Source organism: Carex rostrata, chromosome 32 (assembly GCF_964058835.1).
Source record: "Carex rostrata chromosome 32, lpCarRost1.2, whole genome shotgun sequence".
NCBI classification, from domain to species: Eukaryota; Viridiplantae; Streptophyta; class Magnoliopsida; order Poales; family Cyperaceae; genus Carex; species Carex rostrata.
Window position 1 is genome coordinate 4,014,302 of NC_135949.1, and position 71,166 is coordinate 4,085,467.

The 71,166-nt window shown below is 33.6% G+C and overlaps 4 protein-coding genes, 3 long non-coding RNA genes and 6 other non-coding genes across 17 annotated transcripts; 11 read left to right on the forward strand and 2 right to left on the reverse strand.

The window, feature by feature from the left end:
* The first annotated feature begins 4,864 nt into the window (after window positions 1-4,864).
* Window positions 4,865-10,149, forward strand: LOC144547985 (uncharacterized). 2 transcript variants are annotated; one of them, XM_078296670.1, is made up of 5 exons: window positions 4,865-5,280; window positions 6,668-7,516; window positions 7,764-8,054; window positions 8,597-8,688; window positions 9,195-10,149. In XM_078296670.1, exons 2-5 carry the CDS (start codon window positions 6,695-6,697, stop codon window positions 9,886-9,888), a joined length of 1,899 nt encoding a protein of 632 aa, XP_078152796.1. In that variant the 5' UTR covers window positions 4,865-5,280; window positions 6,668-6,694; the 3' UTR covers window positions 9,889-10,149. The 2 variants fall into 2 exon arrangements, with proteins under 2 accessions (XP_078152796.1, XP_078152797.1); XM_078296671.1 differs by lacking the exon at window positions 4,865-5,280 and adding an exon at window positions 5,749-5,771.
* A 6,447-nt stretch (window positions 10,150-16,596) lies between these two features.
* LOC144547991 (putative hydroxyacylglutathione hydrolase 2, chloroplastic) lies at window positions 16,597-19,378 on the forward strand. 2 transcript variants are annotated; one of them, XM_078296678.1, is made up of 7 exons: window positions 16,597-16,806; window positions 17,095-17,277; window positions 17,393-17,596; window positions 17,965-18,189; window positions 18,323-18,397; window positions 18,506-18,604; window positions 19,112-19,378. In XM_078296678.1, exons 1-7 carry the CDS (start codon window positions 16,744-16,746, stop codon window positions 19,256-19,258), a joined length of 996 nt encoding a protein of 331 aa, XP_078152804.1. In that variant the 5' UTR covers window positions 16,597-16,743; the 3' UTR covers window positions 19,259-19,378. The 2 variants fall into 2 exon arrangements, with proteins under 2 accessions (XP_078152804.1, XP_078152805.1); XM_078296679.1 differs by having other exon boundaries at window positions 16,597-16,776.
* A 2,300-nt stretch (window positions 19,379-21,678) lies between these two features.
* Window positions 21,679-23,184, forward strand: LOC144548161 (uncharacterized). Its single transcript, XR_013509270.1, has 2 exons — window positions 21,679-21,947; window positions 22,995-23,184. It is a non-coding gene; the product is annotated as an uncharacterized LOC144548161 (long non-coding RNA).
* Window positions 23,185-26,268: 3,084 nt separating this feature from the next.
* On the forward strand, window positions 26,269-31,318 carry LOC144548003 (3beta-hydroxysteroid-dehydrogenase/decarboxylase-like). Its single transcript, XM_078296692.1, has 10 exons — window positions 26,269-26,787; window positions 27,226-27,396; window positions 27,827-27,943; window positions 28,108-28,187; window positions 28,580-28,778; window positions 28,860-28,977; window positions 29,077-29,251; window positions 29,770-29,926; window positions 30,298-30,364; window positions 30,661-31,318. Exons 1-10 carry the CDS (start codon window positions 26,329-26,331, stop codon window positions 30,819-30,821), a joined length of 1,704 nt encoding a protein of 567 aa, XP_078152818.1. The 5' UTR covers window positions 26,269-26,328; the 3' UTR covers window positions 30,822-31,318.
* Window positions 31,319-32,484: 1,166 nt separating this feature from the next.
* Window positions 32,485-32,589, forward strand: LOC144548234 (small nucleolar RNA Z266). Its single transcript, XR_013509304.1, has one exon. It is a non-coding gene; the product is annotated as a small nucleolar RNA Z266 (small nucleolar RNA).
* Window positions 32,590-32,625: 36 nt separating this feature from the next.
* LOC144548235 (small nucleolar RNA Z266) lies at window positions 32,626-32,729 on the forward strand. Its single transcript, XR_013509305.1, has one exon. It is a non-coding gene; the product is annotated as a small nucleolar RNA Z266 (small nucleolar RNA).
* Window positions 32,730-33,097: 368 nt separating this feature from the next.
* On the forward strand, window positions 33,098-33,199 carry LOC144548232 (small nucleolar RNA Z266). Its single transcript, XR_013509303.1, has one exon. It is a non-coding gene; the product is annotated as a small nucleolar RNA Z266 (small nucleolar RNA).
* A 2,340-nt stretch (window positions 33,200-35,539) lies between these two features.
* LOC144548229 (small nucleolar RNA snoR143) lies at window positions 35,540-35,660 on the forward strand. The gene has a single exon (XR_013509300.1). It is a non-coding gene; the product is annotated as a small nucleolar RNA snoR143 (small nucleolar RNA).
* Window positions 35,661-46,897: 11,237 nt separating this feature from the next.
* LOC144547993 (toMV susceptible protein tm-2-like) lies at window positions 46,898-52,304 on the reverse strand. 3 transcript variants are annotated; one of them, XM_078296682.1, is made up of 5 exons: window positions 51,359-52,304; window positions 48,810-50,539; window positions 48,388-48,514; window positions 47,727-47,865; window positions 46,898-47,650 (listed from the first exon to the last, which is right to left on the reverse strand). In XM_078296682.1, exons 1-2 carry the CDS (start codon window positions 52,147-52,149, stop codon window positions 49,324-49,326), a joined length of 2,007 nt encoding a protein of 668 aa, XP_078152808.1. In that variant the 5' UTR covers window positions 52,150-52,304; the 3' UTR covers window positions 46,898-47,650; window positions 47,727-47,865; window positions 48,388-48,514; window positions 48,810-49,323. The 3 variants fall into 3 exon arrangements, with proteins under 3 accessions (XP_078152808.1, XP_078152807.1, XP_078152806.1); XM_078296681.1 differs by having other exon boundaries at window positions 47,742-47,865; window positions 48,388-50,539; XM_078296680.1 differs by having other exon boundaries at window positions 48,388-50,539.
* Window positions 52,305-60,322: 8,018 nt separating this feature from the next.
* LOC144547995 (uncharacterized) lies at window positions 60,323-62,009 on the forward strand. Its single transcript, XR_013509198.1, has 2 exons — window positions 60,323-60,407; window positions 61,152-62,009. It is a non-coding gene; the product is annotated as an uncharacterized LOC144547995 (long non-coding RNA).
* On the forward strand, window positions 60,516-60,618 carry LOC144548231 (small nucleolar RNA Z266). The gene has a single exon (XR_013509302.1). It is a non-coding gene; the product is annotated as a small nucleolar RNA Z266 (small nucleolar RNA).
* Window positions 60,949-61,045, forward strand: LOC144548227 (small nucleolar RNA Z266). The gene has a single exon (XR_013509298.1). It is a non-coding gene; the product is annotated as a small nucleolar RNA Z266 (small nucleolar RNA).
* A 498-nt stretch (window positions 62,010-62,507) lies between the features above and the next one.
* Window positions 62,508-65,236, reverse strand: LOC144547994 (uncharacterized). The gene is made up of 2 exons (XR_013509197.1): window positions 64,207-65,236; window positions 62,508-63,304 (listed from the first exon to the last, which is right to left on the reverse strand). It is a non-coding gene; the product is annotated as an uncharacterized LOC144547994 (long non-coding RNA).
* Between the last annotated feature and the right edge of the window lie 5,930 nt (window positions 65,237-71,166).

The window sequence follows — 71,166 nt, forward strand, 5'->3', positions numbered from 1 at the left end:
CCAATGCCAATATATGTAAGACAAAAATATTACTATGGTAAAGTTTAAAAAACAAAAAGTAACCAGAAGGGTACTAGAGAACTGTTATATTGCTCCCATTTAATCCACACAAAGTATGCAATAGAATTTTTTTAGAAATCATAAATATAAATAAATAAATTTTACCAAACCAACTTCATTGCTTTGTTTTTCACAAAAATCATAAGAATCGAAATACCCTTTTTTTTTTTTGTCATTTTGGTCTCAGCCGTTTTCACAGATTTCGAGGAAAATTAGTTGAAAAATTGTAAAAATATGTAGGACCGAATTGTTATTTTGGTTTAAGAAAAAAGTTCAAAACCAAAATAGCATTTTAGTTCTTATATTTTTTGTAAAAATAAAATAATCATGTTAGTTTCATAAATTTTTTTTTTCTAATTATGGATTATATAAAAAAAATTCTATGAATATTTCACTAGATTTCAGGTATGTAAGACAAAAATGTAAGGCAAAAATATGACTGTAGTAAACTTATAAACGAAAAGTAACCTGAAGAGGGTACTAGGGAACTGTTATCTCGCTCCCATTTTATCCACACAAAGTATGCAATGTCACCATGTCATGTTGTCTTTTCTCAAGTGCTCGAGGATAGTATTAAAATAGATTTAAGTTAATAACGCACTATATCAAGAAATCATAATGAAATTAATAAAGAAGAATTAAGCAAATTATTCTCTATTGTATTTTCTAAATTTAGAACAACGTATTATTATTCGAATATTATTATCGTCTCAGTAAAGATTTAGGTCCAGGGGTGGGCAAGCTGCCCACCTGGCTTTTGAGTTTAGTGGTGATTTATTTGTACAGATCGACTTTGCCTTCCTTGAAATTTTTTTGCCCCTCTCTGAATATTTGATTTGTTATTCGGGTTAAATTTAGGGTTAAAATCAAAATAAATTTCTTGAATTATGATTGGTAATTAGAATTATGAAACCAACATAATTAAGTTTTTTTTTTACAAAAATCATAAAAACGGAAATGCTATTTCGGTCCCCAATTTTTTTTTTTTTTGGGAACCAAAGTGGCAATTCGGTCCCAAGTATCTATACAATTTTTTAACGTATTTTTTTCTTGAAATCTGTGAAAATGCTGGGACCGAAATGCCATTTTGATCCCAAAAAAAAATACGGACCGAAATAACATTTCGGTTATAATAGTTTTTTTAAATAAAAATAATTATGTTGGTTTTATAATTTTTTTTTTTCATAATTATGGTTTATAAAAAAATTTCTAACAATGGCAAATAAATACAGCAAAAACTGAAGCTGTAGCGGGTACCATTAGCGATGTCTGTAAATTATTGATTTTCCAGGGGCAAATCTCAAAAATGCACTCTCCAACCAATATTCTAGCGGCACTGTCCAGTTCGCAACTCTCAAGAAACAAAACCTTTTTTTGGGGAAATTACATGATTTTATGAGAAGCTGTTTGCAACATGACACCATGTAGCGGGTCATTTTCAGATCGATTTAACTAATAACTACCAGTCTAATAATAAGTAGATATAAAAAAATTGACATTTTTCTATACCGTTAATCTGATTCACAATATTATAGTTATATTTTTTTTTTCATATTTAATTTTTTTTTGTTATATACTTTTTTACGAGTTATTGAAGAATTGGTATTAACAACTTAAAACACGAGCAACATAAATTACAAATTTATTTAAAAATTAATGTACCAAAATCGGATAAGGTTTACTCGACCTTCATTAGTATATAAAATTTATTTGTTGCTATTCATTTTGTATTTAATTAAAAAATCTAGACAATTATGCATTTGGATATAAAATATCTTCTGTATGATATGTTTTATGTCCAAAGCTTTATAAATAAACCTTTTATTATCAATACAATTGTTAGTGATAACAAGCCAACTAACTTTCGAAATAAAAAAAAAAGTTTGAAATTTAAATTTAACTGATTTCATTGGGAAAATAAGGTCTGGATATTTTATTTCCTCCAAAAAACACAAAATCTAAATTTACATTTATTTATTTTCTAAATTAGCCGGATTGATCGAATAACTCTATCACATGCATAGTGACAAACGAATAGTTCGGATTCGGTTTTGGCGGGATTAAAAATTTATAATTCGGATATAATTCGTGAATAATTCGGTACAACAAGGAAGCAAAAAAAATTTAAAAAAAAAACCAACACACCCCTTCCCAAAAAGATTTTTTTTTAAAAACCGCATTTTCTCTTTCCAAAGGTATTATACATTTTTTTAGTGTTTTATTCGGAATTTGGTTCGAAAACACTAAAAAAAACGAATAAAACTTAAATTATTCGCGTATATTGTTACTATAATGACATGAATATGCCTATTGTAACATATCTTCATACTCTTTACACCGCCACACACACAAAAAAAAAAAAAAAAAAAAAAAAAAAAAAAAAAAAAAAACTAGATTCTATTTGGAAGTTAGTAACTTAATTTAACACGAAGTGTGGGCCCCACTTTTCATGGAAGTTAGTAACTAACTGATATATACCCTTAAAACTACCAAAAGCTTCATGGATCAAATAATTCTTATATAAAAAGTAGCATTTCACAATAACATTTATTTAAATAAAAATATAATATAACTCATAGACCTTCCAACACAAAAAACAAAAAGAAGCAAGAGTTACAAAATTCTTCAAGCTATTAAATTCCAAAGATGAGTATTTAATGAATAGGCACCTAAAAAAGCCTATAATTGTACACCCTTAAAATTAAAACTACCAAAAGCATCATGGGTCAAATAATTGTTAAATAAAAAGTAGCATTTCACAATAACATTTATTTAAATAAATATATAATAATAACTTATAGACCTTCCAAACCAACAAAAAGAAGCAAGCAAGAGTTACAAAATTCCTCCTCTCAAAAAAGATGAGTATTTAGAACCTGTTCGACAGTACAAGAGAAAAGGAAATGGGTACAGGATTTCAAAACTTTTGAACTAAAAATTGTTGTTCACATGAAAAAAAAAAAAATTCAGTCTGAGTGAATTTTTTTTTCCCCACGTGAACAGTAATTTCGTTGCTGCAGCTAAACATACCCTTAATGAATAGGCACCTAAAAAAAGCCTATAGTACTAAGCAATCCTAGTAACAGGTATGATCCAACTCAACTCAAAATTCCTTTGTCTCTTTCTATGTGGCTACCTTGGTGCTTCAATAAGTACAATTGGCTCTTCTCCCATGCAACTAGATTAAATATTAATAATTAGTATGGCTACTATGACGTGATTGTTATTTCAGCCGTAATGATACTGATTTTAAAATTCATCTAATTGGTTTCTAATGATAAATTCAAAATGTTCAAATCGATCTGCTTTACAAGTGATATATTTACATGTAGAATTTATAAATCCTATTTTCAGTCTATTTGAATGAATATTCGGTCGAATATTCCTATTTGGTTGCAATCCGAATAGAAAATCTATATTCGGTCCGAATATCTAGTTTAGAGCATTGGTATATAGTATATTAACAGTGATAAAAATACCGGTTTATAGTATATTAACAGTGGTTTATATCATATATTACCGGTTTAGAGTATATTATCAGTGATAAAAATACCGATTTAGAGTACATTATCAGTGATTTATACCGCATATTACCGTATACTTATTTATATATATATGAATTCTCATTTAAAATCCACATATATAAGTTTGCATAAAAATTCACATATACAGCCACATACCGTATATACGGTATGCGGTCACTTTTCGCATACCGTTTATAAATCGAATATTAAAACACTGAATAGAACTACCCAATCAAGGCAATATTTAGAGCAAGAAACCTAACCCAACAGTGTTAACACAAATGAGGCAATTTCTAATTTTACACATGAGCAACAAAGAGAATATGCTTGGTTTGTACTTTGTACATGATTTGTAGTTATCAAGTAAGGTATCAAGCACCAATGCACATGTACATTTTCATCATACCACCTAATTACATTACCTCTTCATTCTTCTTAATTCCAATATTCTGTTTATTTCATTTCTGTTTTTGTGAATTTAGTAATTAAATTTGGATGTAATCAAATTAACAACCAAATTAAATATTTGAAAGAGAAGAATCTTGTAATAATTGTAGAAGAAGGTAAACCTGACCCCACGATAATGGCCAGCGAACCAACTTATTTAAAAGGAGATGTATACGTGTATTATACAATCCAATCTTCAATTTGACCTTTTCCACCTTACAACACCTCCTCTCCATTTAATACCACTGGTTTCTTAACAATGGACATATCCATTACTATTAAAATGGAGGGGACAGATAGGTAATTATCGTGTAATGCGTCCTCTCGCTCTCTCGGTGGTGTGGTCTCCCCCGATGGAGTTCGGATCCTCTGCATTAACTCAAACAAGAATCTTCTGAGTTAATATATATGGACCGTCTGATCTACTATAAGATATGTGAAGACTAAATCCACACTAATATTAAAGGGCTCCTGAATTATAGGCTGTGGCTGGATTAGCTCTATTTAAAATCAGACGGTCAAACTTCGTTAACTCAAAAGATGCTCTTTTGGGTTAATGCAGAGGATGCGGACTTCTTCTTTCTCAGAGTGTGGTCTCCCGTCTCCCGATGAAAGCGAAAGCGACATCTTTCCTTAACGAATTCGCATCCTCTGAGTTATCTCATATTTTGCGTGACTTTTTGGAAAATCTGAACCGTTCAAGTACGTTCTGCACGAATCTCAAAGCATACATAATGCTGACCCCTTACATCACCTCCGAATAGGCACCGGACACGTCGGTCACGCAAAAGCTGAGATATCTCAGAGGATACGCACTCTTTCTTTACACACTCTGTCACGCACGCAGAGAGAGAGAGGGGGAGCGGGAGAGGAGAGAGAGAAAAGCGAAGAGGGGTAGGATTGTCAGATACTATTTTGCGTGTGTCAGTTCTTCAGTAACAGCTTTGGTCACCAGTCACTGTATCACCTATTCACCTCCCTCCTAGTTTCAGAGAGAGAAAAAGTACCTTCCCAAGAGGCAAACCTAAACTCTCTCTCTAGTCTACATCCAACCCAGGGAGGACAGCGATACCGTACATTTGGGAGTTCAAATTCGTGCAATTCGCGGCTTTGTTTGATTTTGTTCAATATTTCTACCTCCTTTTGTCCTTCTTTTTGATTCGGTGGTCTTATCCTGGCGCTGTCGAGTGCAGATAGAGAGAAAGTTCCGAACTTCGCTCAGAGATCAACAAAGGCTTTATCAATCAAGGTTAGCGGTGGTTGGCTACTTGACTTTCTTTTAATTTGATCAAGTCAACTTCTTTGATGTTCTTGAATTTAGGTCCTTTGTAGAATCAATTTCTGTTGGTTTTTAGACATCTATTTTCAAATTGAAAGGAACTATTTTTTTTTTTTTCTTGTTTTTCTTGGTTTACCAGCTTCTCTGGTTGGGTCCCATAAATGTTTAACAAGTAAAAAAAGGTGGTTTCTGGTTAATGTCCAGTGCTGTTTTTGGATTTTTGGCAAGTACATCGTGATAAAGAAAACCCCAATAAATTGGAACAGTTCACGAGTATTACACCATATCACATGAATCCAAAAAAAAGGGGGAGGGATGGGGGATATGATATGAAATAAATTAGGGAGTAGAATGAAATTTGATGTTGATAAATTTAGCAATTTTACATGTGCAAATAATGATTCATGTAGCATGCTGGTGGGACCGCGGAATCATGGGTATATGAAATAATTGATCAATAGGTAAATAAATGGTACTAATTTTCTATGTACTCAGTGATTCACCATGGAACCAAATTAACTGTCCTTTCCTTTCTATTATTTCTGAGGAGGAGAGGTTTGGTAAGGGAGGGGTGAGCTGGATTGGGTAGTGGTTTAGTTATTATAGCTTTTTTTTTATTTTGGGTACCACAAATCAAGTTTGGTGAAAATGTTGCTTGGTGATGGGGTGTACTACATAGCAAACCTTGCATGTCTTCTAGAGTACTCTATGATTTGGAATGGGCAGTATGGAGAAACCGGGCCGTCTGATTGAATGTACCAGTAGATATTTTCGGGGAAGAAGGTTATAGATTCACAATCAACGGCCGAGATCATGTGCATTCCAATAGAGTGCTTGAGATGGGTCCCACAGTGCAGTAATTTGCTTCTTTCATTATGAGACAAGTGCTTGGATCTCTCTAGAAAAGCTATTTTATCGAACACAGTTGGTACTTACCAGTATTGTATATACTATATACTGTACTAATTTTTTCCTCCTACCCGACCATGTATTGTGGTGCAATTAAGGACGTAGGAACGTTTCTCATACCCATTATAGGCAAATTGATATATTTCCTGATATATATTCCTTCTAATCTTTATATACAACCCTCTATCCTAGTCTGTGTAGAGATATATAACAAGGGCACTTTTGTCATGTTTTAATCTAAATATATTGTACAGAGGAATATTGAGGACATTTAATGATGTGAAATTGGATGAGATTTCTTCTGTTTTATAGAGCATGTGTAAATTTCCATTTTTCTGTGTGTTATATGTGATAATTTGGCAAGTCACACGTCTTCACATCGGGGAACTCTACGCACTGTCTAAATTTTATTCTGTTTCTATCACTAATTATCTCATTTGCTCTGCAGTGATGCAATTGAAGAGAAGCAAACAAAATGGCCTCGCTAAACCCGGGCATTCTATTAAAACTCCTCCAACATATGAACACTGATACTAAAGTAACCGGCGAACACCGTTCATCCCTCCTCCAAGTCATCAGCATTGTACCCGCCTTAGCTGGCGGTGACCCATTCGGGGCCCACCAGGGCTTTTATTTAAAGGTCTCTGATTCATCCCATGCCACATATGTGTCTCTTCCAGCCGAGCACAATGACCTAATCCAAAGCAATAAGCTCCAACTGGGTCAATTTATACATGTGGATCGGCTTGAAGGCGCAACACCTGTACCAGTCGTCAGAGGTGTTAGGCCAGTACCTGGTAAGCATGCCTGTATCGGCACACCCGAGGATTTGGTTGCAACGAATTCATTAGGGTTAGGGATTACTGGTAACAAGAAGGGAAAGGGATCACTAACCAAATCTAGTAGTTTTACTAAAGGAGATGCTCGTGGTACTATTAAGAAAAAATCAGCAGCAAATGCGAAAGATGATTCGGCCATACCATCATCTCCTACAAGTGTATATTCTTTACCGGCTACTTTTGGGAAATTCTCCAAAGCGGTGAAACAACATGCGACAAAAGGGAAAAGTCGAGATGACGGGTCATGTTTGGCATTAAAGGTGCCTATAATGAGCGGGAGGAAGTCATTGTCTGGCGAAATACCAGGGTTTCGGGCCATACCAGGTTTCGGGTCTGAACAAAAGAGTCTGAGAAAGAGTTGGGAAGGGGGTAATGTGGAATCAAGGAGTAAAGGAAAAGCCGGTTTGGATTTGAAGCCGGTGAAAGTTAACAAAACAACTGAAAATGGAAAGACAAAAGTAAGTGAAGATTTCTTATAAATTCTCTCTCTAACTATCAAATGTGATTTTTTTTTTTTTTTTTGTTAAAAGAAAACTATTTAACCCCACTGGTCAAAGTTAAAAACAGGAAAAGACTAGAATTCACCCGCGTAATTGCAACTTATTTCCTACCCAATAAGTAATACTTAAAAATTTTCATATTTTTTTGTAATTTAACCACTTTTATTTCTGTTATGACCTAAAAATATGATTTTTGTATAAGCAGACCCCTAGGCGAAAGTTACCATTAGACGATAAGTCTACTACACCAGTACCGAAAAAGGAAGATGCCAGAACTCCAAATTCTACCAAGAAAAGTACAAGCACAGCAACTGCGCCTTCTGATGTAACACCAATCAAGAAGCAATCTAATGTTGTAAAAAGAAGTTCTATTCTTTCGAACAGTCCAAATTCAAATGCAAACAATTTAGTGAAGGTTGAACTACCTAACAAGCGATTGACAGATCGGAATATCCCATGGGCATCTCTTCCCCCCTCTCTTGCCAAGCTAGGAAAGGTATTTCTACATGCTCAGTTGCAATTTTTCTAGAATGTTGATCTTACTGGTACAGACTAGAGTGGTACAGTATCCTTATATGGCAAATCACAGCGCAGATTGGTCCTTGCTACGGATCACTATTTTCGTTTTCAAAATTCAAATAGTTAATTTGAACCGTTCAACATGATTTTCATATGAAAATTGTACTTGCAGATTAAATTTTACATTTTTATAAATTTTTTACTATTTTTTTAGATAGGTAGAAAATCACTACTTTTGAATGTGTAGAATTTTTAGATCAAGAGAATTTCTACCCATCTAAAATAATAGTAAAAAATTCTAAAAATTGTACAATTTGATCTACAAGTACATTTTCATATGGAGATCATGTTGAATGGTTCAGATCAATTGTTTGGAGTTTTAAAATTAAGATACTGATCCATAGTGCGGACTAATACGTGCTATGCATAGTAATGTAACCTCACTTTTTTAATGCTCTTGGATTTTGTTTTCCCTTTTCCATTTTCTCCTTTAAACTTAATACGTTGCCATTTTGGTAGGAAATGATCAGATATAGGGATGCGGCACAAACAGCAGCCATAGAAGCCGTACAAGATGCCTCTGCTGCAGAGAGCTTGATTCGTTGCTTGAGGTATTTTGACCTTGAATATATCTTTACCACTTAATTACTGATGAGGGTTCAAATGTACCTCCATTATACCTCTCCATTTTTAAAACTACAATAATTTGAAATTCAAAACTTAAATGTTAAAATAAAACTGTTAGATATGATTTATATTATTTTCTCTATGCACACATAAAATATTATGACATTTCGACTTTATTTTGCTCGATATCAAGGTCTTGCAAATATACATTGACATGGATAAATTCTGGACATTGATTTTTGAACTTTATGATTTATACGAAAACAAAAAACCAAGTGTGATAAATTTCTTATGTGCATGTAGAGAAAATAATATATGTAGTATATATCACATTTAATGGTTTCATTTTGACATGTAAGTTTTAAATTTTTTTGTTATTACAAAATTATGACTTAAAAACAAAAAAAATCTCTGCATTTGAACCCTCCTCATTACTAAATTGCAATTTTTTTGTTAGAAGGTCTAATGACTAATATATCTCCTGTGACAGTACATATGCTGACGTGAATACAACGGCAAAGGAAGAAGACCCGCAGCCAGCAGTGGAACAATTTCTCTCTCTCCATTCATCCCTCTGTCGTGCCTCTCGCGTTGCTGAGTCTCATGCTGCCACCACAGCAGCTACAACAGACTCTGATTGCCCGGCCCCGCCACCTGAAGACATCCTAAAAATCTATACTGACCGCCGCCACCTCTCGGCCGCCTGGGTCTCGGCCGCCCTTTCATCCGACCTCTCCCCCTTCTCTCTCTACTCTCACTCCTCCCCATCTATCTCCCCACCTCTAGCTGTAGTTTTAAATGACGGTTCCAAGTCAAAGCCGTCCCCACAGTCAAAATTAAAAGCTAAGGCGAAAGGGAAAATTACTTCTACTGAGGCAACTTCAGCGCCGGCTGGCCCTGTGCCAGAATGGCAGCGTGGGGTGGGGGCCCAGGAAAAGGTTGACCTGGCCAAGTCGATGGGGGCTGAAGCGCAAAAGTGGTTCTTAGATTTTATCGAGAGATTTTTGGATGCTGATGTGACAGTGCAGGGAATACCAGATCGGGAACGGGCAGCTGCTATGTTGCCACAGCTGAAACGGGTCGATAACTGGTTAGGGGAGATGGAGGCGGAGACGGAGGTAACCGAGACCATCGAAAGGCTTAGGAGGAAGATCTATGACTACTTGCTTGCTCATGTCGAGTGATGAAAAAGAAATTTTAGTTTTTTTTTTTTTCTTTTCATTTTTTTCGTTTGGTTTTGTTTTTGGTGATTGGAGCAAAAGGTGGTATATGGTCCTGTTCTTTTAAAAAAAAATGAAGGATGTATACAAACACTGACCAGAACGATTTAACAAAGGAAAGAGAAAGATTTAACCTGTTTTTCAAAAAATGGAGGATGTATATATGGGATTGTTGGAACATATTTGTGATTTTGAATTGGCAAATAGCTATCAATTTCCATTTTTTCATTGACAAATTTGAGAAATACTGCAATTCCTTTCTAACAAAAGTGTACATGGATAAAAAATCTAAACAGAGAAAAAATTCTTCTGAACTTGTGCCTCTTAAGTCAAAATCTGAAGCCACCAACTAGTACCAACAAATAAAAAGGTATAAATACGCAACGAATAGAAGAAAATCATAAAATATTCTGCATTCCAATTGAATGAGAGGATCAGTGTACAAAAAGTAAACAAGTGACCAATTTGAATGAGTCTAAAATGTTGCTTTGAAGACAGTTAGCAGGTCATTTGACTTTTACCATCGGCTAGAAGCCAAACGGAATGGTTTTTACCATCGGTAGAAAAGTCAAACAGATGGTATTGCTAGCGGTAATTGATCTGGTCCCTCCTCACCAAGTCTTCTAGCGTTCTGTTGTCTTTTTTTTTTTTTTTTTTTTTTTAATTTGTAAGATGGTGTGTGAAAGAGTACTATTAAGTTTGATAATTTCTTGTACTTGTAAGATTTTTTTTAATTTAGTAAATTTGTGCCGTATGTTCTCATGGCTTTTTTTCAAAAAAAAATTTCACGTAAAATCTTGTGTCTTCTCTATTTCTTGTACTTGCCTACTGTTTAACATCTTGTGTAATCCTCTATTTTTCTCCATCTTATTTTGCCCAACATAAAATTCCAGAATTGCAAAATGCTAGCCTCGACTCGCACACACACGCGCCATTGCGGTCTCTGTTCGATCTGATCTGACTTGTTCCTGATGTAGTTATGAAGATGCAAGCAAAAATAGAAAAAAGTTTGCATTCATGGTTGCTTATCTTACATCACAATTCCTAAACAATTTTTAGTATAATTTTTGCATAGTTTGAGGTGCTTGACAGATATGTTTCAGTTTTGAGTGCAAAATCAGGTACCAGTACAATCCCCTTGCTTTACTCTTAACATTGTTTTTCTGGTAAGCCATTAGGTGTGATTGTGATAATGTGCTATGAATAGGGGCGGACCTAGTGTAATTCAGAGGGGGGCAATTGTGAATTTTGAATTTTTATACAAATTTATAGGTTCGGTTCGCCTTTGTTCTCCTTTGGAATTTTATTTGCCTCCCCTCTGGACTTTTGGTATTTAATTTAATGTTAAATTTAGGTTTAAATTTATGATAAATTTTTTGAATTCTAATTGGTAATTAGAATTAGAAGTTAGAGTGTTGAAAAAATTAGAAGTCAAAGTATTGAAAATTAAAAAATAGAACATTGTCTTTTTTTTTTTTTATCTAATACCCAATTAGCTAATGGGTTTGAACCCGATTAACTATTCAAATCCAATTCGTTATTTTTTTGTCCATTTCTGACAAAAATTCTGAATTTGCCCCTGGCTATGAAGGACATTATTTCAAAGCTACTAAAATGGACAGAATTTTTATTTTAGAAACATATTAAATATTTTGTTCAGAAGGAGAAAGGCGAAAACTTGTGTCGATGCACTAGAAGGAACCGAATCATCGATTCGGTTTAGTTAAACATTTTTTAGGAAACCAAATCATTGATTCAGTTCCTCAAAGTTTGTATGCAAATTTAAATTCTTAATCACAAAAAAAAATTTAATGTGCATATAAAAATGTCTAGAAACTTATTCAATTTCTTCTATGGCATCAAAAATAATTTTCCATCTTTCTGATTCCTTACAACAATTTAACACATTTCTAAAGATAAAAATTTCTGAAAATAAAGGTTGTCAGTTGCAAAAGAAATTGCTTACTAGAGGAAAATGGTGTCTGTTGATTTCTGAAGAGGTGGAGAATAATTTCCAGATAAAAAGAAGGTTGGTAGGGGTGTCAATGATACCCTTTTAGCCGTTTACCCGACCCGTACCGTATTCGATAAGGTGGGTATGGGTAAGAAATTTTTTTCGTTAGCTTATTGGGTATGGGTATGGGTAAGGATTTTTTTTTGTTAGCTAAATGGGTAAGGGTACGGGTAAAAGCTATTTCGTACCCATTACCCTATAGGGTAATTATATAAAATATAATAATATGATAATATTTGAGCAATAATTAATTAGTACTTTTATTATTTAGTATATAATTTTTGTTGTGAGAAAAATATTAAACATATTATTTTTATTTGTATGTTTTGTTCTTTAATTAAATAATTAATTTTTTTCGAAAGATATATTTTTATTTTTGAATTTTCTTGTTTTATAAAAAAATATAATTTAGTTGAAATTGATTGCACAATTATTTTTATTTTTATTTTTTATTAGTAATATCATTGTGTATGTGCGAAATAAATGAGTTTTGATGTTCTATTTGTAAAATATAATAAAACTAATTATTATAGTCGTATTATCCGTTATTCACCCGCTACCGTTTCGTTACCCGATAATTTTAACGGGTAAGGGTAGGGTAGGGTAAGGTCAAATCTTAATGGGTAAGGGTAGGGTATGGGTAAGATCATTCTTAGTGGGTATTGGTATGAAAATGCTCCCACCCTACCCGTATCGTACCCATTGACATCCCTAAAGGTTGGCAAGTAAACAATTTTTGCCGAAAGGGGCAAAATGGTCAAGCGCCGAATAAATGCCCTTGATTTATGTTGTATGAGTGCTAGGTCCAGCTACTCTAGTATAAAACGGTTAGAATGCACCAAATAAAAATAAAAATAATGCATCATATAAATGATATGCAACAAACCATAACCAGCATTTATTGAATAAATTTTACAAAAAATCAAAATTGTTTTTTTTTTTGGAAGTGTATCTACATCAGTGTTGTAAATAATGGTATGTGGTTATCGGTCGGACATGGTACCGCCAAGCGATTAATCGGGAATAATTGAGAATAATCGAAAATAATCTGCCGATTAATTAAGAAAATTCTTGACGATTTTATTATCGCCAACGACTAATCGACCGATTAATCAGCCTAAACAGACGTTTTTTACAACACTGATCAACATTGATAATTTCATTCCAATTTAAAATTCAATTTCATTTGAAATTTTAAAGATGTGTGATATTTTAATAAATCGAAAAAATCATTTTAATGAAATTGCTACCAAACTCTATTTAGTAAAAATATTAATTCATGTTTGCTCATTTATATCATCGATTTGGTTTTTTTTAAGCATTTTTTAAGGAACTGAATTACTGTTTCGGTTCCTTAGAATTTGTATGCAGATCTCAATCCTTAGCCACAAAAAAATGTCACTCAAAAATATCTAAAGGAATCAAACAAGTAATTTGATCCTTCTCTATAATTCTTTACATAATATTTAATACATTTCTAAAAATAAAAATAAAAATTGAACATGGAGGTTGTCAAATTCAAAAGATATGGTTTACTAGGAAAAATGGTGGCTATTGGTTTCTAAAGAGGTGGAGAATAATGCTCAAATAAAATGTCGGCATGTAAAGCTTTTGCCGAAAGGGGCAAAATGGTCAGGCACCGAATAAATGCCATTGATTTATATTGTAGGAGTGCGAGTAGTGCTAGATTGCTAGGTCCAGCTATAGTATCAAAACGGTTAGACTACATAAAAAAACAAACAAAAAATGCATCATATGATATGCATTCAATATTTTAAAATGCGGTCACATATGCTTCTACAGTAATATTTCATATATATAATTTTATGTAGTCAAGTTCAAGCGATTTTTAATATACGAGCACATATATGATCCATACGGACTTGAAAAAGCTTAAAAAGTATTTTGCGGTGAAAAATATTATAATATATAACCTTTATAATATGGTAAAGAGCACAAACCACTAGACTAAACAAGTTTTTAAATATGAATTAGTTTTATTTTATCTATATTTTTAACATAGTATAGTAAAACTGCATATGTACTTTCGCATATAGATCCGCATATACGGCCGCATGCTACATATGCACTATGCAATGGCCTTTCGCATGCATTAACAAAACCGCATTTTAAAACATTGTATGCAACAAACGATAACCAGCATTTCTTTTTTTCTTTTTTAAAAAAATGTAAAAGTCTAGCCTTCAGATTTCATATAACCAGCATTTCTTATGTAATTAATATGTAACTCTAATTAAATTACCATAGTACCTTAGTTTATGTCTAATTAATAATGACAAAGTCAAAATATCACTTTAAAAAGAAAAAAGAAAAAGTAAATAAAATTTCAGCATCAAATGCGTAATTGAATATGGGTGTACCAAATCTCAAAACATATTTTAGTAAAAATTGAACTATTAACTTGAATGTGTCAGCATCAATTGTATAGTTTTAACTTTGTAATTCTTAATTTGAGGTAAACTAAGGTTTTTTAATAATTTAATTAGATTTAACATAATATTAATTATATGAGGGGTTAATAAGAAAGAGTTGCAAAAGTTGAAAGGTAAATAAAGATAAATTTAAGTCTCCAGAAATAAATAAGAAAGAAATTGTACAAGTTATGAGGGGTACATAGAAAACTATGCCTATTTTTTACTAAAATAAATTTGTTAGCACCTATCTGCAAAAGCTAGGAAAATAGGTCTCTCTCTCCTTCAATTGCTTCTCCAACCAAAAAATGTTGCTGTCAAATTTTATGCAAGAAAAAAAAAATAGTAAATAAATTTTAAATTTTGAAACAAATACCAAAACTGTCTAAGTTTGGGTTCATGAAGCTAATTAAAGAGCAAACCAATTTTTTATATAGTAATTACTAGAAGTCATATTTACAAGATTTGTTATATGATCCAAAGAAAGATTGAAATAAGCTTTTTATAGATTTGTTGGCTAGAAATAGTCTGAAAAATTAAACCATAATTAAATTTAAGAAATCAGTAATTAGATTTCATTAAAAAAATCATGAAATTTTTAATTAAGCCGTCTATTTTTAAACTGATACAATCTGCCCAACAAAGATTGCACAGTTCCCTACATGAACCAATTTTTTAATCAAATTGCACAGTTCAAATAATAATTAAAAACTTTCAATATTTTTAATGAAGTTCTTGAATGGGTCAAATTGACTCGTTTTAGAAATCCTTACACCGAGATGGTTACAATTAATCCGGGACAACTTTTAAAGCATTTGATACCGAAATTTTTATACGAAAATAAAAATAATATTAAAAATAGAAAATATCGTGTGAGAATTTGAAAAATGGGAAGGCGAGACGCCATGGTACACTCAAGACCATGGAAAAAAAATATTTCGTAAGTGGGACGTCATGGGACAATCCAATCTAGGAAATGAAAAAAATAAATAAATGAGGGACGCCATGGGGCAATCCAATCCAGAAAAGAAAAACGAGATACCATGGGACAACCCAACCCACAAAACAGAAAAATATTGTCAGAATAGGTAATATTTTTTCATTTCCTGGATTGAGTTGTCCTATGGCGATGCACTTTTTTTTTCCATGGATTGAATTGCCCCGTGGCATCCCACTTTTGAAAAAAAATTGTTTTTTTTTGTAGGATTGAGATTTGCCATGGCGTCTCTACGGGACGCCATTGCCCATTACTGCCTTCCTTTTTTTGTAAATTTTCACACAACAGTTCTTATTTTTAATATTTTTTTTTTGGTTTTCAATAAAAATTTCGGTATTTGATATACTTCCGTAGGAATGTTTAAATTCACAATGTATGAACAAACATGTTTTATGGTAATGTTTAATTATTATTACTTTTTTGGACCGATAGAAAATGTTATTGTCATGCTTTGATTGAAAAAAAAGTATAAAAGAGAAACCGTGTCGGTGTTTGTTACAAGTTAAGGAGAAGCATAGACCGGGTCCATACAGCCTGGTTAATTAATGTACCATGTTTCCATGTTGGAACCATAAATAATCTTTTCTGTTATTGGATGGACACGGTGTAAAATTTAATACAATGCACATAAAATTATTAAAATTTCATTTTTCATTGACACAATCCTTTTTAATGTATGAATGACACATTTTATTCATATGCAAACTATGTTTTATATATCATATCTATTACTAAAAAAATAATTCAGTTAAGCTGAATTTTCTCTCTATATTATATACATGATAATACATGGGTATATATCTGACAGAGATGTTTTTGATTAATGAGGAAGCAGAAGGGAGGAGTTACTGTTCAGAGGTGAGAAAGGAGAGGCGTGGTGTTGATTTTTGACTAAATTTATCACCCATGATTTAAAGTTTAGGATTTACTATTCAGAGATAAAGAATTATTGTTTCTCTTCCTTCCCGTTCCTTCTCCTTTCTCTACGGTGATTCTAAAACATAGCCTTAGAAATTCCGAACTCGTCAAAATGTGTACATGTATATTCCTCGAATCCTGGTGGAAGCAAAATGAACGCTTTCATGGTACACCATGTCTATTTAACTTGATCCAAAATCTCCCCATGCTTATGTTTCCGAAGAATATAAATTTTTGCGGGGTATAAACGTCAATCCACCTCCACTCGTCATCGCCGCAATAAATAAAGGAAAAAAAAGCTAAAATTAAACAAGAGAAAATACAAGTAGTTGTGCAGTAGAGAGTCAAAGACTCGCCTACAGAGAGAAAGAGAGAGAGAGAGAGAGAAGCAAGAGAGAGAAAATAAGAGAAAAATAATAGTAGGGATACTAGAAGAAGACTTCGAGTCTGAACTCCAAATGCTTTTCCCAAAGGCGTGCTCTTCTCTCATGGTCTCTTTCCCCTCCTGCTCTTCCTCTAGGGTTTCTCCTTTTCCCCACGATTTTAGTATTTTCGTTAGATTGCATTCATTTCTTTTATAATCCTGGTTTAGTAATTGCTGCGTGACCTTCTCTTGGTTGATTCCAGTGATTACTTCAAGAATCGTATCTAAGAAGAGCAATTATGTCATAAACAACTATTTATAGGATTTTTTTTCTGCTTCCATCAATTGTAAAAGTTATACTATTATCATATTTGAGCTTAGCCTTTGTGATTTAGGTGAATTTTATAAATTACTTCCTGAACCTTTAGTAATTTGTAATTTGCAGGTGGGAAGGCAACAGTTATGGCCAAATTTGAGAAAACACTGGCTTGGGAGACCTGTCATGTTTGGTATAGACACACTCTTAGTTCGGCCGATTCGAACTTTATACGGCGCCAGTCAATTACTCGGTTCGGGCCGGCTTTTTTGTAACATTACCAATGTTGCTTCATCTTTACAGATTGAACTGGTAAATTTTACTGCTATTATTTTAATTTGTTTTGTACATCGATTGGAAAATAACCAAAATAATTTTAGCATTGTTATTATTTCTGATGGTGTTTCCTATTGTTTGGTTGTTCAAGGTGCCATGTCTCCAAGATAACTATGCATATATCTTGCATGATTCGGATACTGGTACAGTAGGAGTTGTTGACCCTTCTGAAGCTGGGCCTGTCATTAATGCATTACAAAAGAAGAATCAGAATTTGACTTACATACTGAATACACATCATCACCACGACCATACCGGTGGGAATCTTGAATTAAAAACAAGATATGGTGCCAAGGTATTTTGATATCTCTTTCCTCATCAAAACATTATAGAAAATTAATAAGTTTAATGTCATGCAACCCTCTTAAATCCCACCCTTAAGAAGGAAAAATAAAAAGAAAGATCCGCAGTGTCCATTCACACAACCAGAATTCACCAAAAAAAAAAGTATGGAAATAAATATAGTACTAATATCAATAGATAAAATAAAAACAATTAATTAAAAAATTTATACCTCAAGGACAATGGAAATGATCTTGTACTTGTGATAGTACATCATATACTGGTTATTGATATTTGATAGAAGTGATCCTTTGGTTGCATGTAACTATGACTTATCAGAAATTTGTCCTTTTTACATATCTAATTTCTCTCTCCTAATAGGTTATCGGTCCAAAGAAGGATAGAGAGAGAATACCAGGCATAGACATAGAATTAGGTGATGGAGAGACTTGGATGTTTGCTGGACACCGTGTACTTGTCATAGAAACTCCCGGTCACACCAAAGGACATGTGAGCTATCATTTCCCCGACAGTAGAGTAGTATTTACAGGGGACACATTGTTTAGTTTATCGTGCGGAAAGCTTTTCGAGGGGTCTCCTGATCAGGTTATTTTTCTATTTCATAATTACCTTATAATACATAAATGGATTATTTTATTTATTTATTTTGTTTGTTTGTTTTATCTTTTTTTATATGTACCCGTAAAAACTGGTATTAACTTGAGAGTACCTATTGCAGATGCAGTCTTCTCTTGAAAAGCTAATGTCTTTACCAGAGGATACAAAAGTTTACTGCGGCCATGAATATACACTGGTATAATAATTTTTCTCATAGGTTTTCTCTCTCTCTCTTTTTTTTATAGTGCGTCCTTTGTACGAGCAAGGCTATGTCGTAATTAATCTCTTTATAAAATAATTGCAGAGTAATGCTAAGTTTGCTTTATCCATAGAACCACATAATGAGGCGCTGAAAGAGTATGCAGTACACGTTGCCAGTCTCCGCAATAAGAAAGTTCCTACTGTAATATTTCAAATCCCTACAATTCTTTTTTCAAATCTGAAGTGCAACTATCTGATTTTTAGAGAGCTATGAGTTATTAGTTGTGGGAGGGAGCCAGTAACTTGTAGCTTCAGTTATTCAAGTAATTTATTTAGTAGAATTGAAATACATGAGGTGGCCCAATAATTTATTACAGGTACTAGTGGTCATTAAAAAAAACCCAAAATATGCAAAAACAATAAAAAAAAATATATTACTTGTAAAGAAAGAAATGGTGAGCTCAATACTTTATGCCTTCAGTGTACATGTATGATCTGTAGTTCTGTACAATTTGGGACTAGTATGGTACAGTCATTTGCAATTCAACAGTTGTTTAAAACTTTTATCCTTTTCAATAGGATAGGATAGGATAAAACAGTTGTTTAAAACTTTTATCCTTTTCAACAGGATAGGATATTTTATCCTATCCTGTAAACACTTTTGCATACTTAAATCATTCTAAATTGTGTTCTGATTTGTTTCCGGTAGATACCAACCACACTCAAGAGGGAAAAGGAATGCAATCCTTTCTTGCGCACCTCGAGCTCTGAGATACGAAATAATTTGAAAATTTCTGAAAATGCAAGTGATGCAAAGGCGTTAGGTATGATCCGTCAAGCCAAGGATAGGTTTTGACGATTTAGGAAATGTTGTGTACAAGGGTATTTTTTTTGTTTCGAGAAAAGAAAAAGAAGGCATGGCTTGCTTCTTGTATTGATACGAGCTGTTAATAAAAGTTCTTTTAGTGTAGATAAATTCCATGCAATTAAATGGGTGGTGCTAGAGAATATTTTTTTATTCTTTTCTCTTTGGTGTTGGGATCAAGGTTGGTTTTTTCTTCATTTCCTGTTAGTTGTAGAATTGTTCATTTCTCACCAAATATTCAGCTAATATTGTGTGTTGTTCATCAGCCTGCTCCAATTAAACTTACTGGTTTGAATTTAAAACCTTGTGTATCATGCATTTTTTCTCACTGGTCTGGTTCTGTGTCAAAATTCAAAACAGTAGCAGTGTCAATTGTGATGTGGGCAAACGGTTTTGTGTGCTCTTTCTTCAATTACATTTAAATCTAATTTTGGCACTGGTAATATTTCATTGATGTAGTAACTATTAAGCCACAAGTACTGTTATTTATATCACGAGATGGCTGTTGACCTATTGTAATATGCTTATATTTTAATATAAAGATGAAAATCCCTTGCGCTCGTATATTTATTTTTAAACTTTAAGGTCATGTTTGGTTGTGGAGTAAAGTTAAACCGAATTAAATTTCTTACTTCAAGTTAAACCGGAGTAAGTTAACCATGTTTGATGGAGTAAGCTAAACCACCTCTACTCTAGATGGTGTAAGTTACTCCGGTTTAGCTCAAATCTTACTCCTCGTTTGGCTCCTTAAACGTGGAGTAAGAAGTTTACTCCACCTCTTACTCCACAACCAAACATGACCTAAATAGTTATTTGAACTTTACAATACAATCTCCCTATTAAAATGTGATACAATCTCCCTATTAAAATGTGATTGGAGACTAAATTTTACATTTTTTGAAATCTTTAACAATTTTTTTTAAGATTGTTTGAAAATCACTTTTTTTTTCAGAATTTTTGGTTATTATATTTATTTAATGAAAAACATTGATTTTAAAAAAATAATTTTTTTTGTCTCAAATTACATTTATATTTTAATGTAAATATCATGTAAGGTTCGGATTGACTATTATATTTTGAAAATAAAAAAATATAAGCTTGTATTAAAAAGAGAGATTTTAATATGCATATTACAATAATCCATCTCTTTATATCATCTGCACGTGGAATCAGTTCTAAGTTCTAACCTTACGGTGCTATAAAATATGACAACAACACGTTTGCACTAACGTCACTACTGCAACCGTTCCATACCTAAAAGTGCGTAAAACAGTCAAATGAATTTGGTGGTTATAATATCTTAACCTCCTCCACAAAAAAATCTATTAAAATTTTGAAGTTAACATAATTGATTTGTTCACTTCACAGCTTCTGTCAAGCTTTCAAAAAAAAAAAAAACATAATTGATTTGTCTTTAGCAGATGTTACTTTCCACCAACCAAACTTGGCTTCTCCGTCCCGTCACTATTTCATCCCCTTTATAATTTCCTTTCCCCGTTTTTTTTTTTTTTTTTTTTAATTCATTTTTCGTTGAATAAGGCCGCAAATTAGGGGTGTTCAAAAACTTTTTGTCGGTTTTAAAAAATAAAACTGAACTCAACTGATTAAATTTATAAACCGATTAAAAATCGAACTGAACAGACCGAAGTAAATTTTTGTTTGTTCAGTTCAAACCGAAGTAAATCTATTGATGTCATTATTAATGAAAATTACACATATTCATATACAAGTTGTTTAATTTCATACAAAATATGTAGATGTTCTAAAATATTTAAACTAAAATAAAAGAAATGAAGCAATGATTGAATCAAACATAATATAAATCATAATTGAACAATATAATTCGGCCAGTTCAGTTTAGTCGGTTTTAAAAAATTTAAATCGAACCGATTCATTTAAACTGAAATAATTAAAAAATTTAATCAAACCGATCCATTTGAACCGAAGAATTGAACCATTTAAACCAAATTTTTTTCGATTCAACTGAAAACCAAATAAACCGAACCATTTGAACACCTCTATTTAAGGCTATGCTAGCTAGGGGTGTAAACGGTCGGATACGGATCGGATAGTGGTCAAACCGTATCCGTTATAATTTTTCGGATACAGATACGGATACGGATCGGATATTAAACAGATACGAATACGGATCGGATTTCGGACGGATACGGATACGAATATCAATAAAATTCGGATAATTAAAATGAAAATACTAATGTATATTCTAGTAAAAAGTAACATCTAAATGAGGAGGGTTCTAATGCACCCAAATTTCTCTACTCCCATTTGCTCCCAATCATAAACCGCACATCTCATTTAAGATGAACGGTTCAGATTTCCTCTGCTATAAAATTCTCATTTCCTCTCCTAACACGCTATGTTCCTTTCGGTCCTCTCCAGTGGCAGTGAGAGAAAATTACGCAAACCTCACTCCATCTCCTTTTCGCTCTTTCTCCACGCCACCTCCGATTATCGACGTCAGGCTTTGTCGCCATGCCCGCTTCAAACTCTCCTCTCTCCCTCTGTCCATTCAGTGCTTTAGACCCCCCCACTCTCGCTTCCTCTTCGCTTCTTGCAAAATCCTAATTCCATCCTGATGGTCCAGATTCATGCTTCTCGCTTGACCTCCGCCTCAACCTTCGTGACAATCTCCTCTCTCCGTCTCTCCGGCGATTTTGTGGTAAGATTGAATTACTCATTTTGGAGTCTCCATCAATTTTGTTAAAAGAATTTTTGGGACATATGCAACAAACGCTAGAAAAAGTATAAAACTAAGATTCTATCCCAGTCTGATTTCTGAGTCACCTGCTAGCATACTCTTAAAAGGTCTGAGTTTGTTGCTAAATTTCAAATGAAATCCTCAAATTTGTTAGCAGTAAAGAAAATGCAAAAATTTAGACCCCCAAAAGGTCCAAAAAAACAAAGAATTGGTTTGGGAGCCTCCCTATTTTTATACTAAAATTATTTGAGATAAAACTTCAACAATCTTAATCCAACGTGGAAATTATTTGAGTTAAAACCTCAACTTCCTGGTACTGGTACCAAATAGCAGCCTGGATACCTCTAAAGAAGAGGGTACTAGTGCAAGCCTGCATCAAGCACTAAACAAGCTTGATTTTAGCAAGGTAAGAAAGGATTAGAGAATGTTAAATGTCAGAAATGATTTAACAAAGTGTAATCTGAGGCTCATTTTGTTTCTCAAGGGCATTGGATTTTCTAAATAGCATGGTTTCCAAATGGTAAGGCATTGATATTGGCCCTAAATTTGATTGAGTCAGTATTATTTGAATTATCATTTTTCTTTTTATCTAATTAACTAAATTGCCAAATAGTATAATGAAGATAAAATCCGCGTTCATTAATGATGTAATTTCCATTCAATTCTTTTTATATGTACTCATAACGGTCCTTGTAATAACATCCGGTCATGTAAATGCCTTGTATATTCTATTTGCTTGTTTTGTTTGTCTCTAGTGTTGTTGGAGCAATTATTTTGCCATGCCATGATATTTGTAACTTTTATATTGTACATTTTTATGTTATTATGTCTCTCCAGTGAAGATCTGGTAACATCAGCAGGATAATCATTTCAAAATTTAAAACACATAGCTCTTTGTTGCTTTATAATTCCTTCGGTAACCCTAATTTTGCTCTATAATCATTATTTTTATTGTTGTTCTATAGTTTAAGTTAATCTCTCTCTCTCTCTCTCTCTCTCTCATTTCAGATCCAGTAATAGTGACAACTGATAACTCATCGACAGGTGACATCACGGTGGAAAGTTGGAAACTAGTAAATTAGGATTTTTTTAATTGTAAATTTCTTTTAGTTATGTTGAGGTTCATATACTTATCTTTTGTAAGCATAATGGTTGATTAAAGAGTTTGAAATCAAAACAATCTCTTTTTATTATGGCATTGAGGTTGTGTTGTTTTTTTTTTATCATGGCATTGATGTTGTGTTAGCAGTTTTAATTTACCATTTCCGATACCATATTTTGAGTTGTCAGGGCATATATGCAATTGTCAAAGTTTGATTAAGCTACTTTCTTTGTTGGTGCCAATATTTACTCTGAATTTGGCATCACTTTATTAATTCGTGTTAACCATAAAGAAAGTAAAAAATGACAAAAATGAACCCAACAACAAGTATTAAGGCTTGTAAATAGCTTACAACATAAAATAAAAGTATAAGAAATGACATTACATTCATCTCCAATTTAGCATAAAAACTGAAAATGGCATAAACTAAACCCAACAGTTTCACATTCTGATATGCCTTTGAACCCATTTCTGATGTAGTCTCACTCTGATTGGATCCAAACCAGATTTAACTGGTATATCCGTGTGAAGCATATTTCTACAAGGTGATACTGACAACAATTTATCGAGATCAGGGCTTTTGTATGACTCATAATCAAAAGGCCGAAAGATGGGCTCCTCCGTGTCAAAATTTAGCACTGAGTTGTGCAATTCTTCCATACAAGAATTCTGGCATGCTGACCTGTCATTGAAAGACAGGCTTGGAAAATAAGCATCAAAGCTATCATAATCTTGCTCTTCTTCTATTAACTCTGAATCTTCTTCATCAAAGTCAAATGGAGAAACCCAAATATCTACAATTTTGTCATGAAGCAAACACAAGCTATTATAATAAGTGTTAATTTTCACTTGAACGCTCATATGATTTAGAGAGAGATTACCTTCTCGAGATAGACAAAGATCTGAAGATAATCGGTTTGTAAGAGAGGAAAACTCGGTATGTGAGGTGTCAAAACTAATACACAAAAGAGGTCTTCCTAAAAAACTGATCTCGGTGAAGTATTTGTGACCTTTGTTATTGTCGATTTTATTTGGACTAGTTTGACATTCAATTAATCAGGCTCTTCTCAATTTTTGCTTCATATTGTCTTATCAATAATGCAATCTTACTGCCATAACTCATTCTCTTCTAAGTCCAGAGTTAATAAATCTGAAAAAACTTGGGCATGAGGAAAATAAAGTCTTTACACTACAAAGAATAATTTTCTGTGTATACCTGCATATAAGATAAAGTTTGACCCAAACCAATTTTTTATTTTTCAGACCTTTTGGGGGTCTAAATTTTTGCATTTTCTTTGCTGCTAACAAATTTTTAATATTTCATTTGAAATTCAGCAACAAACTCAGACCTTTTCAGAGTATGCTAGCAGGTGACTTAGAAATCAGACTGGGATAGAAGTCTTAGTTTTATATCTTTTCTAGCGTTTGATGTACATGTCAAAAATTTATTTTAACAAAATTGATGAAGGCTCCAAAGTGAGTATTCAATCTTACCAAAAATTTGTTGGAGTGTGACCAGGTCGCCGGAGAGACGGAGAGAGGAGATTGGCACCAAGTCTGAGGCAAAGGTCAAGCGAGGAGCATGGATCTAGACCGTCAAGATAGAATTAGGGTTTCGGAAGAAGCAAGAGAAAAGTCTGAAGCACTGGATGGATGGAGGGGAGAGACGAGAGTTTGAAGTGGGCATGGGGATAAAGCCCGGCATCAGTAATCGGAGGTGGCGGGGAGAAAGAGCGAAAAGGAGATAGGGTGAGGCATGCGTAATTTTATTTCACTGGAGAGGACCGAAAGGAACAGAGCCTGCTAGGAGAGGAAATGAAAATTTCGTAGCGGAGGCAATCTGTACCGTTCATCTTAAATGAAATATGTGGTTTATGATTGGGAGTAAATGGGAGCACAGAAATTTGGGTGTATTGGAACCCTCCTCCATCTAAATATAACTTTTTTTTCATTTAAATTAGATTTAATATTTTTCATAAGTTCGTTAGTTACAAAAGATATATCATATTAACAAAATAATAGATACTACTCATGTCATATTGTTCATCAAAATATACCCATCTAAGCTGAATATATAATATTCTTTCAACCATATAGGATAGACAAAAAAAAAAAGAAAAGAAAAAAAGAAGCATGAAGAGTAAAATCTGAAGCTTGTAGAAGAAGCAAATATTAAAATTATCTAAGAGAGTTCGAAGCTTGTAGAAGAAATACGAAGAGTCACAGTAAAAAATAAAAGGAAGGCTACAAGGAAATAAATATTAAAATATATTATTTGTATATCAATTCAAAGGTGTAAAACTGACTGTAGAATCAAATATTTGAAAATTTGACTGTAGAAGCAAATTTTGATTGTAGGCCCAAAATGTAAAGTTGACTGTAGAAGCAAATGTTAAAATTACCTAAGAAAGTTTAACTGTAGGCCCAAATGTAATGGTTCATTTATAACTTTTGTGCAGATCAGATCAGAGATAGTTGACTATTAAAAAATCCGGATATCCGAAATAAAGAAAATGTCGGATACGGATAATTATCCGTATCTGATTTCATATTCGAAACTGTATCCATATCCGTTAAAAAATTATCCGAATCCGGATCCGTATCCGAATATCCGTATCCGCTTTTTTTCGAATCCGGATCCGGATAATATCCGATCCGTTTACACCCCTATTGCTAGCACGGACTGTTTTTCTTGTGAAAGTTCATTTGTTTAACGGACTGTAAACCTGTAAGAATTCGCATCCTCTGAGATATCTCATATGGTGCGTGACTTTTTGGAAAATCTCAACAGTTCAACTACGTTCTACACGAATCTCAAAGCTAAAATGATACTTGCCCCCGTGCTATCTCCGAATAGGAACCGGACACGTCGGTCACGCAAAATATAAGATCTCTCAGAGGATACGCACTCAACCTGTAAACCGGTAGTTGTTACACAAATTAGTATCCCCTCAGGTTACCTGACTGAGTAGAATTGAATCGGACAGTCCGAAAATGGATTAGCACGCATCTCAAAGCCGCTATGATCCTGCCCCTCTGTTATCCCGCATCCCGAATAGATGAGAGTACATCTGAGCTGTCTATTTCAATTGTGTTGAGTCCGGTACCTGGAAGGATACGGATCCGTTGTTACACTGTAATCAGAAAAGGTTAAAGCAAACGGTAGTTCTACCTTTTTTTTTTTTTTTCTTTTTTGTTTTTCTCTTTTATGCGATCTCTCTGTTTGTCTCTCTCTCTCCAATGGCGATCGATAAATCCGACCAACCCACTTACGCCATCACCTTCGGTCGGTCGACCTCCCTGGGCCGTGCTCTCGTCTCGGCTCTCCTCACCTCATCCCAACACTCTCTCATTCGCATCCTCGACCCGCTCGAATCGACCGGAGCGCCCGGTCCAGCTCCAGTCTTTTCCGACAGGATTTCGTACCACCGTGCAGAGTTCTCGGACTCGGACCGGACCCAACTGATCGGATCCCTATCTGGTTCATCTGTTGTGTTCCATGTGGACCCCACGAGGTCTGTGCAGAACGAGAGCTTTGGTCGGATCCATTCACTGGCTGTTGGGTTCACTAAGGCGCTGCTCTCTGCTTGCCCTGAGGCTGGTGTACGACGTATGGTGTACACCGGGTCCAGTGACGTAGTGATCAGTGGAGGTGGGGATATTTGCAATGCAGACGAGTCTCTTGCTTACCCTGATAAGGTTCTTCTTCTACTTATTAGTTATTGTGTTCGATTTGTTAATCAATACCATCTTTATAAATAAATAAAAAAAATCTCTTTTGTTAAATGTAGTAAGTTGAAGCTAACTACATGTTTACAAAATTAGAAGGAATTAGAAAAATGTAGCATGTCGGTAAGAATCTAAAGCCAAAATCTAACCAGTTGTTAGAACTTGAGCCTGACATAAAAAAAATATCATGCTCGGGTCCTTTTGGTCTTAAAATATCTCAAAACATTCAAATCTGAATTAAAAAAAAATATCAACATGCTGTTGGATTTGTCGGGCTTGTCAGCCTGGTGCCAATGCATTTTCTAAGTTCAACTCCATAGCATTTCCTATGCAAATGCTTTGTGAATATTAATCAATTGCACTTGAACTTTATCTTTTTCTAAGATTTTGTTTCTGATAATTCTGTAGTTTGATGATGCATTGAGTGAGTTGAGAGCACAAGTAGAGATGAGGGTTCTAAGTGCAAATGGAAAAAATGGATTGCACACGTGTGTACTACGACCTAGCTTTATGTTTGGGCCTGGAGATGAAAGTCTTGTACCATTTATTGTATCCTTTGCTAGGTCTTTCTTCTCAAAGGTACACCTTATATCTTATATACTTGTGTATGTCATAATGTCATCAAACATAAGAACTTAGAAGCAACGCTGCAAATATTAAAAAAAGTGTTATCACATGCAAGTACATAAAATGAGAAATATCCTTTTCACATGTCGCTTCTTCATTTACTCCAAAATATGACCAGACTACGCCCTCTCAACTGATTGAGGAAATGAGGGTATCTAAGTACTTCTGAAGAAACTAGGATAGATGGATTTTGTCGTATCCTATCTTTTCCAAAGGCCATGTAATATAATATTGTTTCGGCAGGGGCATTTTTGTTATGTTGATGCTTAACTTGGAATCCTGTATCCATGATGCAAAATTTTGGAACCCTATGTCCATGCCTTAATTAAAAATTAGTTTGTTTGATTAAGAGCATGACTCTTTTGTTTAATCTACTTTTCAGACTATAATAGGAAATGGGAAAAATAAGTGTGACTTCACCTATACGGAGAATGTGGTACACGCTACCATTTGTGCTGACAAGGCTCTTTCTTTAGACCCCATTTCTGTTTCTGGAAAGGTACTTTCCCCGCCAAAACTTTCATAAATACCTGTAGAAATCACACCAGTTAGTTTTTGGTACATATTTTTTTAATATAATTTTCTGCCTTGTCTTTAAGAATTGCTTGGGTTTTTTCTAATGCAAATAATGATGTATATTGTCATTTTTATGATATAATGCAGCCATACTTTGTTACTAATGATGAACCAGTTGAGACATGGGAGTTTATTTCCAGCATTCTAGAAGGGTTGGGATATCAAAGGTACAATGCATCTATTTGTGGCACTTAATACCTCACGTGGAAGTAAATGATATATACCATTCCTTGTGGTTCCTAGCAGAAACCTTAAAATCAGTATAACGTGAGTATGATAGTGTAAATTTCAGTCCAACTTTGAGCTTGTTTCTTTTCCTTTTTATTTGATGTTTGCATGTGTTGTAATAGTGGGTAATTTAGGCTCAATGCTTAGACATCAAAATTTTGCAAATAACTTCCAACAAGAAAAGGAAAATGGATTTTGACATTGCTACTGCTTTTATATTGTTTTGTACAGATTTTAAGATTTGAAACTTCAACTTGTTTAGTGGTACCGTAACCATTCTGATATCATATATGTTAAAAGTTAAAACCATAATAATTTGAATTGTTTTTAGGCCCCTGGTTCGTTTACCAGCTAAGATTCTCTTGACAGCTGCTTCAGTTACCGAGCTAACTCGTCAGAAAATCGGTTTTGTTTCTTTTTCGAGTCAACTACTTTCTCCTTCTAAAATCTACTTGCTGTCATGCACAAGAACTTTCAACTGTTCTATGGCCAAAACGATACTTGACTATACTCCTGTTGTAAGATTAGAGGTTAGGAATCCTCACCTTTTCAATCTTTTCCATGAGGTATTTGAACTGGTTTTTTTATTTGTTTGATAATTTATTATGCAGGATGGTGTTGCACGAACAGTCTGTTCTTTCTCTAATTTAGCAAATGGTTCAAGCTTTGATGGAAGACGAGAACTTAGCGAACCGTCAAAAGCTCGCAAGTTTTTAGGCACTGGATTAGGTGATAATTGCATCTTCTCTTTTTCACAAAAGATTGCAAATCACCTAGATTATATGCAGTTAAAATATTAATTCTTTTTTATTTTTTGGGTGAATACAGCGGCAGATATATTGCTGTGGAGAGATGACAGGAGAACATTTTTATTTGTTATGTTTTCATTTCTTTTCTACTACATGTTTCTACTCTCTGGTCGCACTTTCCTTTCTGCGTTGGCCAACATACTTCTAGTAATATCAGTCTCTCTCTTTGGGCATGGCTGTCTGCCTCATTCCGTGTAAGAAGCAATACATTCAAGAAAAAGGGTGAATTCATATAATATACCTGAAAAAGAGTGAGCCTATGGTACTATGCATAGCGCGGATTGGTCCGTACTATGGATCAATATCTCCGTTTTCAAAGTTCAAATAGTCGATCTGAACCGTTCAACATGATCTCCATATGAACATGTACTTGTAGATCAAATTTTACATTATTTAAAATTTTTTTAGATAGGTTAAAAATCAGTTGATCTAAAATTGTAGACCATTAAAAAAATGTAAATTTTAGTCTGCAAGCACATTTTCATATAGAGATCTTGTTGAACGGCTCAGATTGACTAATTGAACTTTTAAAATGGAAATATTGATCTATAGTACAAACCAATCCATGCTATGCATAGTACCATAGCCTCACTCTACCTGAAATGTCAACAATCAAATATGCTTGTGAAAGACAGGAAATTTAAAGCATTTTGAGCAAGTGTGTTATTCCAAATATAAGTAATAGACGAGAGATTGTTTTGTTTGTGTACAGGTACGGATTCGCTATAGAGAAGATACCTCCGGATTGTTTTCGTGCATCAGAGGCAACTACGAGGAATTTATTTCGACTTTTTGCTTCATTGTGGAACGGAGCTGTTCATACAGTGTTGCGATTGGCTGAAGGTCGTGACTGGAACCTTCTTTTTAAGGTCACTATTTCCTCTATATTTTGGCAAAGTGTTTCTTTATGTCTTTTTTGAAACTTGGACTCATCTTTTGCCATGCTTTAGGTAGCATTCTTGTATTTGCATCTGCCTAACATTTCTTGCAATCATAGCGTGTAGTTTTGGTTCTTAGTTTGTGACAGGTCTTAGTTGCGAATAAGCCAAAAGTGGTTGGTGCTAATTGCAAATACGACAGACTTTGTTGATTCTGCCTGGTACAGTATGGTTGTATTATGCAGAAGTGCCTGTTATTTTTATTTTATCCTCTCCTAATGGATGATGAACCTCTGTTAATTAATATTTTTTGGAGCGTAGAAAAAGCTTATTGGATAATATATTCGTATGTATATTTTCAGGCTGTATTATCATTATACATTTTAAGGCTGCTCTTCCATCTTTCTCTGCCCATTTTGGTAGGCTTTGGTATGTGCTCTCTATTTTTTTTTTAATTTTTATATATTCTTTTTGTACTTATCTGTGTTTGGTCACTAACAACTTTTACCGGATCACAGATTAAAAATATAATAACAATGGATTAAAAACAAAAGATGAGAAAAACAAAAATAAAGTTTATTGAAAGAACTAAAAGAAATATATAAACCAGTTGTGAAAGAATGTAAATAAAGAAATAGCTAGTTGCAATCTGGAACAATGCTTTAAGCAATCAGTGCACAGGTACTAAAAAGAAAAATTCTTAGCAATTGGTTTTAATAATGCAGGTCTGTTGTGCGCATTCAGTGGTTTCATAATATATGATCAGTGTGAACATGAAATAGACATGCTAATCGCTGCTGCTTTTGTTCGGGTTGAATTATTAGCTCGTTGGATCATCTCTAAATTTCCCAGTTCTATATTAGATCGCATCTCTAACTTTTTGTGAGCATCTTCATGTCTTAAAAAGTAAAAACATTGCATTTGCATTTGTTAATTATTACTAGCAAGTGCTTGGTAATCTGCTACCGAAGGAGAAATTACCGTCTGTCTGGTATGTACCCGCACCGCTTAGTGCACATACTTTAAATGTTCTATTCTTTCTGTAAAAGAAAGAAAAGAGAAAAAGAGAGGTGATGATATTTGGTTGATTACAAAACAAGCAATCCTGACTTAGGTTTTCAGTCTATGTTATTTGGTACTGAGGTACCTGCAGTAGCACTGTTCAAGTAATTTAAGGTTTATCTAGGCGAGAACACCACAATCGACAAAACCTGAGTTTCTTTTTATTTCAGTATTTAGCATTTTGATATTACAAGGGTTTGTATATGCTTTGCTGAGTAAGGTTTGTCTTAGGCGAGAACACCGCAATCAATGTAAACGCTTTGTGAATATTACTTTGACATGTTTGGCTGGTGCACTGTGTGTTAATTTAAATTACTAGTTAAGTGGATGTGTGGTTTCATCTTTCGACAAATTTGTTGTCATTTTGATGCTTACCTGTATCAAAGTTATATTATATCCGGGTATAATTTGAATACCGTTTGGTTACCAGCTAAAAAAATTTAATGTTTGGTTACCGGTCTCGATAAAATCAACTTTTCTTACCTTGTTTGTGGGTACAATTTACATATTAATTTGCATCAAAATCAATATTTGAACTCAAGTTCTAAAACGAAACAGTGTGGCTTATATTGAGAGAAGTCCAGAGACTTTGTTTTGTTTGGAAAATTTAACAACCAATTTAGAACAAATGAACATTCCAGATTTTTTTGAGAAGATCAATAACTTAGTTTTATTTTTATAGTTTAAATGTTCAATTTGGTACAAACAAAAACTCAAGAACTATGGTATATATGGCGGTCCTTTTTTTTAAATTTTTTTTTCCTAAATTAAATATGAAAGTTTCCAAAGAGGCCTTGGAAACGAAATTTTCTTAAGGGTAATTTGGTCTTTTCCTGGAATACAGGCCGTGGAAAACACACAAGCCCAAACTGAAAGAATTGCAAGCTCTTGAAAATTCGGTTAAATGGACAAGGTGCAGTTATATTTTGGGCCGAATGAGTTCCAAGCCCAGTATTTTAATGTTGTTGGGGGTATTTTTGTCATTTAACCAGTGAAAGGTAGAAAAGACCCCCAAGCCAAACCCTAGTTTGCGATCCATAAAAACCTAGCCGCTCCGTTGCTTCTTCTCTCCATCCCCCGCCCCCTCTCTGGCTGCTAATCGCCATTCTTCTCTCGCTTTGAAGGTAATTTCTCTAATTCTTCAACCTCTGCTCAGTGATTACGAAAATTGCTAAGTATTTACTTTTTTTACACTTTAGCCCAATATATTATATTTTTTGCACTTTGTTGTCTGTTCGTCCTGAGAATAAGTTAGTCGTGTATTTCCTTTGTGGACGACGAACAAATCGGAAAGAATTGGCGCAAGGCAATTTGATAACCCTTGGCCATCTGAAATGCTATTGGGTGTACATGTTGTGCCATACACCAAGTCCACCTATAACTTTGTCACCTGCTTTATTCTTTTTTAGCAGTTGATTTTCACGGGTGGTAAAGTTTGAAACAGTTAATGTTTTTGGAGTAATTTCTGATTTAATTGAAAACTAGGGAAATCATAAGCATGATGAATCAATTAGATGTGTGAAGTTATAATCAAATATAACTTTTGAGCTTAAACTTGTGAGGCATTATACACAAATTCTGACATGCTGTTTAATTAGTCATTTTTTGCCCTGAAAGGTTTTTGATTTTATATGGCAGCAATGATGAATCAATTAGATGTGCTATGCTATATTAAATATAGCTTATGAGCTTAAACTTGTGAGGCATTTACACAAGTATGAGTCTGCTAATATATAAGAATTTCTTGTGCTAGTTGTTGCTCTCAGATTATATCTCAGTACTTGAATATATATTACTTTATTTCTACTGGCATTTCACAAATAAAATTTATTATAGTGCCTTATTTTTTAATTAATTTGTGTTGTACAAAAACTTGATGTTATAGCTGTATTGAAATCTTGATGTTAACTGCTATCTACTGGTTCCAATCCATTCTATAGAATGTACTTCACCATATAAATTCTGACCTGCTGTTTCATTAGTCAATTTTTCCACTGAGGCATTTTGTGTTTGTTCCAACACTTGCTGTTGATTTCATTATTATGCTATCATGTCAAACTATCTGTTTTTTTTTTTTTCTGTTTTAGTTCATACGATTTTAAATGGCAGAAATGATGAATCAATTAGATGCGCTAAGCTATGTTATATAGTTTATGAGCTTAAACCTGTGAGGCATTTAACACAATTCTGATCCTGCCAATATAAAATTTTCTTGTGCTAGCTGTTGCTCTCATATTTACTTCATCTTACTTGCATATATATAATTTTGTTTCTAGTGCCATTTCACATTCTTATGAGACTTTCTTCTAAATCTAATCTATAGATACAACTTCAAAATGTGGAGCATCTTCTAAATCCAAGCCTAAGAGATACAGATTCAAAATGCAAAGGACTTCATATGGTAGTATTTTGGAGTTGGCTGATTTAGCAACATTAATGGATCTGCTAGTCATCAAAACAAGACTCCCGTTCTTATCATCAGGCAATGCAATTTTTAGTTGATTCCAAAATCAACTTTTCACACTGAATCATAGCACTTAATGAATAGTTGATCTTAGCCTGATGCTAAGAAAGCTAAGAAAAAGAGAGTCGTGTTCAGATAACTAACAAAACTATTGATGTTGCTAAATCAGACTCCAAAATGAACTCCTTTGCGTTTTGAATCTGCATCTTTTAGGCTGCACCGATTTTGGCTTGGCTCACACTGCACCAGTTTGACATTCTTCCCAACCCGAAGAACAAGCTTCATTTCTTTGTTGATGATATTGGAGCATCTTCTAAATCCAAGCCTAAGAGATGTAGATTCAAAATGCAAAGAAGTTCATATGGTAGCATTTTGGAGTTGGCTGATTTAGCAACATTAATGGATCTGCTAGTCATCCAAACGTGACTTTCGTTCTTATCATCAGGCAATGCATTTTTTAGTTGATTCCAAAATCAACTTTTCACATCGAATCATAACACTTAATGAATAGTTGATTTTTGGAATCAACCTAAATATGCAATAGCCTGATACTAAGAAAGAGAGTCGTGTTCGGATGACTATCAAGTCTGTTGATGTTGTTGAATCAGACTCCAAAATGAACTCCTTTGCGTTTTGTATCTGCATCTTTTAGGCTGCACCGATTTTGGCTTGGCTCACACTGCACCAGTTTGACATTCTTCCCAACCCTAACCAAAAGCTCCATTTCTTCGTTGATGATATTGGCAAACTTCTGCAACACAAAATTCAAAACTGCCGCCACCATGGTTACTACAAAATGTGGAGCATAATCTAAATCCAAGCCTAAGAGATGCACATTCGAAATGCAAAGGAGTTCATATGGTAGCATTTTGGAGCTGACTGATTTAGCAACATCAATGGATCTGCTAGTCATCAAAACGCGACTCCTGTTCTTATCATCAGGCATTGCATTTTTTAGTTGATTTCAAAATCAACTTTTCACATCGGATCATAGAACTTAATGAATAGTTTATCTTTGGAATCAACTGAATCACGCATAGCTTGATACTAAGAAAGAGAGTCGTGTTCGGATGACTAACAAGTCTATTGATGTTGCTGAATCAGACTCCAAAATGAATTCCTTTGCGTTTTGTATCTGCATCTTTTAGGCTGCACCGATTTTGGCTTGGCTCACGCTGCTCCAGTTTGACATTCTTCCTAACCCCAACCAAGAGCACCATTTCTTTGTTGATGATATTGGTAAGCTTGGGCACCACAAAATTCAAAACCGGCTCAATAATTTCACTTTGTTTTTGTCTCTTTAATTTTAGGGAGAAGATGATAGGTGCCAAGAGAAATAACAATTCAGGGATTGAATGGATATGGGGTTGGCTCATAGTGAGATGAGATAAGGTGAGGTAGGAATTGCTTGCGGTGTTGTCGTCATCTGTGCTTGTGTGTTTTCCTATTATATCACCATTTTTTTTTTTGCCTAATATTTCCTGCTCTATATCGCTGGTTGGTTTGTATAGATTTTTATTTATTTGATATCTGTTGAAATTGTTTTGATTTAGGCTGTGCACCAAAATACCAAATTGTAGTTCCAAGTTTTCCAGGCTGTGGCTGAGAAGGTGTGATTTTGATGCAGCAAAATTATCCACACAACTTCAGCATTTCAAGATGATCTAGGCACTTTTTTACCTATTGATTAGTTTAAACTTTAAAGTATATATATTCAGCTGAACAGAAAAATTATCCTTACAACTCCAGCATTTCAAGTTGTGTTAATAGAACGGATAATGGTGATAACATCATCCCTCAACATCACAGTGACCACATGAATCGTGTTAACAATTAATATCTGACTCAATACACCCTTGACTCACCAAACCAATTGTAGCAACAGGGTTAGACCAAATAAACCCTCGACATGTGAATCTGACTCGATCAGATTCCACATGGAGTTTTAATTGGATATTGCTTCTGATTAGATCCTAATTTTGTAGTAGAAATTGTATAATAGCACCTGTTATTATGAAGGATCTCACTAAATAATGGTGGAATTCGTAAACAGGTGCATAGATAAAACGCTGAATTTGTTTCTTTCTTCTCTTTGAAGAAAAAAGAAAGGATCTCAGCATCGGCCAGACAACCGTAGGGTTAGATCCACAGACACTTGACCTTTCCATGTCTCTTGTCTACTAAATCTATCTCACATTACTATTACCATTGTCTACTAAATCTATCTCACATTACCATTACCATTACTAAATTAAGACTATTGAATTATTTTCGAATTGCAAATTTATAAATATGGTTGCTGGTTGCTGTACATATAATCTGCTAATCGGCAACACAAAATCTATTGGTGAGTTAAGAAAGATTAGGAGATGAATGATAGTGAATTAGGGTAGCTGGAAATTAGTGATGGATTGCTGAGCTTTTATTTTGTATTGGGAACGAGAGGGGTACAGATTTTTTGTTTGTTTGTATTCAATAGCCGATAGGCACAAGTTTGAAACACATACCAGTAAGAACATTTGCCAGTAGATATATGCATTCCCGGTTCTTTCCCCCCTATCCTAATACAATTCTAATCTATTTCTAAAACACAAACATGGGTTAGTTGTATCCCATTGTGTCCCAACCCTGAATTCTTTCCTCCTCTGCCAGATTGTTAACCATTTTGTTTTGGCTTCACTCGGTTGAGACATCGACAAACTGCCCATATAGAGTTAACCACTTCTGACCATTGTTCCTCTGTTGTGTTGGTTATCAGCTTTAAATAACTTCTTGATAGGAGCCTACCAGTTGGTCAGTGCATATGCCTAGAGGCCCCGCGAACCAGCAGGATATGGAAAAGTTGCATTGGACCACCATATGTAGCATGTCCTCTTCCTCCCGGACACAATTCAATTCCTATGTCTCAGTAGAGGGGTAAAGATTTTAACAAAACAATTTTAGCTTCATACAGTGCACGAATCATATGTAGCGCTTTTTTGATTCTGTAATATGTCCGTTGCATGAAGTTAAAATTGCTTTTTTTTTTAAATCTTTACCCGATGAGGGAACTCAGCTCACCCAATATAGCAGCTTATTTTTTTTTTTCCATGTTTCTAATTAATCGTCAATTTTACAGATACAATATTGATTTATTCTAAAAGTACCCTTCACTTTTTATTCAGTCATTGTGGTCAACATTATTTAGACCTTTTGCTAGGGAATGATGTGGTATCAGCCGGGAGTATCAGGAGATCATGCCAGATTATATATAGTGATATAATTTGTTCAGTTTTTTTCTAAATGAAGCAAATTGTTATTAATTAAGTGAATGTGCAAGATGTAAAGACTCTTTTTTCTTTTACTACAAATTGTCAAGATGGCTACTGGCCATCTGACCTTCAATAAGAATTCCAAATCAGGTTCTTTCTATTTATAATTATTCTTGTTTCTTGATGTGTCACATTTTATGTTCGACAAATATAAATTTACACATCATAGTTTTTTTTTTGTTTGTGAATGGTGTTTGAACTTTGAAGGGATATGTGTATGTAATTAGATGATGATTCCTTGTTATCTCTTCCAATGGATTCGCTTTACAGAAAAAAAATGCCCAAAACTAACTCTGCTCCTGTCCAATTCAATTTATCCATTGCTCTCCATATGGGAACCCTTCTTTCAGAGATTAATTCAGAGTGTTTGAGTTGGTCCCACGCGTTATACACTGTAGTCTCTAGTGTGCATGGATTTTTTTCTAGTTCTCAGCGACTCTTTTCCTCATGTGCAGAACTCCTGACATCGTTGGGACCCACTTTTCAGTTTAACCAGCTGGAGGGCTCCACCCTTCCATTATATCTGACAAGGCCTGGACAACCTGTTATCCCCTTTTCTCTTGAACTAATTTTTTGCATAATTAAAACAGATAATCAGAAGAGAACAATCAAGAGACATGGGAATCCAACTCAAGATGCTCTGTTCCCTGATCTTTTTACGATGGCCAAAATAATTACAACTAAATTAATCAATACGAGCTTATTAAGGTACAACACAGCATCTATGGAAAAAAATGGCTGAGCTTAGCAGACCTTTTTGGTTTCATCGCATCCAAAAAGTGTTCAATTAGGGAGAGCTGTTGGTCTCTCATCGGTCTTCTTAAGAATTCTTTAGTTCTAATTCAACAATGTCAGGGTGATCTGCTACCATTCTTATTTTCATTCGATCACAGCATCAAAGATAATCCTGAAGCCTGTGACTTTTGGTTCACTCCTAATTATTTCACGAAGCAAAAATAAATGGTTAACTAATTTCGGTTTAGATGTCATTTGGCAACAAACTTTGCTTTGGCCTATTACAATACTACAGTAGAACATACTTTATGTAATAATTAGTCAGCCAAGAGAATGAGAATGAGGAGAAAAGCCCAGATCAGTAGTATCAATATGATTGTTGCTACAAGTTCGAGCTTTGTCATGCCCTCCATGAGAGGGAGAGACTTGACAGTCACATGGTTTCAAAAAAAGAGGAGGAGGAAAGGCGAAAGGAGTTTGACTGAAAATTTAAAGAAGTATGGCTAAATGTGAAGACAAGTTTTGGAGTTTGGCTGGAAAGGCGAAAGGTTATATTCACAACTCACAACTGTACACTTTAGATGAAAAGATGAAAAGGCATTACAAGAACTACCTGTGTGCGTATTTTTCTTATTTTAAGCCACGCTATTCGTGACTTTTAAGTATGCTATATATTTATATAATTTGAAGAATTGTATTTGGGGAGAGAGAGCATATATATTATATGAGAACTAGTGAGCATCAAGGGCCTATGTTGTAATTAATTATATGTTAAGGTCAAATTAAAACATGGCTTCCAAGTACCATGGCTGCTGGTGGGGCCCATCATGTGTTAATTCCCGAGGAAATAATGGTTTTCTTTTTCGTTTTCTTCCGTACAGCGTAGTAACATTTTGGATTTGAATTCAATGTTTTTGAGCAAATACTCGCTACACATCCGTCTATGAAGAAGAAGCAGTTGATATTTAAACTAAAAGAAAAGTGTCAACTAATATGATCCGTTAGATTCGAGCAGCTTGCGATCGGAACCGTCGAGTCCGTATCCTTCGGCTATCTGAGGACTGAGGATTGGACTTCATTCTCATTTTGTATTTTGTAATTTGTGAAGTCTCATATATAATTTTTAATTTTCTAATAATAAAAATTCAAATACTTGCAAACGTGAAATTCGTTAATTTAAAGTAAGTTATGGTAATTCGACTAATTGATTAAACTAATTGAAATTCGTTAATTTAAACCATACTCTGACTAATTATGAAATACATTTTTTGTTAATTAGCTTCAAGACAAATGACATTCAAACATTTGGATTTTGGATTTTGGAGGAAATCCAATTCTAATTTATTTATTAAATTATAATTTTCGGCCAAGACGTAATTCATGTCATAGCGAATGTTTATGAATAACATATAAATACTAATGCAAAAAATTAAATTTTTTACCTTCTATACTTGAGAGGGGCAATTTTTTTATTTATTTAAATGGAGTATAAGTTATGGAACAAAAATAAAACACACTGTTCTGTTTGTGAAGTAATTGTTTTAACTTATATTAGAATTATTTTTAAAATAAATGTTTTAATATATTAGTTCTAATATTTATTTGATTATCAACTATAAATACTATATTTGTTTATCCCTATTTAATCATTAAACAATTAAAAAAATAAATTGATTATGAGGCTCACATGGTCATATTGCCGATTTTTTATTTATATCCAAAAATTAAATCAAATAACAAAAAATAACCAATTTTCCGTTGAATTTCGAAAACTATCCAATCCGGTTACTCAGTAACTGGATTTTTTTTTTCCGGTTACTCAATTCCCGGATTATTGAAATGGGTTCAGTTATTGGTTAACCGGAAATGAGCAAAACAAATTGGTATGATATATGTCCGGTTAATGGTGCACCGCTTTTGTGTTTTTTTTTTTAAACAGAAATTTATTTATTTTTTGTATTAAAATATTAGAAATGTTGAATATATTTCTTTGAAAATAGATGGAATACAATATAATTTGATTTATTAGAAAGACTGCAACAAATAACCCGGATCAATATTTTTCAGATCGGATTTTTCACGGCTATAAGAAAAATTAATATATTTATTTATGTGTTATTGGAAAAAAAATAAAAATGCTTAGATTCCGAGTTATTGATCCCGGTTCAAAAGTCACTTCTAGGTAATCCAGAAAATATTACGATCTTTCTATTACATTTAATTTATTAAAAGTTGTATCTATTCTGAAAAAGAAAACAAAAACTTTAATTTATTTAATAATTGTTATTCAAAAATAATTCTCAAAATAGATACAACTTTTAATAAATTAAATGTACTAGAAAGTTCATAATATTTTCTGGATTACCTAGAAGTGACTTTCAAATATTTGGATTTTGGAGGAAATCCAATTTTAATTTATTTATTAAATTATAATTTTTGGCCAAGACGTAATTCATGTCATAGCGAATGTTTATGAATAACATATAAACACTGATGCAAAAAATTAAATTTTTTACCTTCTATACTTGAGAGAGAGGGGCAATTTTTTTTATTTATTTAAATGGAGTATAAGTTATGGAACAAAAATAAAACACACCGTTCTGTTTGTGAAGTAATTGTTTTAACTTATATTAGAATTATTTTTAAAATAAATGTTTTAATATATTAGTTCTAATATTTATTTGATTATCAACTATAAATATTATATTTGTTTATCCCTATTTAATGATTAAACAATTAAAAAAATAAATTGATTATGAGGCTCACATGGTCATATTGACTGATCCATATATATTATCCATAATAACATCAAATTAATTTGAGTATAAAATATGAACCATCTGATATTCTGATCTGAACTTCAATCATATCAAATTAATTTAAATTTTTTAAAGGTTCATTTGATATTGTGTTAATTTAAAATCAAACTGCAATCTGAACAGCAATTAAAGTCGCCGCTTGATAGGAATGCGCGAAAGAGGAATAGGGGATACCTACACCACCACGCCTACGGGCTTTCCCATAAAAAAAAAAAAGATACCTACACCACCGTACACAGACTTAAGTATCAGTACACATCAGTTAATTGATCCTGGTTCAGAAGTCACTTCTATATAATCTAGAAAATATGTGAGAAATGTGGATATGTGAGTACGAAATGTGTGTTTACTTGGTACAAAATTAAAAAAACATACAATGATGCAAAGCCTAGCTACACGCCTACACCAGCATTTTTAGCTATTAATGCATATATATACCCATTGCTATTCTAATAGACTTATAGCTAGCTAGCGTTGTTCATGTATGTAGCTAGTACCTCACAATATGCAACAATAAGAAGAAAAAGCTTAATTTGATGAATATATGTTAGCTTATACTGCCAGCACGAACACTTTCAAATATTAACTTTTTTAAGACAAAGTCCATACCGGTACAAGTACATTAAAAGACTTGCAACACAATTAATTTCTTCCATGAAGAGAGAAATGTAATAATTTTTTATACTAACCGACATCATATCATGAGGTTTCTTTTACTGTGTTGGAATTCATGTAATAGTATGATCTATTTATCCGTTATTTGAATTACCCATTCATTTAACCATTATTTTTAACAATTAATATTTTAATTACTCATCATTAATTGTATATGCCCATTTAAAATTTGTAATAGTATGACTGGCCACAGTGCCTCTGACAGCGCGCAGTTGTGACGTGGGAGACAAGTGCGTATTCTCTGAGATATCTCAACTTTTCATACACTAGTCTTCACTTCCAATTAACTGATGTGTACTGATACTTAAGTCTGTGTACGGTGGTGTAGGTATTTTTTTTTTTTTTGATGGGAAAGCCCGTAGGCGTGGTGGTGTAGGTATCCCCTATTCCTCTTTCGCGCATTCCTATCAAGCGGCGGCTTTAATTGCTGTTCAGATTGCAGTTTGATTTTAAATTAACACAATATCAAATGAACCTTTAAAATATTTAAATTAATTTGATATGATTGAAGTTCAGATCAGAATATCAAATGGTTCATATTTTATACTCAAATTAATTTGATGTTATTATGGATAATATATATGGATCAGTCAATATGACCATGTGAGCCTCATAATCAATTTATTTTTTTAATTGTTTAATCATTAAATAGGGATAAACAAATATAATATTTATAGTTGATAATCAAATAAATATTAGAACTAATATATTAAAACATTTATTTTAAAAATAATTCTAATATAAGTTAAAACAATTACTTCACAAACAGAACAGTGTGTTTTATTTTTGTTCCATAACTTATACTCCATTTAAATAAATAAAAAAAATTGCCCCTCTCTCTCAAGTATAGAAGGTAAAAAATTTAATTTTTTGCATCAGTGTTTATATGTTATTCATAAACATTCGCTATGACATGAATTACGTCTTGGCCGAAAATTATAATTTAATAAATAAATTAAAATTGGATTTCCTCCAAAATCCAAAATCCAAATGTTTGAATGTCACTTCTAGGTAATCCAGAAAATATTATGAACTTTCTAGTATATTTAATTTATTAAAAGTTGTATCTATTTTGAGAATTATTTGTGAATAACAATTATTAAATAAATTAAAGTTTTTGTTTTTTTTTTCAGAATAGATACAACTTTTAATAAATTAAATGTAATAGAAAGATCTTAATATTTTCTGGATTACCTAGAAGTGACTTTTGAACCGGGATCAATAATTCGGAATCTAAGCATTTTTATTTTTTTTCCAATAACACATAAATAAATATATTAATTTTTCTTACAGCCGTGAAAAATCCGATCTGAAAAATATTGATCCGGGTTATTTGTTGAAGTCTTTTCTAATAAATCAAATTATATTGTATTCCATCTATTTTCAAAGAAATATATTCAATATTTCTAATATTTTAATACAAAAAATAAATAAAATAAATAAATTTGTGTTTAAAAAAAAAAAAAAACACAAAACCGGTACACCATTAACCGGACATATATCATACCAATTTGTTTTGCTCATTTCCGGTTAACCAATAACCGAACCCATTTCAATAATCCGGGAATTGGGTAACCGGAAAAAAAAAAATCCGGTTACTGAGTAACCGGATTGGATAGTTTTCGAAATTCAACGGAAAATTGGTTATTTTTTGTTATTTGATTTAATTTTTGGATATAAATAAAAAAATCGGCAATATGACCATGTGAGCCTCATAATCAATTTATTTTTTTAATTGTTTAATGATTAAATAGGGATAAACAAATATAGTATTTATAGTTGATAATCAAATAAATATTAGAACTAATATATTAAAACATTTATTTTAAAAATAATTCTAATATAAGTTAAAACAATTACTTCACAAACAGAACAGTGTGTTTTATTTTTGTTCCATAACTTATACTCCATTTAAATAAATAAAAAAATTGCCCCTCTCAAGTATAGAAGGTAAAAAATTTAATTTTTTGCATCAGTATTTATATGTTATTCATAAACATTCGCTATGACATGAATTACGTCTTGGCCGAAAATTATAATTTAATAAATAAATTAAAATTGGATTTCCTCCAAAATCCAAAATCCAAATGTTTGAAAGTCACTTCTGGGTAATCCAGAAAATATTATGAACTTTCTAGTACATTTAATTTATTAAAAGTTGTATCTATTTTTGAGAATTATTTGTGAATAACAATTATTAAATAAATTAAAGTTTTTGTTTTTTTTTTCAGAATAGATACAACTTTTAATAAATTAAATGTAATAGAAAGATCGTAATATTTTCTGGATTACCTAGAAGTGACTTTTGAACCGGGATCAATAACTCGGAATCTAAGCATTTTTATTTTTTTTCCAATAACACATAAATAAATATTTTAATTTTTCTTAAAGCCGTGAAAAATCCGATCTGAAAAATATTGATCCGGGTTATTTGTTGTAGTCTTTCTAATAAATCAAATTATATTGTATTCCATCTATTTTCAAAGAAATATATTCAACATTTCTAATATTTTAATACAAAAAATAAATAAAATAAATAAATTTCTGTTTAAAAAAAAACACAAAACCAGTGCACCATTAACCGGACATATATCATACCAATTTGTTTTGCTCATTTCCGGTTAACCAATAACCGAACCCATTTCAATAATCCGGAAATTGGGTAACCGGAAAAAAAAAAGAAAATCCGGTTACTGAGTAACCGGATTGGATAGTTTTCGAAATTCAACGGAAAATTGGTTATTTTTTGTAATTTGATTTAATTTTTGGATATAAATAAAAAAATCGGCAATATGACCATGTGAGCCTCATAATCAATTTATTTTTTTAATTGTTTAATCATTAAATAGGGATAAACAAATATAGTATTTATAGTTGATAATCAAATAAATATTAGAACTAATATATTAAAACTTTTATTTCTAATATAAGTTAAAACAATTACTTCACAAACAGAACAGTGTGTTTTATTTTTGTTCCATAACTTATACTCCATTTAAATAAATAAAAAGATTGCCCCTCTCAAGTATAGAAGGTAAAAAATTTAATTTTTTGCATCAGTATTTATATGTTATTCATAAACATTCGCTATGACATGAATTACGTCTTGGCCGAAAATTATAATTTAATAAATAAATTAAAATTGGATTTCCTCCAAAATCCAAAATTCAAAATCCAAATGTTTGAATGTCATTTGTCTTGAAGCTAATTAACAAAAAATGTATTTCATAATTAGTCAGAGTATGGTTTAAATTAACGAATTTCAATTAGTCGAATTACCATAACTTACTTTAAATTAACGAATTTCACGTTTGCAAGTATTTGAATTTTTATTATTAGAAAATTAAAAATTATATATGAGACTTCACAAATTACAAAATACAAAATGAGAGTGAAGTCCAATCCTCAGTCCTCAGATAGCCGAAGGATACGGACTCGACGGTTCCGATCGCAAGCTGCTCGAATCTAACGGATCATATTAGTTGACACTTTTCTTTTAGTTTAAATATCAACTGCTTCTTCTTCATAGACGGATGTGTAGCGAGTATTTGCTCAAAAACATTGAATTCAAATCCAAAATGTTACTACGTTGTACGGAAGAAAACGAAAAAGAAAACCATTATTTCCTCGGGAATTAACACATGATGGGCCCCACCAGCAGCCATGGTACTTGGAAGCCATGTTTTAATTTGACCTTAACATATAATTCATTACAACATAGGCCCTTGATGCTCACTAGTTCTCATATAATATATATGCTCTCTCTCCCCAAATACAATTCTTCAAATTATATAAATATATAGCATACTTAAAAGTCACGAATAGCGTGGGTTAAAATAAGAAAAATACGCACACAGGTAGTTCTTGTAATGCCTTTTCATCTTTTCATCTAAAGTGTACAGTTGTGAGTTGTGAATATAACCTTTCGCCTTTCCAGCCAAACTCCAAAACTTGTCTTCACATTTAGCCATACTTCTTTAAATTTCCAGCCAAACTCTTTTCGCCTTTCCTCCTCCTCTCTTTTTGAAACCTTGTGGCTGTCAAGTCTCTCTCTCTCATGGAGGGCATGACAAAGCTCGAACTTGGAGCAACAATTATATTGGTACTACTGATCTGGGCTTTTCTCCTCATTCTCATTCTCTTGGCTGACTTCATCACCTCCCTTGTCAAAACCCTAAAACGTGACCCGAATCAAAGCTTCGACTTAGAATCTCCGAACCCAATATTGCAACAAATGTCAAAACCAACCACTTCAACAGTGCCTAAGCTCGAAGTTGCCGCTGCTCCAGCTAACACACCGACTTGTTCCTCCTCACTGACCAACGAATTTTCTGGATATATTTCGGACCACGTTTATGACGGATTTCAGGGTGAGGATGAGGTTAGGACTTGGTTTGAGACCCCAAATACATCTCCTTCGCAATTTGGCGAGGACTCGCCGCCGCTCAAGTATATAGTTCTCAGCAAGCTTTCACTGGTTTGACCGTGATCTCATGGGTCGGTTTATGTGACCGACTGAACCGGGCTTTATCGTGTTCGTTCTCGTTGAAGGCTCTCTGGATCTCGCCTTTTTTTGATTGATTTGGAGAAAATATGCTACTTTTTAGTGCTAACATATTATTTTTGTTTATTTTTATGTTGAATATATGCTTGTTAAAATGTTTTGATTAGTGCTTTTGAGAAGGAGATATTAGCGCTAATTGTTAAACTTATAATTAATAAATTCTATTTAGAATAGATTATTGATGGGAGTTTGATCTTGATTGGCCTTCTACTCTAATTGGTTGTTTGTTTGTTTACATTAATTTAATTTCCATTTGATTTGGGTTCGATTGGAGTTTCATATACTTCATTTTCTGATTTTTGTAGCTGCAAATTTCACTTGATTTCTTTATGTTCTACTTGACTAGGTTTCATTTCCCTGTTTGCTAAATTTGACCCTTAGGATGCAAAAATGCACGACTTATCAGATTGTGCTAAATTTGACCCTGTACCATATTACAATACTACAGCAGAACATACTTTATGTGACTGGGGCCCCAATCACAGAAAGCAAAATCCAGTTGCTAATACTTTCCCGATGACGTCACCAGTCGCTGAATGACATCATCCGGTCGCTGATATTTGCTGACGTCATGAAAAGATATCAGCGACCAAAATAAATGGTCGCTGATAGTCAAACCCGGTCTCTGATACCCAAATTATCAGAGACTAATCTTAACGGTCGTTGAAACTCCAAACCAAGCTGATACTTTTTTTTTAAGAGACCAAATTTTTCAGTCGCTGATACTCTTCTGTTAGGTTTTTGGGATTTTATTATTATTATTTAAATTTGCACCATTTAATAATTGGTACCACACATACCAATATACAACATAAACATAAATATCGATACACAATCAACATAAACATAAACATCGCATACAACATAAGCATAAATATCGATACATACAACTTATATAAGCATACAAATAAATATAAACATAAACATCGAGAAACTGTATATCATCTCATCAAACAAAAACATCAGACTAGCATAAGCAGTAAATGTCGAGTACCATCTAAACAGTACCATAAACAGTAAAGAGTAACATAAACAATACTATCTAACAAGATATAAATAGGGTAAATTTCGTTGTAGGTCACTAAACTTTGTTATTTGTCACGAATTGGTCACTCAAGTTTGATTTGTCCCTTTTGAGTCACTCAACTTTGTTATTTGTCACAATCAAATCCCTCTATACTTTTCCATCCAAAATTTTAACGAAATATTTCTATTCCATCCAAAAAATTAACATAATATACTAATTCCATCCAAAATATTAACAAAATGAGCATATTCCATTCAAAATACTAACAGAATTAGCATATTCCGTTAAAATTTTGGATGGAAAAATATAGAGGGACTTGATTGAGACAAATAACAAAGTTGAGTGACTCAAAAGGGACAAATCAAACTTGAGTGACCAATTCGTGACAAATAACAAAGTTTAGTGACCCACAGCGAAATTTACCCATATAAATATCTAAAAGCACCTAAGAGCATCTGCATCGCTGCAATAAAAAGGAATGCTGAATAGGCTAAAGAAAAATTAATTCAAATTTGATTTCCGACGCTCTACATCCCAGCAATTAGTTTTGATTTATTTCCGACATCCATGGTAACTAGAAAACAAATAGGAGAGGAGTATTTTGCCAGGTTGTCATTTAGAATACATTTCTTTATAAGCAAATTTGCTTAATAAGAAATAGATGTACAACGCTGCAATTAAAAAAGTTACTGCCACGTAGATTTAGCAATCAAATAAGCTATTGCCGATGTAGATGCTCTAATAGTACCATCGCTGCCGACATCGGACCAATGCCCCTCGTCATCATCGCCGTCATCATCCTCGTCATCGTGAGGAGCGGGCATCGAGGCCTGGTGCGATCTCAAACCTCCTTGTGAGTGTAAGAAAGTCAGCTAAGGTGATATGCTCGGTGATCTGGGGCATAAGCTAAGAAGATATTGATAACAATACCCGAGAAGATATCACATCGATATTCGCTTCTTTGAGGCGCGAAGCCGCCGGCATAGAAGAATATGATTGTGAAGAATGCGACTAAGTATTGCTAGACCCACCAGAGCGAAATATGCATCTCGTCTTGCCTGAAACATTAAGACAATTCGTATTATCTTACAAAATTAAAAATAAATTTAAAATTTCAAGGAATGTTTATTTTACTTAGAACACTGAGACCATAGTTATCGCCGTGAGTATTCTGATCATCAATTCCCGTAGAGTACAAGACATCGTCGTCATAATTGGGTCATGTGCTTCTGTCATCTCCATACTTCTGAACCATAGCTCTCTCATAATTTTCCTGCAAATTTTGTAAAATATAACAATAATATTATGTACAACAAAGAAAAACCGTGAAGGAAAGGTACAACTATTTGCAGCTCATGTGTAGAGCTGGTTACCCTATTGTCAGGGTATTGGTATATATTGGTGTGACATCATTAGGAGCAAACTATGTAAGTTAACTTTAGTTCTAGAAATATAATGGGCTTCTCTGTCCTTTGTTAAAAAAATAATATACAAATTGATGAACAAAGTTTACTTTTATTCTAACCAACCATAACTCATTAATCATTGTTATAATAACAAACTTTGGAAATAAAAGTATTTGATGGCGTTCATTCCTAAATAAGCAAAAATTCAGGTATAACAAACGACAAGTTACATCCTTTTAGCACCAGACTAATTTCATGAAATTGTAATCTGCCATATAAACTTTATATAGATTTGGAAAATTTTGCACTTTAGATTTCAATAAGTCTCTAATTAATAAATTTAAATTTCAGAAAAATTGAAATGATACAGCATGTAAATTGTCACCAACCATGCACCAGCCTCAATTCGACGAAGAGTAGTCTCCTTTGCAATTTTTTTTTTCTAATGTCAGCACTGGCGATCCTTCTTTTTCGCGCAGGCGGAGGCAACAGTCTGGCGATCCTTCTTCTTTGTGGCTGCTCGTTTTTAAATAAGATACTAAATTAGCTCAAATTTATTAAAATTAAATTGGCCTCAATTTGTTCAAATAACCCTCTCAATTAGCTTAATTCTGTGCTAACTAAATTTAGCCTCAATTTGTTCAAATTAAGCTATCAGATTCTCTGAATAGAATTAAGAGTGACTTCAATTACATGGCAGCAACGGAGGCAAAGTAGAAATTAAGTAATCAGTTCAAATCCGAAAAAACCGAGAAATCACTAAACCATTATCTAAGTAGCTATAAATTCAAAAAGGAGATGGATGCCATACCTTCAAAGAGGAGCTAAACGAAGAACAAACCTGAAAAAAAGCCAATCTTTCTTGTATTCGGTGGAGAGATAGTGAGGGAAAGGGGGAAGAGAGAGTCACAACAGAGAGGGCTCGGTGGAGAGACAGTGAGTTTTGGATGGTTTTGGTTGCAACAGGGAGCAACGGTGGAGAAGAGTTCTAGAGCCGAGGCTAGGGTTAAGCGGCACGTGGGGAGAGAAGGGTTCTAGCGCGATGGCGCCTTTTTTTTTACGCGCAAGCTTTCAGCGATCGGCGAAGGGCCCGGTCTCAGAAACCGGCCGCTAATGCCAGCGGTCGCAGCAGAAAAGTGAATTTCTTTCTTTTTTCGGAGAAATTGAGTTTTAGCGGCCGACGACGGGCCTAATGGCAGAAACCGGCCGCTGAAACTTGTTTCTGCTGTAGTGCAAATAATAGACGTTTCTCCCAAAATAAAATGTGGAAGCAAAACACAAGTGATCACTGATAGATATTACCATTTGATCAAATCAATAAGTGATCAAGGATCTCTTGAAAAGTTTTTTTTTAAGGTCACATGCTGCAGCTCAGGAGGCAGGTGGAGCTGTATGTTGCCATGTACTTGGAGATATGTAAGCTTTGGCATGACGCCCTGTGCCACCGTCAAATCCTTGATGCCCCGATCATCCACTTCCAAGTATTGTAGGATAGGGAATCCTTCTGGACAGATTGTTGGACCCAAGTAATTCAATGCATATTCTCTTAAGCAAAGTTTCTTTAGGCTCTTCAACTTTCCAAGCTCTGGCATTGGATTTTGTTGGAGTCGGGATCTGGTAAGTGTCAATTTAACTAGGTATGGTGGAAACAAACTAGCCTCTAAGGTGACATTATTTTCAAGAGACCATGTCCCTTCCAAGTACAACGATTGTAAATTCTGATAATTTGGGAGTGCTTTAGGGTAAACTATCTCCATTGGGAGACTCTTTCCTTTGATCCTTAAGGAGACTAGAGAAGGGAGCGTTTGAAGTAGATTGGTCACTGTAACCCATTTTTCTAAAGAATTATTAACACCTAATTTACACAGGTTGTTTAAAAGGGGCAACTTTCTTTCCCATTCTATCACAGGTGATACCCATCGCATGGTTTGAAGATTTCTCAAGTTAACTGTTGATATTGGTCCATCGAGAGAGCCCGAATCACACAGTACATGCCTTAATGTACCAATTGTCCATAAGGCATTAGGTAGTTGAGCTGTAGTTCCTCGAACATCTAGTGTTTCGAGTGTCTTCATACGATGAAAGGAACATGAGGAGAAATCAACATGCATATCGCATTTTCTGAAACCCAAGTATTTTAGGTGCATCAACTCATCTAATTCAAGGTCACGAGTGTAGCTGGTGACACCCACAACTTCTAGAACTTTAAGTAGCCTAAAATAAGAGCAATTGGATAAGTGAAGGCCGAACAATAGTAAAGAACGGGTATTTCGACCTACATATTCCTCGATCTGTGGTTGTAACATCAATTTCAAGGGTGGTTCAAACGATGGCGGATTTCCATGTTGGGCTTGAAACGAGTAATGAAACGAAGCACGTCGGATTCTTTTGTTTGGATGGTTGACAATTGAATCCTGTGAGAAAATTGTTACAAAGTTTTCCTGGCTGGCTTCATGCATTGCCAAGTTTCGGAGAAGATCATGCACTTGGCAGGACTTGATCGAACCATTCATGTAACGGCTTGATACATGAACCATACTCCTGAAATAATTTTGGTTTATAAACAAGTCAAGAGAATTGAAAATATTGCAGTCATAATATAGGTTTAATATCCTAACTAGCTAGACAATTAAATTATGCTGGTTATTCAGATGGACTAAATTTAAATATAGAATTAATAAAATTTTACGTAATTCTTTGAATAAGAAATTTTGTAAATTGCTCTAGATTATAATTATGAGTAATATTTAAATGTACATATATGTTGGTTGAAAATTTGGAACAATCAAACTATTTTTATAAATCCTAATCCCTACGATACAATTATAATTTTACACCCTCCAATCTCCAAATTAACCATCAATTTGATTTAATTCTTAGAGCCGTGTTTAGTATCAAATCGTATGTACTATTTTCTTTATAACGAAAGGGAGAGATACCTAATTTACAAGAAGCTTTTGTTCACTCTGGCTAAATTAGAAATTTGATCTTTTTTGAAAACTTGGTAGTAGCTACTAAGGTTCGTGAGGGGGAATCGAACTCTCGACCTTTGAGTATAACAACTCTAGGACATTTTTCTAGCCAATTGTGCTACCTCCCCTTTCTCAAATTAGAAATTTGATATCATACAACAACAGGGTAGACACTTTTCGTGAGGAAAAAAGAGCATTTATGACGGTACTCCCTCATGAAAAGTACCGTCGCAAAAAGAAAAAAACTGAATAAGTCACTTTTTTATCCTTGTGAAAAGTGTCTCATTCTTGAGTATGTATGAAGTATTCGTGATAAAAAAGTTTGCAATAATATGGCAGAGATGTTTGACAAAAAATCAGGACAAAAAGGAAAAAAAAATAATATTACCTTTGAAAAAGTTGCTCAAGGCAATCCTCAGCTGTTTCCTCCATTGTTTTCCTCTCTTCTTGTGGTATGAATCCCTCTGCTACCCACATTCTGATCAGACGTTTTGCTGGGATCTCATAGTCTTCAGGAAAAGAAGCAAGATATAGGAAGCATGCCTTGACATAATAAGGCATATCTTCGTAGCTCATTGCTAAGACTCGCATGCAATCCTTGCCGTCTGAGTGCCAATTTATTGTTCGCAACACTCTCTCCCACACAGGATATGAATTCTCTTTTGTTGAAAGGATACCACCTATTACTACCAAAGCCAGAGGTAACCCCCTGCATTTCTTTGATAGTTCCTTTGCAAGATCAAGGAGATAGCTAGGGCATTCTTCACCATGTTCTTGATATGGAAAAGCCTTTTTGAGGAGGAGATTTAGACTTTTTTTATCATCTAAGAATTTGAGTTCATATGGTGCCATTTTAGAGTCAGCTGATTTAGCAACATCAATAGATCTGCTAGTTATTATAACACGACTTCCGTTTTTAACATCAGGCAATGCAACTTTGAGTTGATTCCACATATCAACTTCCCACACATCATCAAGAATAATCAGATATCTTTTGGTACTTAATTCTTTATTGAGCTCGCTGATTAAATGCCCCACATCTTGGTTCTCTGATTCAGTATATTTCTGCAGGTATAGCATTTTTTTCAAGAATTCAGTTAGACTGAACTGCTGAGAGATTGACAACAACATCTTTCTCAAGATATCAATTAGACTGAACTGCTGAGAAATTGACAACATTATATGGTACTTGAAGTTTGCCCTCGCACTGCATATACAAGCAAAGAAGACATACAATTAGATTGATTTAATTTATTGTGATTTTTGAACAATAATCATCGCTGCAACTATATATTACTAAGGTCTCAGCAATTCTTGAGCAATATTTTAAAGGAATAGTTGTTGTATCCATTCAATGATTGCAGAGTAGGTTCAATGCCCATCATACCTACTTTAAGTTTAACGGGCACCAGGATCGTCCGATCCGCTTAAGATTTGTGCGCTCTGCTTTAACATTTGTGCACATTCACGTTAATTTTTCCGCACATATTTTAAAGTGGATAGCACGATCTTGAAGTCCATCAAATCCAAAAGTAGATCCGATGCTCATCGAATCTACTCCGTTCTCCCATTCAATAACTGTCTACATAAAAATCCACCTACTTGTTTAGAAAGGACCTTGTGATTATATATAGGAACTAATTAGACTAGCTCTTATTATTAATGTTGTTTTTTAAAGTTCAGTATTATTAATGTTATTATTGTTGTAATTATTTATCTCATTAAAACTTATTTGAAAAAGAAAAATCTGCACTTACCTTGTGGTATACCATATGTGTGATTAGAGAAACAAAGACTAGCTCTTATTATTATTAATGTTGTTATTGTTGTAATTATTTATCTCATGAAAACATATTTGAAAAAGAAATTAAAATCTGCACTTGCCTTCTGTATACCATATGTGCAAGGGTAGTTTTTCCAAGACCACCGGTACCCACAATAGTTATGACAGCCCGCCTAATTGTTTGCTCAGGAAATAACAACTTCAGAATGTTGTTCTTGTCAGTCTCCAGGCCTACGATTTCAGTTTCGATTAAGTCTTGATAAGTAGCTCGCCGGAAAGGCAGTATGATTGCTTCTCCCTTGCCCTTGTCTTGCAGCGGTTTGATTCCGTAATCGAATCTGCTCTTAGAGATCTCTTCAACCTCTTTTTGGATCTTCTCTATCTCAGTGCCAAGCTTGTGGAGGACCGGCAACCTCATGGGCTTGTGGCGCCACCGTTTGAACTTCTCCAAAAAGTTCAGATCTTTATGGCGGTTATCTTCAAATTCTAGAAAGAACGTGTCTGTTGCATCCTCGATGCGGTATGCCACGTCACGAAGCTCATTCAGCCAGTTTTGTACCCTCGCATCTCCTTTTCGTTTCGAGTCTGCATCTCTCAAGCAGCACTGGATTCGGCTTAGCTCACGTTGCACCTGTTCGACATTCTTCGCAACCCCACCCAAGAGCTCTATTTCTTTGTCGATGATATCGGCAAGCTTGCCCACCACAAATTTTAAAACCGCCTCAGTCATTTCACTCTCTCGATCTCTCTTTTGAGGGAGAAGATGATTATAGGTGCCAAGCAAAATAATAGTTCACGGATTAGATCTGGTGTTGACTCAGAGGGAGAGAAATAAGGTAAGGTGTTGACTCAGAGGGAGAGGAAATAAGATCCTGTGTTGTCATGTGTGCTTGTTGATCTTCCTATTATCTAGCTAATATCGCTAGTTGGATTGTTTAGATTATTTATTTATTTGATTTTCTGTTGGATTTGTTTTGATGGAGGCCGTGTGCCAATGTGTAGTTGTAGTTCCACACCTTTGTATATACATTTACAAGTCATAATTTTGTGTTTCAACTTTGAAGGGGTCTGTAAACGCAATTAGATGGGCCCCAACGCGTTATAGACTCTGTAGTCAGTAGTCGTTGGATGGATATTTCCCCAGTTCTCAGCAATTCTTTTCATCTTACCTCCATGTGCAACATTGTGGGACCCACTATTTAGTTTAACCAGCACAAGGGCTCCACCCTTCCATTAAATCTGACACGGCCTAGACTACCTGCAGCTAGGGGTAGAGATTTGCTCTCGGGTAGGGTACGGGTACCTCGGGTAAACCCGAGACGGGTAACGGGTAGGGCGGGTACTTGGGTAGGTGGGTACTCGGGTACGGATAGGCGGTTTTTTTTTTTAAAAACTCTACCCTACCCGTTTCATACCTGTGCCCGTCTCGGGTAGGGGTAACGGGTACCTCGGGTAGGGGTAACGGGTACCTCGGGTAGGGTCCGGGTATTTTTTTTTTTTTTTTTTTGTTTTTTATTTTTTTTAAATTTGAATTTCAAAATTAAACGGGTTAATGGGTATGGGTTAAACGGGTAAAGGGTGTAGATACAACAGGTAAAGGGATGCGGGTTCGGGTTCGGGTACACGGCTGCGGGTACAGGTAGGCGGGTTTCGGGCACGGGTTGGGCGGGTACAGGTTGGGTGGGTTTTTTTTTCCAAATAACGGTGTCCGGTCCGTCTCAAACCCGTACCCGTGTACCCGTTTATCCGCCTATACCCGGGCACGGGTACGGATACCTCGGGTAACGAGCGGACCGAGTTCGGGTAACCCGTCCAGGGTTTTAGCAAACCACTAGCTAGGGGTAAGTAAATTACTCATAACTGATGTGTAAATGGCTCTGATGAATAAAAAATGTATAAAAAACAAACAAGTTTGATATAAAAAAAAAAAAAAAAACACTAACTTGCTCAATCAACTACGGTGGCTACTAGGTTTGTGATAAAAAAAGTTGAATGATAATTATATAGGACAAGACATTTGTGTTATTTTTCTGAAAATATTTGCAATTCAATTTTTTTCTATCCTTTACACCTCAAATTGAGAGGAAAATTAATTATATTAATTTTAGTTCAAGTTTTCCAGGCCGTGGCTGAAAAGGTGCAATTTTGATGCAGCAAAATTATCCACACAACTTCAGCATTTCAAGATGCGATTTTGATCTAGGCACTTTTTTACCTATTGATCAGTTTAAACTTTAAAGTATATATATTCAGCTGAACAGAAAAATTATCCACACAACTCCAGCATTTCAAGTTGTGTTAATAGAAAAGATAATGGTGATAATATCATCCCTCAACATCACAGTGCCGTCTTCACCCGGGATCGTCATTTGCTCATGACAATGAAATCTTATTAAGATTTGGAAAGAGCCATTCTTCAGAGTTGAGACAGAACTACAATCGCTGCTAGGTTTGTGGTAAAAAAAAGTTGAATGATAATTATATAGGAAATGATATATAGGACAAGGCATTTGTGTCATTTTTCTGAAAATATTTGAAACCCAATTTCTTTTCATCCTTTACACCCGAAATTGAGAGGAAAATCAATTATATTAATTATAGTTATACAAGGTTATCCTTTTCCCCTCCTGTACCTCTCACCTCCACCATAATTTTGTCAACCAAACACAATTGGAGGGAAAGTTTTCTATCTATTCCATTCCCTCCCCTCCTCTACTCTCCATCCGATATGCTTTGACACGAATATTAAGGGGGTCCCATACATTTCATGTTGGTATAAATTTTCAGAATATTCGGATAGTTATAAATTAATTAAAATAAAGCAAATTGAAATATATTTATCTGAATCGTGTACGAAACACTTTCCTTAAGCGTATTCCGTCTCATCGTGCAAGATGGAACCGCAACTAAGATAATCCGGGGTTGTTGCTTCTTAGGCACGCCATGGAAGCAACTGACGATAACTCCGCAATATCCAGCATAAATCAGATATAATTTAATTTGATTGATACACAATCAAAATGGAGAATAAATCAAAGACGTTTATTCCGTGGGAGAAATGAATCAAAGCACGTTTATTCCGTGGGAGAAATAATCACAGCATGCAACTCAAAGACGTTTAAAATAATCACAACATGCAACTCACGAGTCATGCCACGTAACCGATACATGTAAACATATCATTTTTTTTTTCTTCTATTTTTCTTTTGTCATGATAAGGTGCATGGTTGACTCTTCTAAGCAGTGTTGTAAAAAACGTCCGTGACGACTGATTAATTGGTGACGGTGGCCAAACTGTCCCGCATATCTTTAACGGAGGCATGTTTGCGGTGGAAAACGTCTAATCGGTCGTTTTACCGATTAATCGGCTGATTATTCCCGTTTATTCCAATTTATTTAAGAAAAAAAAAAAATTATGTGATAGTGTGTGGTAATAAGTTTTATAAATCATGTATTGCAGTTTTGTTTGTGCTTGGACATATATTCAATATTTTTTATATATGTTTTTTCTTCTTACTTACTTTAAAATTGATTAATTTTTCTTCTATTTATTTATCATATATTTTTCTTACTAATTACTGATGTAATTTTTTCAATTAGTACGACATATTCATTTATGAAACTAAGTTGTTATTATAAACTAAATTTAATGTTTTATGTTGGAATGTTTCATTTCTTTCACATAATATATTATTAGTATTTGAAAAAAGTTTAACTCTTGAATTTATTTTTTCATTAAATAAATGTGTTACTGACACATGTAAAGTGCTTATGTGTTAAAAAAATAAGTGTAGTGTCATGTTATAATAATGAAATTAAGTTAAATTAAGTTTATTTGATAAGTTTAATGAGTTAAATAAATTATGATATATATACTTAAATTTAATAAAAAACGTTAAATTGTCCGTATAATTCCGATTAATCGGTCGCATACCGATTAATCGCTTGGCGTTACCTGTCCGTCCGACGACCGCATACCGTTATTTATAACACTGCTTCTAAGTAAATATGTTGTAATAATTTAGGAAATCACATTTATAAGCCAAAATATTTTAAACTGGGTTTGTAATTAAAACACTACATGGAAGCATCATGGTTTTACCAAATTGATGGGATCATACCGTGGTCACACAAGATCCGAGTAATGTCAGAGAGGAGTCCATCTCTGTCCCTACAACATAGCTTTAGACTGAATCCCCCTGGTTTAGTTGGAGAACACGACAAAAATTACAATGAATTACACAAACTGACAAACTACATCGTGGCAAACTTTGAAAAAGCAAATCTAGTGAAGATGTGAAATTTGCTGGTCCAAAGTGACCCAAATTTTTATTGACTTACCCAATTTGTACCAAATATGCACCGATAAAATATTATGTACACCCAAAAGCGTTCAAAACACAAAAAATACTTGGGAAAAAAATATCTCAGACCGGAAATAAAAGTAAAAAAAATATTAAAACTTGCAAAAATGTAACATTTTTTTTCATATTTTTATACATCATTACTTAATTTTTAATTATTTTGTAGTAAGATGTCACGAAAGGAATTCAAAAATCAACACGGCACGGCTAGCCGAAACAAGTTTTACCAAGCTGTGCCGTGCCAGTAAATGTGTTGTGTTCGTCTTCGGTACTATATAGCACAATATGTTTAATAATTTAGATGTGTTGGCATGGCACGACACGTAATCGAAGCACATCTAAACAAGGCATAGCTTCAATATCCTAAGTCTACACTCAGTTCAGTATAACTGTTTTCTGACTTGACACAAATTTTAGGTGTTTTGCTCCTTTTTATTTAACGATATAAATATGATCACATCACGTTGGCCAGTTGGATTGGTTGGATTACGTCACCCAAGCTAATGCATAGAAAATATTTTTGTGTGGAAAAAGGTAGGCACCAATTTATTCTTTATATTAGAAGTTGCAATTTTAAAATATAGTATGCATATCCAGAGTAAATTGAAGACTGAATGATACCTAATGTTCAAAATAACAGTTCAATATTTCTACGTATTTTGCCAATTTATATTCTTTCTTTCTCTTAATTACCCTTGTTTTTTCTTGTAAATTTTTTTGAAGGTTCAAATAGTTGTTCGTAGTTCGTTTGAGTTCTTGTGAAAAAGTAAGAAAAAAAATATAAAAAAAAGAGAAATTTTTTAAAACAATTATAAATTACAGAAACAATTTTGTGAAAAAATGTGTACAAAAATTGCGTGCAAAAAAATTGTTGTTCAAAATTTGAATGGTTGTTTGATATAAATAAGTGTTTGAGTTGGTCCCAACGCGTTACAGACTCTGTAGTCAGTAGTTGGATGGATATTTCCTCAGTTCTCAGCGATTCTTTTCCTCTTACCTCCATGTATAACATTGTGGGACCCACTATTCAGTTTAACCAGCTCAAGGGCTCCACCCTTCCATTAAATTTGACACGGCCTAGACTACCTACAGCTAGGGGTGAGTAAATTGCTCATAACTCGTGGCTCGCTCATTAAAAACTCATTAATAATTCGTTTATTATCAACTCGCTTAAACTCGCTCATTTATTTTATGAGTCCAGCATGAGCATACCCAACTCGTTTATAACTTACTCATTAAGAATTTGCCACATCCAATTCCAAATAAATCAATAAACTAAATCTCTGCCTCATTAAATCCCTGTATCATATGTCAAATTCAACAGACCAAACTAAATTAGCAAAACCTAAAGCACTCAATTTTACCAAAATCCTCAACCAAAATCAGCAAAACCTAAAGTGCTCATGCTATTACTGATTTTTATTGTCAACAAAAAAAAAAGGTTAAATGAATTATGACAATTTGTTAAATTCTGCAACTCGTGACTCGCTCATTAAAAACTCGCTCATTATCAACTCGCTCATTTATCAACTCGCTTATTAACAACTCGCTTAAATTCGCTTATTAACAACTCGCTCATTTATTTAATGAGCCGAGCATGAGCATACCCAAACTCGCTCATTAATCACCCCTACCTGCAAACCCTTAATTTCTCTTGAACTTATATTTGTACATAATAAAAACAAATAATCAGAAAAGAGTAAAACAAGAGACACCGGAATTCAACTCAAAATACTTCTCACTTGTTACTTTCTGATAGCCGAAATAATTGCTTAAAAGTAGCAATTAAATTAAATAATACGAGCTTATTAAAGTACAAGAATGTTTAATTTCTTATTCCATTACCTCGCTTTAGAATCCGACATTTTTATTTTTACCCCATTAAAAAATTATTTTAATAATAATAACCAAAGTTTAATAAAAAATTTAAAAATACCCCACCCGTGGAATTTTTCCACGGGCTGGAATTGTAATTCAATTTTTTTTATAAACAGAAATTTGTTTTTATTTTTTATTTTTTGTATTGAAATATTAGAAATGTTAGATATATTTCTTTGAAAATAGATGGAATACAATATAATTTGATTTATTAGAAAGACTGTAACAAATAACCCGGATCAATATTTTTCAGGCCGGATTTTTCGCGGCCGTAAGAAAAATTAATATATTTCTTTATGTGTTATTGGAAAAAAATAAAAATCTTTAGATTCTGAGTTATTGATCCCGGTTCAAAAGTCACTTCTATGTAATCTAGAAAATATTGTGATCCTTCTAGGACATTTAATTTATGAAAAGTTGTATCTATTTTTGAAAAAAAACAAAAACTTTAAATTATTTAATAATTATTATTCAAAAAGAATTCTCAAAATAGAGACAACTTTTTATAAATTAAATGTCCTAGAAGGATCACAATATTTTCTAGATTACATAGAAGTGACTTTTGAACCGGGATCAATAACTCAGAATCTAAGCATTTTTATTTTTTTCCAATAACACATAAAGAAATATATTAATTTTTCTTACAGCCGCGAAAAATCCGGCCTGAAAAATATTGATCCAGATTATTTGTTACAGTCTTTCTAATAAATCAAATTATATTGTATTCCATCTATTTTCAAAGAAATATATCCAACATTTCTAATATTTCAATACAAAAAATAAAAAATAAAAACAAATTTCTGTTTTATAAAAAAAAAAAATGAATTACAATTCCAGCCCGTGGAAAAATTCCACGGGTGGGGTATTTTTAAAATTTTTATTAAACTTTGGTTATTATTATTAAAATATTTTTTAATGGGGTAAAAATAAAAATGTCGGCTTTAGAATCATAAAAATTGGGGTTTCTAAGGTTAAGAAGTTATAACTCAGTTTTTACTTTGTTATTTTCAAAAGTTACAAGTTGGTTTTATTTTATAGTTTAAAAGTTTAGTTTGGTACAAACACAAACACAAACTCAATTACTAAGGTCTAAGTTGGGGCATTTTAGAAAAACTGAAGAACTAAATCTGAATTTTCCTAATTAAAGAAGCCTTAGAAAACATTCCTTTTTAGAGGCCGTGAATAACCCACGCAAGCCCAAACTGAAAGAATTATAATCTCTCGACAATTTGGTGGAATTGACAAAGTACAATTGTATTTTGGGCCTAAAGATTTCAGCCCGGTATTTTAATGTTCTTAAGGGTACTGTTGTCATTTTACTCAAACCCTAGTTTGCGCACTAATAGAGCTGAGGCGATCCATAAAAACCCTAGCCGCTCCGTTGCTTCTTCTCACCTGTTTACATTTCTGAGGTATTATACACAAATTCTGATCTGTTGTTTAATTCGTCAATTTTTGAGGTGTCATATGGTAAAAAATATATATTTTTTTTCTGATTTAACTTTTCTTTATTTGATTTGATATGGCAGCAATGATGATTCAATTAGATGTGCTAAGCTATATTATATAGCTTATGAGCTTAAACTTGTGAGGCATTAAACACAAATTCTGAGTCTGCCAATTTATTAATTTTTCATGATCTAGCTTTGTTCTCAGATTATTTTACAGTAATAATAGTGTCTAGAATTTATTATAGGGGCTTAATTTTTCTAAATTAATTTGTGTTGTACAAAAAACTTGTGTCTATATTTTAAATATTTATAAGATAATAACAATTAAGATTCAGGTACAGGGTGTTTTAATTTCTAGTACATGTAGATTCTGATCTACTGTTTTATTAATCAATTTTTATACTGGTATTTTGTGTTTGTTCTTAAACTTACTGTTTGATTTTATTATATGCTATGCTGTCAAAGTATTTTTTCTGATTTAATTACTAAATATGATTGTATATGGTAGCAATGATGAATCAATTAGATGTGCTAAGCTATGTTATATAGCTTATGAGCTTAAAACTTGTGAGGCATTTAACACAATTCTGATTCTGCCAGTATAATTTTTCTTGTGCTAGCTGTTGGTCTTATTTTACAGTACTTGTATATATATATAATTTTATTTTCAGTGCCATTTCACAGTCTTATGAGATCTATGGATAGATGCAGCTTCAAAATGCGGAGAATCTTCTAAATCTGTGCCTAAGAGATATTGACTCGAAGCGCGAAGGTGTTCAAATGGGTGCCATTTTGAAGTTAGTTGATGTTCAACACCGATAGATCTGCTAGTCATCAGAACAGAACTCCCATTCTTGACATATCATTAGGCAATGCATCTTTCAGTTGATTCCAAAGATCAATTTCTCCTTGTATTATAGCAATAAATTGAAAGAATGGTTGATCTTTGGAATAACTGAAAGATGCATTTCTATGATGCTAAGTATGAGAGTCGCGTTTTGATGGCTATCAGGGTATCGATGTTGCGAATTCAGCTAACTACAAGATGAACTCCTTTGCGTTTCGAATCTGCATCTCTTAGGCGGCACTGGTTTTGTAGCTCAGCAACCTCAGCTGATGCATCTGGTTGACTTTCTTCCCAACCCCACCCAAGATCTTCATTTCTTTGTTGATGATATTGGCTGTGAAGAAAGTCGATACCCAAATTGGATGGTGTTGGGAAGAAAGTCGACCAGATGCTTCAAAACCGTCTCCATTTTACTTTCTCACTCTATTTAATTTGAGGGAGAAGATTGATAGGTGCCAACAAAAACAATAGTTCAGGGATGAGATTCTGAGATACGGTAGTGCCTGACTTGCGGTTTGGTGATTGTGCTTGTGTATTTTCCTTTTTATCTATTGCTAGTTGGAACATCTAGATTATGTATATATTTGATTTTCTGTTGAATTTGTTTATGGTTTGTGCCAATTTGTAGTTTTAAGTTATGTTCCAGGCTGTGGTTTAGAAGTTTTTGCAACAAGTCAGCAACTGTAATTTAGTTGGTTATAAAATTCCATTCAGAGATATAATTAACCATGTTTTTCTTGCCAAGCTACTATTCTCAGTAAGAGATTTCACTAAACATGCATTTGTCTGTCAATTCAGTGACTTATTTGCTATACTGAAAGCTAAACAATGAGATGTACCCTACATATTACAACCAAAGAATTTCACAGGACATGTACCTATTATTACACATTTTAATTTACGAACCAATAAGTCACACATTTTAGTTCCTGTAATAGTTGCTTTCCACTTAAAAGTTAATTATATAATACTTATTTTAGCTGAATTCTACTGAAATTCTACTTAAAGTTTATATATTCCTGTAATAGTTGGCTATTACAGGAACCACAAGGATAGTGGGTTGGTACCAAGCCGGTACCAACACACCAAAGTCTTACAACTAAATGTCATAATTACACAAGCCAAATAGCAGTAATTACCTACAACAAAATAAAACCTTCTAATAGCTAACTATTCAAAATAAAAAGCCTCAATTAATCAAAAAAGCACAAGTCTGACAACCAACTATTACACTTTTGCAAATAAATCCACAAAAGTAACAAAATAGCAAAAACTGGAAACAACAGCTAACAAATCAACTTTCTGTCAATTACCAAGCCGGTACCAACACACTAAATGTCAGAATTTACACAAGCCATATAACAGTAACTATCTGCAACAAAACAAAACCTTCTAATAGCTAACTATTCAAAATAAAAAGCCTGAATTAGAATAAAAAAAAGCACAAGTCTGCAACCAACTATTGCCCTTTTGCTATTAAGTCCACAGAAGTGACAAAATAGCAAAACCTGGAAACAACAGCTAACAAATCAACTTTCTGTCAATTTCCAAATTGGTCCTTCCTGTTGCACACAAGGCTTCCTGCAAACCTTGAAGGACCTCCTCTGAATTGTTCTCCTGATCTAAATTCTGAAGCAAATCCTTAACATCATTAGGCAAAATAAGAGTGAGCTTAAGATAAGTGGTACCAACACACTAAAGTCTTACAACCAACTAAATGTCAGAATTACACAAGCCATATAACAGTATCTACCTGCAACAAAACAAAACCTTCTAATAGCTAGCTATTCAAAATAAAAAAGTCTGAATTAGAATAAAAAAAGCACAAGTCTGACAACCAACTATTACACTTTTGCTATTAAGTCCACAAAAGTGACAGAATAGCAAAAACTGGAAACAACAGCTAACAAATCAACTTTCTGTCAATTTCCAAATTGGTCCTTCCTGTTGCACACTAGGTTTCCTGCAAACCTTGAATGACCTCCTCTGAATTGTTCTCCTGATCTAAATTCTGAAGCAAATCCTTAACATCATTAGACAAAATAAGAGTGAGCTTAATATAAGTGGAATCATTTCACTTTTACACAAAAAAGTTGTTAAATCTATAATTTGTACTAAAATTTATGTTGATTATTAAGATATACTAAAATAAAAACATAAAATTAATGAAATTTCATGCTCTACATTTTAATAGAAATATTTGAATGTTCATATATGTTGGTTGAAAATTTGAAATAATATTAATTCATACCAAGGTTCTAAATAGCGATTATCGCTATCCTGAAAAAGCTTAAAAAACGCTATAGTGCCGAAAACGGCTGATAGTGCTATAGCTTTTAGTCTTTTACGGTCTGAAAACGCTATAGCACGCTATTTAGAACGCTAATTCATACAATTTCTTTTAAGTCCTAATCTCTCCAATGAAATTGTAATTATGCATTGTCCAATTTCCATACCATCAAATCAAATCTCCTATTTCTTTTAGAACAAAAGTGAAAGATACCTAATTTAGAAGAAGCTTGTGTTTACTCTATATAAAGAAATTTGACAACATGCACTTGGTAGAAGGTATTTGAGGAAGAAGCTACTTATTAAAGAAGAAATCATAAAATTTAAAAAGAGGTGTATGATAATTGGGTTAACATGTAAAGGAACTTCTATTATTTTCGAAAATGATTGATCTTGCAGTAAAGAGTATTAACAAGGCATTGTAGCTTATTTTTGTTCATCTTATACCCCATTTCACTCGATTTTTTGATTTGCTTTTTTATATCTTTTTATTGAAAGATATTTACTTATTTCATTCTATTATAATACAAAATTGGACTATTACAAAGTCTACTTGAAGTTCGCAACATTTTTTCATAAATTCATGATAAAAAAATTAAGGAAAACAAGAAAAAAATATATAACCTTTGAAAAAGTTGCTCAAGGCAGTCCTCGGCTGTATCCACAAGTCAGAATCCCCTTTGCTATCCACATTCTGATCAAACATATTGCGAAGATAACCCCATAATTTGTTTGATAGTTCCTCGGCAAGCTCAAGGAATACAGCATTTTCCACCAAGTTCAGGTTCTTGATATGGAAAAGGCTTTTTGAAGGGAAGATCTAGATTTCTTATCATCTAACAAGTTAGAGTTCATACGGAGCCATTTTGGAGTCATCGATTTAGCAACATTGATAGGCCTGCTAGACATCAGAACACTCCAATTCTTGACATCAGTGCATTTTTCAGTTGGTTCCAAAGAACAACTAGGGTATGTTTGGTTGCAATATTAGAATAGCTAGAATAACAAAATTAGTGTTTGTCTTGTTAGAATAGCATGTTCTAATTTTTTTGTAAGAATAGCTTATTCTAATAATACAAACAAGTTTGATTCCTTATCAAGCTATTCTACTTCAACCAAACACCGAATACCGAATAGCTTGTTCTCAAGAATAACCTATTCTCATTGCAACCAAACATACCTTATTGATATAATCCGTTGTGGAAAGTTGATCTTTGGAATCAACTAAATGCATGATGCATTACCTGATGTCAAGAATCTGATGTCAAGAATGGAAGTCGTGTTCCGATAACAAGCAGATTCATTGATGTTGCTAAATCAGCTGACCCCAAAATGACACCATATGAAATCCTCTGCGTTTTGAGTTTGCATCTCTCAGGTAGCACCGGATTCGGGTTAACTCACGGTGCACTCGTTCGATCTTCATCCCAACCCCACCCGAGCGTACACCGGATTCGGCTTAACTCACGTTTGTTTGTGAATGATATTGGCAAGCTTGCTCACCACAAAATTCAAAGCCGCCTCTCGATCTAACCATTTTACTCTCTCGCTCTCTTTTTTGAGAGAGAAGATAATGACATATAGGTGCCCAAGTAAAATAATAGATGAGGGGTGAGATATGGGGTTGATTAGTGAGAGGAGATAAGGTGAGGAGGTGGGAAGAGGAAGTGCACTTGTCATGTGCGCTTGTGTATTTTTCTATTATTATCTATTGCTAGTTGGATTATTTAGATTATGTATTTATTTGATCTTCTGTTGTTTGTTTTGATTAAGGCTGTGTGCCAATTTGTATGACAGTTAAAGAAATATATATGGCAGCTCAAGAAATATTCAAGGAGCAAAATTTTTCACGTGATTGATTTTGTGTTAATAGAATAAATAATGATATTTAATATTATTACTCTCAAATATCATTGCGTCATAGTGTAGAAAATTAGTTAGACACACTTTTATTGGTTCTGTAAGTTCTGACCCGGTTATTTTATATTACGTGATCAATTTTTCCAGCACTATTTTTTATTATAATTTATTTTGTAATAATTTCTTATATTTTTGTATCTTTAGAAATAATTAAACATAAATCAGACATATTATATCATGTTGCATGATTTATTTTATCACGTGTTATGACGTAACATAATCAAGTTATAATATATTAGTCATGTAACATTTTATATTTATTACAGTATCATATTCACCTCGTCTTGTCATTTGCTCATTATTAAATTTAACGAATTTGAGAATTGAGACAGCATCACAACATAAAATGACCCGCCACACTAATTGTTGCAACAATATTTTACGCAATATACCTTGTGACTCACCAAACTAACACCAAATTCGTATCCTCTGCAGTAACGGAACGAACGTTAATAGATCTGGACTGTCCGATTGAGATCCGCACTAATATTAAAGGGGCCCGTTCGTTATAGGCGTAGATCGGATTGGCTCCGATCCTGATCAGACGGCCTATATGCAATAAACTCAAAAGATTCCTTTTTAAGTTAATGCAGAAGATGCGGACTGACTAACACCGACAACAACATCAGACCCAATAAAGTAATAAACCCTGTGAGCCCTAAGCAGCGCTACATGTGGCCACGCAGAAAGCCTGTTGGTTTGTCTAGTTGACCTGTGGCATCTTTTGAACCAGTTTCCAGTACGAATTATTAGTTTTTAATTGATTCTTTTCGAACGAATACACAAATTACACAAGTTTCTTCATATTAGGTAGTCTCGACTCTCGACATAGTTTTTTTTTTTTTTTAAAAAAAAGAAGAAAAAAAGAAGAAGGTTTTTTCATCTCTTTCACTCAGTAAGATCATTACTATATTTCTTTTTATTCTCTTTTACAAGGAACAGTTAATTATTCTCTTCTTAATTTAGTTGACATATATTTTTTCTCCAATTACAAACACTTTATATTAGTTTTCTCATCTCTTTTTCTCTAATAAAATCATTATTATATTATCTTTTATTCTCTTTCACAATAAATTATAGACTGTTAATTATTCGCTTCTCAATTTTTTTCTCGTCTCCAATTACAATCACTCTACATCAATTTCCTCAACTCTTTTTTCTCTAATAAAGTCATTATTACATTCTCTTTCATTATCTTTTTTCACAATAAATTATGTACCCATAAATTATTCTCCTAAATTTTGTTCACATATATATTCTTTTCAATTGCAATAACTCTACATCAGTTTTCACATCACATTTCTCTCTAATAAGATTATCACTACATTATCTTTCACAATAAATTATCGACCCTTTAATTAATCTCTCAATTTTGTCCACATATATTTTCTCTCCAATTGCAATTACTCTATATCAGTGCTCTCATATCTTTTTCTCTAATTCATTCCTACATTTTTTATCATTCTCTTTCACAATAAATTATGGGCCCATTAATTATTCTCTCCTCAATTTTGTCCACATATATTTTCTCTTCAATTGCAATCACTCTACATCAGTTTTCACATCACTTTTTCTCTAATAAGGCCATTGCCACATTCTCTTTCACAATAAATTATCGACTCTTTAATTATTTTGTCCTCAATTTTGTCCACATATATTTTATCTTCAATTGCAATCACTCTATATCAGTTTTCACATCACTTTTTCTCTAATAAGGCCATTGCTACATTCTCTTTCACAATAAACTATCGACTCTTTAAATATTCTCTCCTCAATTTTGTCCACATATATTTTCTCTTCAATTGCAATCACTCTACATCAGTTTCCACATCACTTTTTCTCTAATAAGGCCATTGCCTCTTTCACAATAAACTATCGACCCTTTAATTATTCTCTCCTCAATTTTGTCCACATATATTTTCTCTTCAATTGCAATCACTCTACATCAGTTTCCACATCACTTTTTTTCTAATAAGGCCATTGCTACATTCTCTTTTACAATAAACTATCGACTCTTTAATTATTCTCTCCTCAATTTTGTCCACATATATTTTCTCTTAAATTGCAATCACTCTACATCAGTTTTCACATCACTTTTTCTCTAATAAGGGCATTGCTACATTATCTTTCATAATAAACTATCGACTCTTTAATTATTCTCTCCTTAATTTTGTCCACATATATTTTCTCTTCAATTGCAATCACTCTACATCAGTTTCCACATCACTTTTTCTCTAATAAGGCCATTGCTACATTCTTTTTTACAATAAACTATCGACTCTTTAATTATTCTCTCCTCAATTTTGTCCACATATATTTTCTCTTCAATTGCAATCACTCTACATCAGTTTTCACATCACTTTTTCTCTAATAAGACCATTGCTACATTCTCTTTCACAATAAACTATCGACCCTTTAATTATTCTCTCCTCAATTTTGTCCACATATATTTTCTCTTCAATTGCAATCACTCTACATCAGTTTTCACATCACTTTTTCTCTAATAAGGCCATTGCTACATTCTCTTTCACAATAAACTATCGACCCTTTAATTATTCTCTCCTCAATTTTGTCCACATATATTTTCTCTCCAATTGCAATTACTCTATATTAGTGCCCTCATATCTTTTTCTCTAATTCATTCCTTTTCACAATAAATATGGACCTTTAATTATTCTCTCCTCAATTTTTTTCTCTCCAATTACAGTTACTCTACACTAGTTTCCTCATCTCTTTTTTTCTCTTAAGGTCATTACTACATTCTTTTTTATTATATTTCAGAATAAATTATAGACCTGTTAATTATTCTCTCCTCAATTTTGTTCACATATATTTTCTCTCCAATTGCAATTACTCTATATCAGTGCCTTCATCTCTTTCTCTAATTAATTCCTACATTTTCTTTCATTATCTTTCACAATAAATTATGGACCCGTAACTTATTCTGTCCTCAATTTTGTCCACATATATTTTCTCTCCAATTACAACCACTTTACAATCTACACCAGTTTTCTCCTTAGTTGTAACAGTTGCAGGAAAAAAAAACTCGAAAATCGTCTCAGAAATCACCCTTTTTCGCCTCCGAAATCGCCTTCTCCTTCTCTCTTTCTTTTTCTCTCTTTCTTTGAATGGTTTGTGTGAATTTGTGAGGGAGGAGAGAGAAACCTCCAGTATTTATAGTGCAAAAAAAAAAATCCAAGTCGCAGAAAATTCCTGCAACTTCGGCAGTTTTAACAAAAATCCAAAACTCTGGTTATTTTTAATAAAATATATTAAAAAATGAATAAAAATAAAAATGTCTGTTGTAATTGTGCTGGTGTGCAGTTGGGTGAACAGTATATCAAGGAGTTGTACCAAAACGGGCCCTGGGCCTTTTCTTGGCAATGCCCTTTAAACGGGCCTGTAGTAATTAGCAAATGAGACTGCCATTTCTAGTGCTCTTGGAGCTAGCGTCTACTAGTTTAAACTTTTATATGGAAAGTTAATCCATGCAAAGGCCGTAAAATGCAATCTCGAAAAGTCCTTATTGGTCTAACTGATGCGCACAGGGTGCTCGATGAAATGCCTGAAAAATTTGTTTTGTTACTCTGCCCCATGATTCTAGAACCTTTCATTGAGCTCTGAGGCCTCTGGTGTCACCGTTAAAGTATTAGCTAGTATTTATAATAAATCTCAGATTTATGAGGAAACAAAGTTGTTTCTCATGAATAAAACTCTAGATACATGGAACATTTTATTACCCCTTGCATGTGCACAGGAGGTTTTGCTCAAGTATTTCAATTTTTCAAGTATACAAGGTTTTCTTCGGATAATTACATGCCTGTGAGATTATTACTATTTGTTCAAGGAGTAAGAGGCTTATTTTAGGTAATTAAACCACTTCATAGGCTTCTTCTAAAGAGCGAATCAGGTCATTTGGACACATTTGTACTTACTGTTTTGTTATATATATGCAAAATGAGGTAGCTTGAATGATGCTCTGCAAGTGTTCGATGAAATTACTGAATGAATCCTCATCTCCTGGACTGAGTCAACATGAGTGACAGGATGGCACTACTTGCAGTGCTTTCGGCTTGCACACATGGTGGCCTTCTAGAGAAAAAGGCATGAAATTATTTGAAAATATAGTGGCACTTATAATAATGTACCTGGCATGGATCATTATGAGTGTTAACAAGTGCAGCTACAGGTTATATTGTGGCACTTATGTCATTATGTGTGTGTACTTGATTTGAAAATATAGTGGTACTTGGTAATGTACTTGACAAAACTAATGTCATGATCATTATAGTGGCACTTGGTTGAAATGACACAAAACAAAACTAATCCAATACTTAATGTTATGTCATTATGTGTGTGCACTTGATTTGAAAATATAGTGACACTTATGTCATTTCAACCAAGTGCAGCTGTTTGGAGCTTGTTTCTTATGTGGTGTTAACAGCATGAGCAGCACACTAGGCCAATAACCTGTAGGTCCGGATTAGTTGAGCTTAGTTTTTTGAAAGGAAATTTTTTTTTTTGAAAGGATAGTTGAGCTTAGTTATTGGTACAGATGCACCATTTAAGTAAAAATTAGTGTGATGTCATTTACCACTTACCAGTGAGATGGTACTTTGGGTACTACCAGATTTACATTTTGGTCCTTCCTGTTTCATGTTTATTTAGTCTGTACACATCTCAATTCATAGCACATTGGCCCTTTTGAGCATGTCACTCAAGTACAAATCTGTATTGGTACCTGGCTGGTACTAATTGTAGTATCAAATATCAATTGTAGTTTGTGGCAATTACAAATTTGATTAATTTTGGTTGCTATGCGGCATATATATATCCTGTTATTCTGATGCTGAGCAATTCTTTTAATTCTTTTCATTCAGTTTCCAAAGAAATACAACTGCAACACATTTCTACCAGCGTTTGAGACGTTTCAAACTGGTACGATTTTTTTTAAAAAAAAAAACCCTTCTAAAATTTTCTTTTCATACTGAGAAGCACCAGCTGTTACAGCACACAGGTTGCACATCATGTAATCTGTGTGCCTATGATGCTTTGCAGTGTTAACCATAGAGCAACTGTCGAAAGAATAAGCAGAGATAGTTTATCATTAAAAGAAACATCAGAGGGATTTGAAGAATCCTCATTTAGTAATTACTGGTGGAATGCCCTTTTATAAAGCTATTTCGATAGAGTGGTCCTGCCACTACATAAAAGTTAAAGAGTTTGCAATCTGTGAAAAAAAGGTTAGGCTGTGTAAAGTACCAGTAATGTGAGGTTGCTTTGTACCATGACAGGTACTACAAAGTAGTTTTAATGATTTGTATTCTGGGTGAATTTTGACCGGCAATAAACGAGAAAAGCGGATCCTGAAGGGTGGACCCGTTAAGATAGGCAATTGAGAAAGCGAAAATGGGAAGACTACAGGCGATCCCAACAGAGGAGGGTTGGTTCAAAGTTCAATACAAACAAAGGCAAAACAAGAAATATCTATGGCGCGCCGGCTAAGGCAGGAGGTATCCTCACCACCTCAATACCACAGGCCAACCACGCAGAGCTACACGAATTGGCACACTACACCAACATTCTCATACAGGTAATTAAGCTTCATTCCTCCTTTTCGAGAAGATCTAGCACGCAAGAGAGATGGGGCTCTCATCAGCGTAA

Coding starts and splice junctions, on each gene's coding strand:
- LOC144547985 (XM_078296670.1), top strand. CDS start 6,695: ATGGCCTCGCTAAACCCGGGCATTCTATTAAAACTCCTCCAACATATG. Junction 8,055..8,596: donor CTCTTGCCAAGCTAGGAAAG/GTATTTCTACAT, acceptor CCATTTTGGTAG/GAAATGATCAGATATAGGGA. Junction 8,689..9,194: donor AGCTTGATTCGTTGCTTGAG/GTATTTTGACCT, acceptor CTCCTGTGACAG/TACATATGCTGACGTGAATA.
- LOC144548003 (XM_078296692.1), top strand. CDS start 26,329: ATGGCGATCGATAAATCCGACCAACCCACTTACGCCATCACCTTCGGT. Junction 27,397..27,826: donor CTAGGTCTTTCTTCTCAAAG/GTACACCTTATA, acceptor TCTACTTTTCAG/ACTATAATAGGAAATGGGAA. Junction 29,252..29,769: donor GGCTGTCTGCCTCATTCCGT/GTAAGAAGCAAT, acceptor GTTTGTGTACAG/GTACGGATTCGCTATAGAGA.
- LOC144547993 (XM_078296682.1), bottom strand. CDS start 52,149: ATGTTGTCAATTTCTCAGCAGTTCAGTCTAATTGATATCTTGAGAAAG. Junction 50,540..51,358: donor CTTGAGCAACTTTTTCAAAG/GTAATATTATTT, acceptor AAATTATTTCAG/GAGTATGGTTCATGTATCAA.
- LOC144547991 (XM_078296678.1), top strand. CDS start 16,744: ATGCTTTTCCCAAAGGCGTGCTCTTCTCTCATGGTCTCTTTCCCCTCC. Junction 18,190..18,322: donor TCGAGGGGTCTCCTGATCAG/GTTATTTTTCTA, acceptor TACCTATTGCAG/ATGCAGTCTTCTCTTGAAAA. Junction 18,605..19,111: donor GCAATAAGAAAGTTCCTACT/GTAATATTTCAA, acceptor TGTTTCCGGTAG/ATACCAACCACACTCAAGAG.